The sequence below is a fragment of the Pyrgilauda ruficollis genome, unplaced genomic scaffold (genome assembly GCF_017590135.1).
Source record: "Pyrgilauda ruficollis isolate IOZ18807 unplaced genomic scaffold, ASM1759013v1 scaffold270, whole genome shotgun sequence".
Classification (NCBI taxonomy): Eukaryota; Metazoa; Chordata; class Aves; order Passeriformes; family Passeridae; genus Pyrgilauda; species Pyrgilauda ruficollis.
Window position 1 is genome coordinate 138,597 of NW_024524045.1, and position 67,092 is coordinate 205,688.

A 67,092-nucleotide genomic window follows, 5' to 3' on the forward strand; every position below is an offset into this window, starting at 1 on the left:
ATATTCCCTTCCCCATCCCCGAAATCTGTGGTGTCACCCCCAGCCCCGCTCCTGTGGGGTCCTGCCTGCGATGCTGGACCTGGAATGAGCCTTTTCCGTCCTCCTATTCCCAAAATTCCTCATGTTCCTGGGTCATGTTTCCAAAATTCCTCCTGTTCCTTGCTCGTATTCCCAAAATCCACCTGGAATCCTGGAAAAAAATCCACCTGGAATCCTGGGAAAAGCGAGGACATTTCCCTCACAGTCCCCTAAATCTGTGGTGTCACCCCCCAGCCCCGCTCCTGGGAATCTCTGGGGTGCTGGGGTGGTGACAACACCCTGGTGGTGGCAGTGCCCTGGCGGTGACAACACCCTGGTGGTGACAACACCCTGGTGGTGGCAGTGCCCTGGTGGTGACAACACCCTGGTGGTGGCAGTGTCCCGGTGGTGGCAGAGCTCCGCGGTGTCCCCTCCCTGTCCCCGCCGCTCCCGCTGCTTCCCTGCGGGCACCGGGAAGAGGGAAAATCTCCATGGCAACCGGGGACAGCCGGGATGGGGACCGGGAACCGGAGCCGCAGCTCGGGGTCCCCTGAGCAGGGCACTGCCACCCCTCGGGGGTGACCTTGGCCTAGAATTCCCAAATTTCCTGGGAAATGGGGAATTTTTTAACCCCCCCGGAGGAGGATGGGATGGGAGTGGTCCCAGATTTCCAGGTCGCATTCCCGGGCTGGCATTAAGGGGGAAGAATTGTCCCTCAGCAGCCAAAATCCGGGTTTTTCATCCCAAAATGTGGTGTGGGCAAGGAATTTTTTGAGCAGAATGGAGGAGGAAGAGGATGGACAGGAAAGGGGGGAAAAGGGAACAGGAAAGGGGTGGAAATGGGGTCGGGAGGGTCAAATGTCCCTTTCCACCCCTGATTTGTCACCTGTCCATGTTCCATGTGACACTTTGGTCCCTAAATCCCCCCAGAATTCCATGGTCTCCTCAGCACTGCTCCATGGGGTTTTGGCCATTCCAGGGATCTGGGAATTAATGGGGGCAGAGCTGGCCTCAAATGGGGACAAATCCCGGCCATAAATGGGGACAGATCCTGGCCATAAATGGGGACAAATCCCGGCCATAAATGGGGACAGAGCCTGGACATTGACAGGGACAGAGCTGGCCATAAATGGGGACAAATCCTGGTCATGACTGGGAACAAATCCTGGCCCTAAATGGGGACAAATCCTGGCCATAAATGGGGACAGAGCGGGGAAGGGACCCCAGCTGCTTCCCAAGGCTTTGGAATTCCTCCCGGCGGCCCTAAGAGGATTTTCCCGGGGGAAGGAGCAGCTTTGGGGGGTGACCGGGATTTCCATGATCCCACAGGAAATCCTGCGCTGACCCCAAACTGAGGCTGGCCATGATGGGCTCCGTCCCTCCTTTCCTCTCCTTGCCAGGATTCCCCCAGGAACGGGCAGGAATTGTGGGATCTTCCATGGAGCAGATCCCCCCAACCCCCAAACCCCCTGAAACGGCCTCAGGATATTTTGAGAAAGGCCAGAAGTGCCTGGATGGTGGCATGGGACACCTCTGTGACAGCAGGGACAGTGGCAAGGACACGGCAGGGACACGGGAATGGCTTCAACTCAGGGGTCACCCCCCAGGCCCAGGAGTTTGGGGGGCAGAAATTCCTGGAAGATTCCAGGGGCTCCTCCAGAGGTTCAGGAGGAAGCGTTTTATGGGAATAAAAGGGAATTTATGGGAATTTAATAGGAATTTAATGGGAATAACATTTCCCTGCCACGGGAATTGTTGGCGCACGACGAAGGAGGACGAGGATGGACAGGAAAGGGGTCAGGAGGGTCAAGTGTCCCTTTCCACCCTGGATTTGTCACCTTTTTGTGCTCCGTGTGACACTTTGATCCCTAAATCCCCCAGAATTCCATGATTTCCCGGGCACTGCTCCGTGGGACCTTTGGCCACTCTGGGGCTGTGTGGGGAGGGATGTCCCAGGAGGGGTGAGGGACCAGGGCCGAGTGGGTGACAACTGCTGGGGACAGGTCGGGGGACAGAGAGAGGGGAAAACACCTGGGACTATGGGGTTCGTGCTGGGAGGAGGAGGAGGAGGAGGAGGAAGGGCGGCAGAGAGGAGGAAAAGCATCCCGGGAAGAGCCACAATCCCAGAGCAGGACCAGGAGTGGGGACAAAACACCAGGGACAGGGACAGGGATGGGGGACAGGAACAGGGACAGGGGCAGGGACAGGGATGGGGACAGGGGCAGGGATGGGGACAGCTCCAGAATTGCGGGAGGTGGGAGCTGGATGGGAAGAGAAAAGGGTTTTGGGATTTTCCGTGCCCAGCCGGGATGTGCAGCTCGAGCCGCGCCGGGAGGAGGGAGCTGAGTCACGGCTCACACCTCGCTGCTGGAAAAAAGGGAAAAAAAGGGAAAAAAAAGGAAAAAAAGAGGAGGTTGGAGTGCTCGGGCGGGGATGAAGCGTTCGTCACCGCGGCTGAGGCCCGGGCTGGCACCGGGACACGGCGCTGAGGCCACCCCGGGCCACCCGGCGACAGCGACAGAGCGGGACCCGCGGCAGCCGCGGCTCGGAGCCCTCCCGATCCCGGGATCCCTCCCGGCCCTGGGATCCCTCCCGATCCCGGGATCCCTCCTGGCCCTGGGATCCCTCCCGATCCCGGGATCCCTCCCGGCCCTGGGATCCCTCCCGATCCCGGGATCCCTCCCGGCCCTGGGACCCTTCCCGATTCTGGGATCCCTCCCGATCCCGGGATCCCTCCCGGCCCTCGAATCCCTCCTGATCCTGGCATTCATCCCGACCCCCGGATCCCTCCTGATTTTTCTGGAATTGGGGTTTTTAAGGCACATTTGAGTCCCAGCCGCAGCCGCGAGCGGAGCAGAGCCCGGGCTGGGCTGAGGGTCCTTCCTGGAGCTCCCCAAAATTCCACCCTGGGAAGGATTTGGGAGAGCGCTGGGAACAAACAGAGGGCGCTGATCCCTCTGCCCGTGCTGAGTCACCAAGGTAAATTTCAGAAGGATGAAAGGGGGATGAAAAACCGGGGGAAAAAGGCTGGAAAAGGAGAGATGAAGGCGGGAAGAGCCGGCCCGGCCCCGGGAGAGCGGCGGAGCCCGGCGTTGCCATGGAGACGCAATTTGGAGCTCTGGTGCTCCTTGCGATCCTCGCTCCCCCCTCTCGATTGAATTCCCGGGTTTTATTCCTGGTTTTTATTCCCGGTTTTTATTCCCGGTTTTTATTCCCGGTTTTTGTTCCTGGTTTTTATTCCTGGTTTTCATCCCTAGTTTTCATTCCTGGTTTTCATTCCTGGTTTTTATTCCGTGTTCTCAGCCCAAGGGGCAGAGCCGGGTTTGGGGTCGGGAGGGGGGCACGGGCAGGTTTGGGGTGATTGGGATCCCCCTCTGGATCGGCCGCCCTGGAGGGGCAGTGAGGGGCCTGGGTGAGGATTTTCCAGGATTCTCCAGGATTTTCCCCTCTGGAATCCTTGCCCGAGGGTCCCTCTGGGTCCAGCTCATTCCAGGGAGATCCAGGGGCAAATTCTGGGACTGGGAATGGGGCGGGAGAGACCCCCAGGGTCACCCCCTGTCACTTCCGGGGTGAAGGGCTCCATGGAATCCCGAAATCCTGGAATTATTCCCTTGGAAAAGCCCCCCAAGGCCCCCGAGCCCGGCCCTTTCCTGGTCCCGTGTCCCCAAGTGCCACATCCTGAACATTCCCAGGAATTCTCCCTCCCCCGCCGCCTTTCCAGCGCCCTCCAGGGGAGGAATTATCCCTAAAATCCATCCTGAAGCTCTTCCAAGGAAAAATTCCCAAAGTTTTTTGGGAATTCCTGGAGCAGCCGGGCTGACATTGCCACCGTGTGGGGACAGGGCGGCAGCGCCGGGGACCGGGAAAGTCCCAAATTCCGATTATTTTAGGATAAAATAACCCCGGGATGATCCCTGGGATGGGATTTTATGGGATGGGATTTTATGGGTTTTTATGTCCCTTTGGACAAGAACAGATGGGCTTTCCCACAGCATTCCCATATTTTTCACCCAAAAGAGGAACTTTTCCACAGGATTCCCATCTTCCCCCCCGCCCCTCCCAAAAGGAAAGGAGAGGCCTTTCCATAGGATTTCCAGTTTTTCCCCAAAAAGAGGGATCTTCCCACAGGATTCCCCTGTTTCAGCCCAAAAGAAGAACGGGGAATTCAGACAAATCCAGGAATTTTGGGATGACTCTCCGCTCCCTGAGCATTCCCAGGCAGAGCCACTCCATTTTTATTTTGTCCCCAGTCCGTCGGTTTTTGGGATCAAAACCTTTCCAAGACTTCCCATCCCAAGGGAAGCCATGATCCTTTTAGGGCCCAGTCTCTCCAAATGGGATTTTCCCTTTTTTATCCCCCAAAACCCCATTTTGGACAACAAAACCCCTCCCCCCTCCCTTCCCGCTCTTCCTGCTCTTCCCAAATTCCCGAAAACTCCAACTTTGCATTTCTGAGCGCTCCGGGGTGGGGCCGGGGTCGCTTTGGGGTCAGCGGGGTCACCGCGGGTCACCGAGCAGCTGCTCCCTCTCAATCCCCTGGAAAATCCCGGGAATTCGGGAGAATCCATTCACATCCCGAAGGAACTCCTCAGTGACCGGAAATACTTGGGAAAAGGTAAAAAAAACCACAAGAAATGGGATTTTTCCACCCTTTTAGGGTTTGGTAACCCCAAATTTGCTGCTGTTTCAGAACGTTCCAAGGGGGGCTTTGCATTTATTTTTAAATTTATCCCAAATATTTTTATTTTATCCCAAAACTTTTTATTTTACCCTTTTTTTTTTTTTTGGATAATTTTTTTTGCTTCTCAAGAGGAAAGAGAGTGGATAAAACCATTCCCTGCAACGGGAATAATTCATGTGGGATGGGATTAATTCATTTCTAATCCCATTTTTGGGAGTTTTCCTGGCAAATCCTCGCATCCTCCAGGATTTCTGCTGCTTCTGGAATTCTCCCACCTTGGCTTTTCCATATTTTGGGGCTGATTCCTGTTTTCCACACGGCTCCTGCTTTCCCTGCTCCCTGTGGGAATGGTGGATTTGGGGCCTTTGTGGGGTCAAGGAAAATTCTCACCCCATGCAGCCCCGAAGTCTCTTTTCCCTAAACCTTTTTGGGATTCATTCCCGGTTTGGTGTCCTGGCACCAGGCCCAGCAAGAAAGGAGGGAAAATCCTGTGGGAATTCCCAGCTGGAGCCTGCGGGATCTGCAGGAGGGGGAGTGGAGATGATCCGCCCATCCCACCCTATGGATCCCATCCCATGGATCCCATCCCATCCCATCCCATCCCATCCCATGGATCCCATCCCATCCCATGGATCCCATCCCATCCCATCCCATGGATCCCATGGACCCAATGGATCCCATCCCATCCCATGAATCCCATCCCATCCCATGGATCCCATCTCATCCCAAATCCTGCAGAACTCCCGGATCTTCCTCCTCCTCCTCCTCCTCCTCCTCATGTTCCTGCACCCCTGGAATGATTTTTTGGGAATTGTCCCTCCTGGGAATTCTCCCCCTTTTTTATCCCAATCCCCCATTCCCCTCTCTGGGGTGGGAAGGGAATCCTGCACCCCCGGCACCCCCGGATTTGGGGCGATCTCCATGAATTTCCTCTTTCCCTGGATCCAAATGGCCGAGGGGGGAATTTCCCAGGTGAGGATTGTCCCGGGAATATTTCAGGAGTTTTCCTGTGGCCTGGGAGAGCTGGGGATTCCCCATGGCATTGGGCTGGGGTGGGAATGTGGGAATAAAGAAATGCCTCAATATACATAAAAATAAATAAATAAATAAATAAATAAATAAATGTATATAAATTAATTAATGTACAAAAGCATAAATGTACCTATAAATTACATATAAATACATAAATATAAAATATAAATATTAAAATAAATAAAAATTAATCACACCAAATTAATATACAGATATATAAACTTCTAGATATATAAATATGTAAACAAATATGCAAATGCAGAAGTGCAGAAATACCCAGATGCACACACCAATAAATACACAATTAAATGCATTAATAAGCACAAATACTTGGATATCCCAATATTTGGATATTGGGATATTCCAATATTCAGATATCCAAACATTTGGATATTCAGATATTTAAATATTCAGATATTCAAACATTTGGATATTTGGATATTGGTATATTTGGATATTGGGATATCAGAATATTTGGATAATTCTATATTCCAATATTGGGATATTGGGATATTCCCATATTCAGATATTCCCATATTCATATTTTGGGATATTCCAGTACAGACACTTCCAGGTTTTCTGGCTGAGCTCATTCCCCAAAAAAATCCTCCCCAGGGATCCCTCGGTGGGACCCTGGAATACCCCAATCCTTGGCTGCTCCCATCTCCAGGCCTAAAAAAACCTAAATGAGTAAAAAAACCCTAAAAGAGTAAAAAACCCTAAAAGAGTAAAAAAACCCCAGCCAAGAGTGAGCCGTGCATTGATAACGGGAGGTGAAGGGGACACGGAGGGGACCTGGGGCAGGAGCGCCAGGAATTTGAGACAAAATGAGTTTGTTTGGGATAAAAACCAGTTTATTTGGGATAAAAACGAGTTTATTTGGGATGAAACCGAGTTTATTTGGAATGAAAACGAGTTTATTTGGGATTAAAATGAGTTTATTTGGGATTAAAATGAGTTTATTTGGGATTAAAATGAGTTTATTTGGGATTAAAATGAGTTTATTTGGGATTAAAATGAGTTTATTTGGGATTAAAATGAGTTTATTTGGGATTAAAATGAGTTTATTTGGGATTAAAATGAGTTTATTCGGGAAGCACCTCCCGCCTGTGCCCTGCCCACTGCTGCATAAATAGAATAGATAAATTAAAAATAAATATATTTATAAATAGAGAGCATTTCCATGGCCCGAACCGCGTCCCTACAGACACACCCCACGTGGAATCCCGAGTGGAATTTCGCCCTTTTCCCAAAAAATCCCCTCCTGGCGCTGCCAGATTTCCTGGGAAATGACGTCTCCACTCGTCCCCCAGCCCCCTTCCGCCCGGGGGGCTCCGGCTGCTCCCCCCGATTCCCCCTCGGGAGTTTGGGGAGAATTCCCTGGGATTTGGGGTTTTCCCGGAGCCTTTCGGGATCCCCTGGGAGGGGCAGAATTCCCGAATTTTCCTCCCCGCGCCATAAAAATAAATAAATAAATAAATAAATAAATGTATATAAATTAATTAATGTACAAAAGCATAAATGTACCTATAAATTACATATAAATACATAAATATAAAATATAAATATTAAAATAAATAAAAATTAATCACACCAAATTAATATACAGATATATAAACTTCTAGATATATAAATATGTAAACAAATATGCAAATGCAGAAGTGCAGAAATACCCAGATGCACACACCAATAAATACACAATTAAATGCATTAATAAGCACAAATACTTGGATATCCCAATATTTGGATATTGGGATATTCCAATATTCAGATATCCAAACATTTGGATATTCAGATATTTAAATATTCAGATATTCAAACATTTGGATATTTGGATATTGGTATATTTGGATATTGGGATATCAGGATATTTGGATATTGGTATATTTGGATATTGGGATATCAGAATATTTGGATAATTCTATATTCCAATATTGGGATATTGGGATATTCCCATATTCAGATATTCCCATATTCATATTTTGGGATATTCCAGTACAGACACTTCCAGGTTTTCTGGCTGAGCTCATTCCCCAAAAAAATCCTCCCCAGGGATCCCTCGGTGGGACCCTGGAATACCCCAATCCTTGGCTGCTCCCATCTCCAGGCCTAAAAAAACCTAAATGAGTAAAAAAACCCTAAAAGAGTAAAAAACCCTAAAAGAGTAAAAAAACCCCAGCCAAGAGTGAGCCGTGCATTGATAACGGGAGGTGAAGGGGACACGGAGGGGACCTGGGGCAGGAGCGCCAGGAATTTGAGACAAAATGAGTTTGTTTGGGATAAAAACCAGTTTATTTGGGATAAAAACGAGTTTATTTGGGATGAAACCGAGTTTATTTGGAATGAAAACGAGTTTATTTGGGATTAAAATGAGTTTATTTGGGATTAAAATGAGTTTATTCGGGAAGCACCTCCCGCCTGTGCCCTGCCCACTGCTGCATAAATAGAATAGATAAATTAAAAATAAATATATTTATAAATAGAGAGCATTTCCATGGCCCGAACCGCGTCCCTACAGACACACCCCACGTGGAATCCCGAGTGGAATTTCGCCCTTTTCCCAAAAAATCCCCTCCTGGCGCTGCCAGATTTCCTGGGAAATGACGTCTCCACTCGTCCCCCAGCCCCCTTCCGCCCGGGGGGCTCCGGCTGCTCCCTCCGATTCCCCCTCGGGAGTTTGGGGAGAATTCCCTGGGATTTGGGGTTTTCCCGGAGCCTTTCGGGATCCCCTGGGAGGGGCAGAATTCCCGAATTTTCCTCCCCGCGCCGCTCCTCCCTCCCGGCCGAGCTCAGCCCAAAGGTAAAATGGCTCTGGCTCGGTGTGGAAAAGGGAATTTAACCCCACGGTTCCCAGAAAAGCTCCAGCGCCGCTGAAAATTTCGGGAATTTTTCATTTTGGTGGCCCCCAAACCCCTTTTCCCCAACAAAGAGGGGTTTGGGGTTTTTTGTTGGAAAAATTCCCTTCAGGAAATTCTCTCCTGTGCGAAACCGGGGGGGAAATGTGGGGATCGGGCTGGAAAACTGGGATTTTTTTGGAGCAGAGGAGCACCCATGGGTGCTGGAAAAAGGGGGAGATCCCACAGGGATCCCTTTGGGATCAGCGGGAAAAGCGATCAGGTGATCCCCGCTGGCGAACCGGAGTTATTTTAATTTTTTTTACATTTTTTTCTTGTTTTACACGCTCGCTCAGGAATGCGCTTCCTCCTCCTCCTCCTCTTTTCCTCCTCCTCCTCTTTTCCTCCTCCTCCTCCTCCTCCTCCTCTGGGATCGTTGCTAATTTGGGATCTCCCGTGCTCCAACAAATCATTATCATCAAATTTCAGATGAAAATTTCAAAAAAAAACCCCCAAACAACCCCAAAAAAACCCCACAAAAACCCAGAAGAAGAAGAACAAACCCAACTTTTCAAGCCGGAGACAAAAAAGGGGCTGGGGAGGGAGCGGAGCCGCCGCTTCCCTGCCCCCAGGAAGGTTTCCCTGGGAACAGTTTCCCCAAAATTCGCCTCCTGAGCAGGAGCTCAGACCCCGCTCCAGCGGCCTCAGGTTCAGAGGGACCCGCCACAATGGAGCCCAGCTCTTAAAATTGGAATTTTTTATTATTTTTTTCCCTTTTTCCCCCTTTTGCAAAGAGGAATCTGCAGCCTGGGGCTGTTGTAGGTTTTTTTGTTTGGGTTTCTTTTCGTTTCGGGTTTTTTTTTTTTTTGTGGTTTTTTGTTTGATTTTTTTTTTTTTTTTTTTTTTTTTTTTTTTGGGAAAGCACCTCGGGAGAGTTGCTAAACACCGAAGGAACCTTGGGATTTAAAGTTGGAAATAAAGTTTAGCAGCTCCGAGGCGTGCGAGAGAATTTCCTTTTCCGCCCTCTATTATTTCCCTTTTTTAAAAAATTTCTTTCCTCCTCCCTATTTTTATTTTTTCTTCTTTTTTTCCTTTTTTGGAGAGGTATTTTCTGCATTTTTTCCCTATTTTATTTTCTTTTTTTATTTTCCTTTATTTTTCTTTTTTCTTTCCCTTTTAAAAATTTTTTCCCCTGTTTTTTTCCCCTTTTTAATTTCCTTTTTTTCTTTTTACTTTTTTTTTTTTTTTGCCTTATAACTTTTTTTTTTTTTTTTTTTTTGCCTTTTAACAAAGAATTCGAACTGAAAAAAAAAGGACGAGAAGTGAAAAAAAAAGATGTGTGGGTAAAAAAAAAAAAAAAAAAAAAAAGGGAAAAAAAGAAGAATACAACTCTCTCATAACTCTCTTTTTCTCCACCGCTGTTACTGTGGACGCCAGCTAATAAATACAATTAATTAGGAATTAATTAATAAGCTGCAGGATGAATTGTGGCCGAGGCGATGACTTCGAACAAGCCGCCTAGAAGGAAAAATTTTCACGCTTTATTAAAAATATTCCTCCACACACCCATCCCAGAGGAATCCACATTTGGGAAGGCGCAGCGACCTCTTCAACCAACCCAAAAAACCATCGAAAAATCCATTTAAACCGCGGAAACAAAGCGGAGGCGCCCGCGCTGCCGCCGCCTCGGAACCTCGGTGATTTGGGGTTTTAATTTGGGGTTTTTCGAGGGGGGAAAAGCCGCCCGGGGGGGTCCCCATTGTGTGCGGGGGTTTGGGGAGGGGGCGCGGGGGAAATTCGGGGTTTGGGGACACCCGGTGGAGCCGGGGGCGTTCCCGGGGGTGTCCCCGGAGGGAATGCGGGGCCCCCCCGCGCCCCCCGAGCTTTGTCCGCTCCAGCTCTCGGTTGATTTACACCGACCCCCCCCAAAAAAAGGGATTATTTGGGAGGCGGAGGTGGGTGCGGGGCCGGCCCGGGCGATGAGAGATGTTTGACTTCTTGATTTTTTTCTCTTTTTTTCCTTGCCGGGGAGGGGGCAGACGAGGAGCCGAGCGCCGGAGCAGGAATTGGGTGTTCGGGAGATGTTGCCAAGCCTCGACCGGAGCGTTTGAAAGCGAGATCGGCTTTTTGGGGTTTTATTTTTGTTTTTTTTTCCCCTCTTTTCCTCGTTTTTTTTTTTTTTTTTCCACCTCCCCTCCCCCTCTGGCCCCTCTCCGGAGGGATGTGTGTGATCAGCGAGCGGAACCACAAATGTCCTGATTTTCCTGATTTCCCCTGCCCCTCTTTGAAAGGGACAAAGAGCAACAACAAAACAACAAAAAAACACAACTCGCAAAAATGTTCCTGACCTGCGAGGGGACCCTGGGGATGGTTCCGGCCGCCGCGGACTGCAGCGCGCCAGCCCGGCCGGGCCCTTTCCACGCCGGCTACCAACAGATCGAAGGGATCAACTTGGGCTACTTACAGATCAACGGCACCCAGATGTTCGCGCTGGCCCAGGTGCTCAGCGACCTGTTCAAGGACATCCCCAGGACCACCATCAGCAAGAAGATGGAAACCTTAAAGATCAAGAGCCGCCGCTGCGACCTGGCCGAGCTGCGGACGCTCAAGGCCATCAACTCGGTGCCCACGCGCGCCGTGAAGTGCTCGCTCATCTCCAAGGCGGACCTGGAGGCTCTCTGCACCTCCTGCAAGAGCCTCCGCCGGAGGAAGAGGAGGAGGAAGAGCAGGAGAAGGCAGCAGCTGCTGCTGCCGGGCCCCGGGGAGTTCTTCCCCTGCCCGCGGCCCCCGCCCTGCCGGGCCGGCGGCTGCTGCGGTGCCCCCGGCCGGGCCGCGCCGCCCCCCGGCCCGCAGCAGCTCCAGCCCGGCCGGGGGGGGCTCTTTGGGGGTCTCCTGGCGGGCTCCCCCCGGCACCTGCCGCTGCTGCCCTGCGCGCTGCCGGCCGCGCCCCGCAGGAGCCCGTGCTGGCCCGGGGGGCTCCTCCCGCACCGAGCGGGGCCCGCGGCCGCCAGGAAGGGCCGGAGCCGCGGCTTCCCCGCCTCCAAGCGCCAGGGAACCTCCGCCGGCTACTCCAGCGACTCGGACTCCAGCCTGGACCTCGCCGCGTCCAGCCCCGCCACCTCCAGCGACTCCTAGGAGGAGGAGGAGGAGGAGGAGGAGGAGGAAGGGGACAGCTCGTGCAGCAGCGAGGAGGGCAGCTCCACGGAGTCGGAGAGCAGCTCGCTGTGCAGCGCGGACTCGGTGCAGAGCACGCGGTACCGGCAGGCGGCCCTGCCCCGCTTCCAGCCCCCCCGGGAGCCGCTCGGGGAGGAGCGGCCGGCGGAGCCCCCCCCGAGCAAAGCGCTGCGCCCCGACCCCGAGCTCCTCTTCCTCTCGCAGCAGCTCTGGGCCCGCACCCTGCGAGCATCAACTTTGGAAAGTTTGAGCGCGGCCGCAGCGCCGGGGGCTCAGCCGGGGCTGTACGCGAGGCACGAGGCCTCCCCTGCCTCCTCCTCCTCCTCCTCTTCCTCCTCCTCCTCCTCGCCCCCTCCCTCCCCGAGCAGCAGCACCCCCGGGGGGGCCCCGCCACAAAAGGAGCGCGGCTTTGGGGACGCCGGAGGGAAGGATTCGCACAAAGATGCCTCGAACAAAAGCCCCTCGTTCGAGCGGCCCAGCGGAGCCTCCCCGGGGCCGGCGCCATCCCCCGACCCGGCCCCGGAGCTGCGGGCGAGCCCCGCCGCCTTGGGCGAGCCCCGGCCGGAGCATTTCGACCGCTTGATCCGCCAGTCCAAGCTGTGGTGCTACGCCAAGGGATTCAACGTGGACGGGAAAGGTTTGCGGCACGGCCGGGGCAGCCCGGAGCCCTGGAGGGGAGCGGAGCTGCCGCTGCAGCCCCGCGGGGGAACCGGGAGCCCCGCGGCGCTGCGGGCTCGCCGGGACGGCAGCGCCAAGCGGCGGCGCCTGGCCAGGGTCACCGAGGGGCAGCGCGGCTCCTCCAAAGCCAGGCCGCCAAAAACCCCGCGGAGGAACTGCAGGAAGGGAAACGCTCCCTGCAAAGCCAGCCCGCCTCGGAATTCCTTCAGCCTGATGGGCAACTTCCCCTGCACGCCCTCGCTGGTGGTGGGCGAGGACGGGGACCTGTGCCCGGCCTCGTCGCTGGGCGGCAAGAACTCGTGGGCGCTGTCCAAGACGCACCCGCTGTGGCGGTGGCACCTGGGGGGCAGCGCCATCCCCGTGCCCCCCAGCCTCAAATTCCGCGGCTGCGCCAGCCTGGAGCATCCCTGAGGAGCGCAGGAAAAATTCCAGGATCGCGGGAGGTGCCGGGGACCGGGAGCGGGGTCAGCCCAGCCCCGGGTGGGGAAGGGGCTGCTCGGAGGAGCGGGGTTTGGGGCTGATTTGGGGCTGATTTTGGCCCGATTTGGAGCTGATTTGGGTCTGATGTGGGGCCTGTTTGGAGCTGATATGGGGGGTCCGATTTGGGGCTCATTTGGGGCTGATTTTGGCCTGATTTAGGGCCAATTTGGGGCTCATTTGGGGCCGATGTGGGGCCGCGTGCGCTGCGGGATGTTGTGTTCGGGAGGAGTTTTAGGGTGAGGTTAAAGGGCGCGATGGAACCAAAATAATTCCCCAAAAACTCCGCGCGCCGCTGGAAATGAGGGGGTGATTCCCAGGAAGGGGATTTAGGGATGAAACGGCTGCTGGGAGAACTGGGAATGAACTGGGAGCGAGCTGGGAAAACTGGGAAGGAGCTCCCTGACCTCCCGACCCTGCTCCAAAAAAAAAAAAAAACCAAAAAAAACCACAAAAAAACCCCCAAAAAACCCAACAAAAACTCAAACCCCTCATTTCTCATTTTTCATCCATAAAAATTGGATTAAAACAATAAAATTCCCACTCAGCCAAGAAAAAAATTCCCGTTCTTTTCCGGGCCGAGTGGATCCCGGGGAAAATTCGGAAAATCCGGAAAAATCCCGGTTTTCCAGCGGGGTTTTCCTGGTGTGGGGGCAGGGAGGAAACGCCAACTTTTTAAAAAAATCGGGAATTTCGGGAGGTCGGGAGAAAGCGGGAGGGGTGGAGAGGAAGCGACTTGAAGTTGCTCCATGGAAATCTAAAGAATATTTTTTAAAAGTGGTGGAAAAGGGAAAAAAAGTGAGGAATTTGTGGGATAATCATCCCTGGAAAAGGTTTGGATCCCGGGAAAAAAATGCGGGAAAATCGGGAATGGAAGGATTTAATCCCGGCTTGAATTTCCCTCCCTCCCCCTCTTGAACCTTTCCAAACCTTTGGAAATTCCCCATGGGATTTCCAGCCCATCAAAGCCCCCAAATCTCTGCTTTGGGAACTTAAAAAAAAAAAAACCAAAAAATCAAAGCTATTTTGGTTTGGGTTTTTTTTTGTTTTGGTTTGGTTTTGTTTTGTTTTGTTTTGTTTTGTTTTTTTTTAAGGAGAAAAAAATCCCAGCCCTCCTGGAGATTCCGCTTGGAAAATTCTTAATTTTTTCCTGCAAAATTTAGGCCCAAAAACAAAACAAACAAACAAAAAAAAATTCAAAATTAAAAATCGCTGCCTGGGAAAAGGGAAGGATTGAAAGGAAAATCTTCACACGTGGCCTGCTGGATTTATTCCAATTTTTAATTCCATTTTTTAATTACATCAGCGCCTTAAAAAATAAGGAAAATAAGGGAAAGGGGCGGGGGGGGGGAAAGGCATTTTAAAGGCCTGGAATATTTGGGATCTGCCGGGTGCAGTTTTCTCTGGAAGTGGCGAATTAAAGCGGTGTTCATTTAATTTGGGTTTTTAGCGGTTTTTTGGGGGTTAAATAACTTTTAATTTTTGTTTGTTTCGCTCCCTCCCGCTGAGCAGAGCAGCAGGAAATTCCCTCGGCAAAATATTGGGATTTTCGAGGAGTTATTCCCAAAAAAATCCCCGCCAACAACCCCAAAACGTGGCGAGAAAAGCGGATTTTAGGGGAGGTTTTCCATGGAATTCCCGTGGAATTCCGGCTGGGGTTAAAAATGTATTTTCTATTTTAAAAAATGGAATTTTTAGTAATTTGCAGGTGCGGTTGGAAAAAAAAAAATCACGGGATGCAGGCTGGGAATGAATATTTATATTTATATTTATAATCCTATATAAAATCATAGAAATATATATTAAAATCATATAAATATATTCAAAATCCTATATGAGTATAAATATAAATATATAAATATAAATATTTAAATCCAGCAACCTCCAGACCCCGCAGCTCCCCCCCAAAAAACTCAGGAATATTTTTCCAAGGGATAAAATCACCTCGGGAATTGTGGGGGAGTGGCCCAGAATTTTATCCCGGTGTAAATACAGCTAAAATTCGCTTTTTCTATTAAAAATTCACATTTTGGGCAGAGATTTTGTTAATTTCTCTGCTCATGCGTGGGGTTGGGATGTAAATAATTGTGAATATTTGTAAATATTCGTAAATATTCTGTAAATCTCAATAAATTCTCTGTAAAGGTTCTGTAAATATTTGGGGGATTGGGGAAAAAAAATTCTAAATACCTCAAAATTTTCATTAAAAAGGCGCCTGGAGCAGCAGAACTGCCCAAAAATAATCATTAAAATAAGAATTGTCATCCTGATGTTAATTATGATAATTCTTGCTTTGGTTTTGAGGTGTTTGAGGGAATTTAAGCTACCAAAGAATAAAAAAAAATAAACTTTAAGTAAGAAATAGAGTGAGGGGGGGGGTGAAGCTGCAGTGGAAATAAATGGAATAAAAGAAATATAAATTAAAAAATAAAAGAAAATATAAATTTTGGGCTGGAATCGCTTGGTTTGGGGTGAAAATTGGCAAATCTGGGGTGGTTTGGGGGTAAAATTTGACTTCCAGGAGAGCCGAAGGGAGGGAAATTCTCTTTAAGGGGGTGAAAGGAGCAAAAATTTGGTTTTTTTGGTCATAAAATCCACTCTTGTGTTCTTTTTTGGGTGGGGACAGAGGAAAGCAAAACAAAAATGGGAAAAGTAATGGAAAATCCCAGATTTCCTCCTCTGGAGTGGAAATTCCCATTCCTTTGGATTAAAAATTCCTATTTCTTTGAGTTAAAAATCCCCATTGCTCTGGATTAAAAATTCCTGTATTTTTAAAATTAAAATTTCCCCTTTTTTGAGGGAATTGCCTGCTCCAGCCCGGGATGTAGGGAGGGATCGGGATGCGCTGGGGAATGGGAATCTGGGAGGAGCTGGGGAATGATGATCCCAAAAGAAAGTGGGCAATGATGATCCTGCTGGGATGAGCTGGGAATCTGGGATGATCCTGCTGGGACGAGCTGCAGGATCCCATTGGAATGAGCTCCAGGATGGGAATCCCACTGGGATGAGCTGGAGAATGGGAATCCTGGATGAGCTGCAGCACGGGGATCCCGTTGGGATGAGCTGTAGGATGAGGATCCCACAGAGACTGCGGGAGGGGGATCCCACTGGGATGCGGTGGGGAATGGGAATCCTGGATGAGCTGCAGGAACGATGATCCCGAGGGATGAACTGCAGGATCCCATTGGGATGAGCTGTAGGACCGGGATCCCAACGGGATGAGCTGCAGGAACGATGATCCTGAGGGATGAACTGCAGGATCCCATTGGGATGAGCTGTAGGACCGGGATCCCAACGGGATGAGCTGCAGGAACGATGATCCCGAGGGATGAACTGCAGGATCCTATTGGGATGAGCTGTAGGACCGGGATCCCAATGGGATGAGCTGGAGAATGGGAATGCTGCTGGGATACTGTGGAGGATGGGGATCCCAGTGGGACTCTGCAGGACCAGGATCCTGCTGGGATGCACTGGAGAGTGGGAATGCTGCTGGGATGGGCTGGGGGACTGGGATCCCACTGGAGTGAGCTGTAGGACCAGGATCCCAACAGGATGAGCTGTAGGACCGGGATCCCAACAGGATGAGCTGTAGGATGGGGATCCCAACGGAATGAGCTGTAGGATGGGGATCCCAACGGAATGAGCTGTAGGATGGGGATCCCAACGGAATGAGCTGTAGGATGGGGATCCCAACGGGATGAGCTATAGGAACAGCTCACTCTCCTGGGGTTATTCCCAGTTCCGGGAGGTTCCTCCCTTCCCCTGCTGCCCCGGGGACACCGAGGGATGCTCGCCCAGGGACCGAGGACCGGGAACAGCGGGGGTCGCTCTCCCGGTGCCCCGGGGCCAGCGGGCTGTGGGGACCCGCAGGGCTCCCTCCCACCGCCTGCCCGGCGGTGATTTTGGGGGAAAAAAGGGCATTTTTAGGCTTCTCCCAGCAGAGGTCCCCGGCTGCCTGCCCAGCGGCACTCCCCGGGCGCGGGCCCGGATCCCGGGGGAATCCTCCGGCCCGTGGGGCTGGAACGGAGTTCCCGAGGGGGTTTCTGCTCCTAATTCCTGATAAATTAGAATTTATCCTATAAATTTATTCCTGATAAAAAGAGGAACGTGGCCAGGAAACCGCTCCTGAGTTTTGTTCCTGGTCCAAGGCAAGGGGAGTTTCCTGGGATATCCCAAATATGTCGTGACACAGATTTTGGGATCTGCAGGTGCAATCCCAAACAGAAATATTCCCAATATTTCAGGATCACTTCACTCATTCCCTGCAGGTGTAATCCCACAAATAAATATTCCCAGCATTTCAGGATAATTTCTCTCTACTCCTTTCCTGCAGGTGCAACCCCACGAATAAACATTCCCTGTCCCGGGATTCAGGGATTTGCACTTCATAGCCTTTATTTGGGAAGGAAACAAAAGAAGTAAATTTATTTATTTTAAAATTAGGTGAAGACGCCTGAGGTGACTGAAGTGACGGAACCCCCGTGGGGGGAAACGCGCCCACCCCAACACCACAACTCAGTGGCAGAAAAGGAGAAAACGCCCCAAAAAGCCCCAAATCCGTCCCAGCAGAGCAGACCCTTGACAAATCCCTTTAAGCCGAGCCTTGGTGCTGCAAATCTCGGTTTCAGTTTCAGGTCCCGTCGCTATTTTGGTGTCGCCGCTGTCACCGAGGCAGGGCGGAGCAGAGGAAGGGGGGAGCGGGGAGGGTTTGTCTAAATTAGGAAATCGCCCCAAAAATCTGCCACAACTGCTCCACACCCTGCTCGGCACCGATGTCTTTAATTTATCCACTAATAAAATTCATGTGAAGCTTAATTAGAGCTGGTTTTAGCACCCCTGGGGAATCCTCAAACCCATCCCAAACCCCTTCACACCCCAATTTTGGGCAGTTTCATCAAAATTTCCCATTCCTGGGGCTCTCAAAGTCCCAAAAAATATTTCAGTGTCAGGACAGATGTGACTCAGGGCTGAGCTGATTGGTGTCACTCATTAATTACTAGTTAGTTACTCATTAATTAGTTCTGATCCATGCCGGAGCAGTGCCTGTGACTTTTTCCACATAATTTTGGGGGAAAACCTCAAAGATGTCAGAATTTAGCCACTTTTTGTCTGCCAAGGGCCTAGTGGTGATTGATTAATTAATTAATCAATCAATTAGTCACTCAGCAGTGATTAATTGCCAAACCAAAGGATCCTGGAATGGTTTGGGTGGGAGGGGACCTGAAATCCCCTCCAGTGCCACCCCCGCCGTGGCAGGGCCACCTCCCCTTGTCCCAAGGTGGCCCAGACCCCATCCAGCCTGGCCTGGGACACTGCCAGGGGTGGAGCAGCACAGCTGCTCTGGGAATTCCATCCCAGCCAGGAATTCCTGCCCAAAATCCCGTCCATCCCTGCCCTGTGGCAGTGGGAGCCATTCCCTGGGTCCTGTCCCTCCATCCTTGTCCCCAGGCCGTCTCCAGATCTCCTGGAGCTCCTTGAGGCCCTGGAAAAGCTCTGGGGTGTCCCTGGAGATTCTCCTTGCCAGGTTGGAGAATCCCAAATCTCCAGCCTGTCCTGAGAGAGGAGGGATGGAATCCATGGATGGATGGATGGATGGATGGATGATGGATGGATGGATGGATGGATGGACGATGGATGATGGATGGATGATGGATGGATGGATATATGGATGGAGCGATAGAGGAAGGCAGGGATGGATGGATGATGGGTGAGGTTCCAGATGTGCCCCCGGGATGTTCTCCCTGTGTGCCTCCGCTGCCCGGGGCCGCTCCCCCTCTCTCCTGTCCCCTCTCCCCTCTCTCCCCTCCCTCTCTCTCTCCCCACTGCCCCCCCGTTTCCTGCGCCCCCGCAGCCCCCGGCCGGATGCGGCTCCGAGCCCGAGGGGCCACGGGCGCTTCCTGCCCGCGCTGCGGGGCTCGCCCCGGCCCGGGCCGCGACCACCGGGCACCGGGAACCGGGCACCAGGGACTGGGATTTGTTTTAATTTAAATGGAATTTAAATGGAATTTATTGGCATTTAAATTGCATTAAATGCGAATTTAATCCTTTCAAAGTTCAAGTCCAAGGATCTCCACGGACAAGGGATGGGAGGAAATCCCAAATTTGATCCCAGGACAATCCCAAATCTCCAGGATACAAAGGCCAGAATTCCTAAAACACAAAAGATAAGAGGAAAAGGGGGAAAAGGGGGGAAAACGGGGGGTGGGGAAGGGGGAAATCCTTGGAAAAAAGGGAGTTCAGGCTGAGTGAATTCCTGCCCCTGCAGGGATTTTCAGGGATTGGGATAAAGGGAAAATCGTGGATGGAATGCTTGAGGGACAATCAAAAAGTGTCCAAAAAATTGGAATTTCGGGGTTTGGGTTGAAAGAAAGCCCAGGATGGGCCAGGCTGAGATTCCAGAGATTTTTGGGATGAGGAAAAGGAGGCTTAGGATATTGGGGTTGTTTAAATTGGAAATTATAAAATTATGGAATATTCGGAGCAGGAAGGATGATCAGAGTGGTGGGAAAATCCCCAAAATCCTCAGAAACTGTGGTTGATTTGGGATTGGAGTGTTTGGAGTGGAATGCTGTGCCTGGGAATCCATCCCAAAACTCTCCAGGAGTGCAAGGGGGTGGGGGATAAAAGAGCTCCCCCCCCAAAAAAAAAATTCAAAATATTTCGGATCTTTTCACCCATTCCCTGCAGGTGCAATCCTATAAATAAATAATCTCAATCTTTCAGGATAATTTCTCTCTACTTCTTTCCTGCAGGTGCAATCCCATAAATAAATATTCCAATAAATATTTCAGGATCACTTCACTGGTTTCCTGCAAGCATAATCCCATAAATAAATATTCCCTCTATTTCAGAATCCTTCCTCGTCACTCATTCCCTGCTCACGCAATCCCATAAATAAATATTCCCGATATTCCAGAATAATTGCCCTGTTTTCCCCCTGATCACTCCTCCTGCCGCGCACAAACCCCCAAGGGGGGAAGGAACATTTTTCCTCCTTCCCAAGGTGCCAAGGGGTTAAATCCCTTTTCCAGAGGAGTCTCGGGCCAGGACAGCCGGTGGCGCTGGCGGAGCCGGGATCCGGGAATTTCGGGATAATGGGATTTACGGAGCGCTGCCGGCTCATCCCCGCTGAGCGCTCCATCGGGAACGCACCCACAGCGCGATCCCAGCCGGGCACAGGAGTGGAGGGGGAAAAAAACCCAAAATCCTCATCCCAAAGCCCTGGGGAGTGGTTCAAAAAACCCCAAAAATCCAAAATATCACCCGCGCTCAAACCCGCCCGCCCGGCCGCGCCGAGATCCGTGAACCGCAAATTTTACCGGAGCGTGCGGGCGGCGCCGCCATGATTGCACCGGGGGATCGGGGACGGGGCGGGGTGAGGATGGGGGCGGCGGCGGCGGGGGGGTGCGCTTTGTTTTAGCGCTATTGTTCCAAATAACGGTGTCGCCGCCGATGTGGCGCGGCCGCCGAGGGGGGGACACGGCGGGGACACGGCGGGGACGGAGCTGGGGCAGCAGCGGAGCCCCCCCGGGAGTGGCGATGGGGGCATTTCTCCCGTGCCCCCCCGGTTGAGCGGGGAGAGAAGGGGGGGAAGAGGCGCTGCCGCCCCCAGCCCGGCCCGGGGGGCTCGGGGGGCTCGGGGGGAAGCAGCGGAGGGGGCGGCGGGGCCCGGAGCTGCCTCCTGCGAGGGTAGGGAGGGAGGAAGGCAGCCCTCCTCCTCCTCCGCCTCCTCCGCCCGCTGCTCCCGGCGACACGGGCGATTTGCATTTTAAATGACTCCGAGCCCGCCCCCAGCGCTCGGTAGCGGGCCCGGAAAGTTTGTCCTCGGCTCGGTGAACAAAACAAATCCCGATTAAAATCGGTATTCGAGGCAGCGGAGGCGCGGCGATCCCTGCTCGGTTTGTTCGGAGCGCGCCGAGGGTTCCGGGCTGCTCGGGCCGCGCTGTTTTCCCGGCTGCTGTTATCCCGTTCCTGTCCCGGTTATTTTCTATCCCATCCTTGTCCCGGTTGTTGTTTTATCCCATCCTTGTCCCGGTTATTTTCTATCCCATCCTTGTCCCGGTTATTTTCTATCCCATCCTTGTCCCGGTTGTTGTTTTATCCCATCCTTGTCCCGGTTGTTTTTTATCCCGTCCCTGTCCCGGGTTATTTTCTATCCCATCCTTGTCCCGGTTATTTTCTATCCCATCCTTGTCCCGGTTGTTGTTTTATCCCATCCTTGTCCCGGTTGTTTTTTATCCCGTCCCTGTCCCGGTTGTTGTTTTATCCCATCCCTGTCCCGGTACATCTCCAGCTCTTCCTGCGCTCCTGGCCCTGGGTGTCCGTGGTCTGGCTCTGTCCCTCTGTCCATCCCTGTCCCTGTCTGTGTGTCTGGCTCTGTCCCTCTGTCCATCCCTGTCCCTGTCCCTCTGTCCATCCCTGTCCCTGTCTGTGTGTCTGGCTCTGTCCCTCTGTCCATCCCTGTCCCTGTCCGTGTGTCCATCCCTGTCCCTGTCTGTGTGTCTGGCTCTGTCCCTCTGTCCAGAACAGCTCCAGAGGGTCAGGAACGGTTTGAGAGAGGCAAGAGCTGTTCCAGAGCATCAGGAGGAGTTCTGGATTTTCCAAACCAGATCCAGAGGGGCGGGAACAGTTTCACATTTTCAAGAACAGTTCCAGAGGTGCAGAAACAATTTTTAGGGGTGAGGAACAGTTCCAGGGTGTTGGGTTGAGTTCCAACTATTCAAGAACAGTTTTTGAGGGTCAGGAACTGTCTCAAATCATCAAGAACAGTTTTTGAGGGTCAGGAACTGTCTCAAATCATCAAGAACAGTTTTTGAGGGTCAGGAACTGTTTCAGATTTTCAAGGAGAGTTTTAGAAGCACAGGAGCAGTTCCAGAGGTCAGGAACAGTTTTCAAGGGTCAGGAGCAGTTTCAGATTTTCAAGAACCATTCTAGAGCATCAGGAAGAGTTTGGGATTTTCAAAATCAGATCCAGAGGGTCAAGAAGAGTTTTGGATTTTCAAGAAGAGTTTCAGAGTATCAGGAAGAATTTCAGAGGGTCAGGAACAGTTTTTTAGGGGTGAGGAACAGTTCCAGAGTGTCGGGTTGAGCTCCAAATATTCAATAACAGTCTTTAAGGGTCAGGAACTGTCTCGAATCATCAAGAACAGTTTTGGATTTTCAAGGAGAGTTTCGGAGGTGCAGGAGCAGCTCCAGAGGGGCAGGAAAAGTCTCTGAGCCTGTGGGAAGCTCAAGGAGTTTATTTGGGGTTTTTGGGGGCCCTGCAGGATGTGGTGATTCCCCTTTTGGAGCCCGGCCCAGCCCCTGCGGCTTTGGGGAGGTTTTTATTCCCCAAATAGCTCAAACCCCAAAAAGGAGCCCTGGGGGCTAATCCTGGTTGGGGAAAAAAACAGGAAATAACTGGGGAAAACAGGGAGAAAAATAGGGAGAAATAGGGAAAAGCCCAGGGAAAAGGGGGGGGGGGGGGAAAGCAGGAAGTAAACAGGGAGAAAAACAAGGAAGAAAACAGGAAATAAACAGGGAGAAAAAAGGGGAGAAAACAGGGAAAAATCGGGAAAGCAGGGAAAAATGGTAAAAACCAGGGAAGAAACAGAGGAAAAGCAGTGGAAAATGGGGAAATCAGGGAGAAATGGGGCAAAACAGGGAAGGAAACTGGGAAGTAAACAGGGGGAGTGAAATTCCCGGGAAGCCCCGGGTCCATCTTTAGCCCGGGCTGAGCGCCAAGAACGAGCTCAGCTGGAGCCAGCGGGGGCTGCCAGGGGAAAACAGGGAAAAACAGGGAAAAATGCAGAATATGAGCTGAAAATAGAAATTATTAACGTCCTTAAGTCCTTTATAGAGCCCTTGTTTCCCATCAGGTGGTCCTGTGAATATGCTGAATTTTTTAATGGAAAATTGTGTCCCAAAGAGGAGAAAAACCCCAAAACATGGGGGAAAAAAGTAAAAAATGAGCAGAAAATACAATTTATAAATTATTTACTCCCTTATTCGAGGCCTTATTCCCCAGTCAGGGTTCCATAAACATCTTGGATTTTTTAATGGAAAAATTTTTCTCCAAAGAGGGAAAAAACCCCAAAACAAGGGGAAAAAAAGTAAAAAATGAGTGGAAAATACAATTTATAAATGCTCTTAACCATTTTTTTGGACCCTCCATTTCCCAGCCATGGTTTCGTCAATATTTTACATTTTTATTTTATTTTATTTTATTTTATTTTATTTTATTTTATTTTATTTTACTTTATTTTATTTTATTTTATTTCATCTTGCATTTTTTGCATGATTTCTCAGTGCTGATCCTGTTTGTCTCCCTGACTTTCCTCCTGTTTATTTCCAGACTGCTCCAGCCATTTTTAAACCCCCGAGAAATCAGAAATAAATGGATTTAAAAATGGTTTAATTTGGTTTTTTTCTGCCTTTTTTCCCAGCTTGCTATGGAATTGTCCAGGTTCCCACCGGCCCCTGGTTCTGCCGGAAATGCGAATCCCAGGAAAGAGCCGCCCGGGTGGTGAGTAGGGAAAAACCCTGCATAGGGTTCTCCAAGATTTTTTTGGTTTTTCCTGAGATTTTTGGGGTTAAAGATCTCAATTTTCCCCAAAAAAAGTAATTTTTCCAAAAAAAAAAGACATTTTTCCTCAAAGGTGGAAGAAGCTTTCCCTCAAAGGTGTTTTTCTTGATCAGATCTGTGGGAATTGTTGGGAAAAGCGAAAACTGGGATTGGCTGAGGTGATGTTGAGCTGTCAAAACCACGGGATTTTTGTGGGATTTTTGGGTTGGGAAGGAGGCTTTAAAGCATTGATGGGTATTTAAGGGGATCTGAAATCCCCTGAGGTTCCTCACCTGGAGAATCCAAAGTTCTCCGGAGCTGGAAAATGGTGGAGAAGGATGGGGGGGATGGGATCAGGGCTCATGGGGTTTTCATGGAATGTTCATTGGGTTTTCCTTGGGTTTTCATGGGGTTTCCATGGACATTTCCGGGGTTTTCGTGGAATTTTAACAGAAATTTCTTTGGGGTCTTCACAGAGCTTTCATGGAATTCTCTTTGGGATTTTCCTTGCATTCTTATGGCATTTTCATGGAATTTTCGTGGGGTTTTTCCTGCAATTTTAACGGAATTTTCTCTGGTTTTCATGGAAAATGAGGCTGATTTTGTCCCCCAGTCCCTGATTTATCAATTCCAGCTCCTGGAATTTCCCACCTCCGAGTTGGATCCAACTTGGGATCACAGAGGTTTTCCCTGGATGAGCTTTAATCTCCTTCCAACCCCTATCATCCCACAATTCCTTGGGGTATTCCTCAGTTATTCGCGATTTTTAGGATCCTCTGCCCTGTCCTGGTCCCCTCATCCCAAAAGTTCCATCAGAAGCTGCTTTTTCCCCCAAAAAATAATTTTTTATTTAGGTGGGGTTTATTTTGCCAACTCAGCCATTCCTATAAAGGACAAGCTGAAAACCTCGTGAGTCTGGCGGCCTTTTTAAAAAATGCAAAAACCCCTAAAAAAAACCAAAATCACAGGGGAGATTTTCCTACACCAGATTTTGGGGCACCCCAAAAACAACCCCACACCCTCTCAGCCTGGATTTGGGGTGACACCAAACCCAACCACGACCCTACAACCAAAACTTCCCCCCAAAACTGGAGGAAAAAACCTCGCGAGAGGCGGAAGGAAGGAGCAGAGAGATAAAAACTCAATTTTTTTTTTTACTCTGAGTCACCACTTTCGGTTTTACTCCTCAACCACAGCCCCTAAAACCAGCCCTAGAAAATCCCCAAAAGCAAAGCTTCACCCCTGGGCTTTAAATCCATTTTTAGATATTTTTTGAGGCATTTTCCCCCCAGAACCTCCTCAGTCCTCATCCCACGGCCCTGTTCTGGCAGCAGCTCCTTTTTGGGGCAAAATTGGGAATTTTCTGGTCCTAAACCCATAATTAAATGGATGAAATTTGAATTTTATTGATTAGATTTTATTAAATTTGAATTTTATTAATGAAATTTGCATTTTTGGGGATTAAATTGCAATTTTATTAATTAAATTAGAGTTTTATCAATGAAATTCAAATATTATTGAATAAATTTGAATTTTATCAATGAAATTTAAATTTTCTTGATTACATTTCAATTTTATCAATTAAACCTAATTAAATCTGATTAAACTTGAATTGAATCAATAAAATCAAATTCATTTTATGTATTAAATTTGAATTTCATCTATTAAATCTGATGACATCCGAATGTTACCACTGAAATCAGGTGAATTTTGGTGTTTTTTCTTCCTTCCAGAGGTGCGAGCTGTGTCCCCACAAGGACGGAGCCCTGAAGCGCACAGACAACGGGGGTGAGCGGAATTCCCGCCTGGAAAATCCCAAATTCCACCCTCCCATTTTTTCCGAAAAAATTCCCTTTTTGGACCCTCCACCAAATGGGATTTTTTTTTTCCCTGCCTGAGCTTGGGTTGGTGTCAAAACGAGCCCAAAATTGTGGGATTTTGGGGTTGATTCCACAGGAATTTCCCGACCTGTGGGATCGCGGTGGGATCCAGGCCCCACCCCAGAGGATTTTCCTGTAGATTTTTTGGCATGGAATTTTTTGGGATGGAGTTTTTTTTTATGGGGATGGAGATTTTTTTGGGAAGAAGGGTGTTTTGGAGATACAGGTTTTTTGGGACGGAGACTTTTTTGGGACAGAGGTCTTCTTGGCACTGAGGTTTTTTTGGAGTGAAGAGTTTTTTGGGGATGGAGGTTTTTTTTTTGGGATGGAGGGTTTTTTGACATTGAGGTTTTTTGGCATGGAGGTTTTTTTTGGGATTAAGGGTTTTTTGGGATGGAGATTTTTTTAGGCACAGAGGCTTTTAAGGATAGAGATTTTTTGGGGATGAAGACTTTTTTGGGATGAAGATTTTTTCGGGGGGAATAGAGGCTATTTTGGCACGGAACTTTTTTAAGGATGAATGGGTTTTTTGGCAACAGAGATCTTTTTGATGTGTAGTTTTTTTGGGATGGGGTTTTTTGGGACAGAAGATTTTTTTGACACTGAATTTTTTTTTTTTTTGGTTGGGGTTTTTTTTTTTTTTTTTTTTTTTTTTGGTTTTTTTTTTTTTTTTTTTTTTTTTGTATTCCCGGACTGAATTCCCATTTTCCCTTCCTTTTCCAGGCTGGGCCCACGTGGTGTGTGCCCTGTACATCCCCGAGGTGCAGTTTGCCAACGTGCTCACCATGGAGCCCATCGTGCTCCAGTACGTCCCCCACGACCGCTTCAACAAGGTAAAATCTGGGATTTCAGGATTTTCGGGATCATCCCGTCCCCCTACGGCTCCTTCCCGTATTACCCCAACCCCACAGCTGCTCGGATTCCCTTAAAAACCAAGGATTTTTTTCCTGGATTTGCCAGGAAATTTTTGGTCTTCCCCACCTGTCTTCCCCAAGTCAATGGAATTTGAGGAACTTCTTGGTGGAATTACTGGATCTGTGGAATTCCATGTCGGATCCTCTATATTTGGATGGGTTTTGGGGGAGAAAATGGGAATTTCAGGAATTTCTTCGTGGAACAACTGGAGCCAACTGAATCCATGGAATTCCATGATGGTTCCAATGGGATGGTTGGGATTTCGGGGAAAAAAGGAGAAGTTTTGTATATCCCACTGAGAAATACCCCGGAATTTTCATAGAAATCCCTCAAAATTTCCTCGATACCCCAAAAGTTCCTTCACAGGTGCGGGAGAGGCTCGGAGAGCGGAACGTGGGGTGCAGGGCTGGAACTCGCCGAGCTCCCAAGACCCCTCCCAACCCATTCCATGGGATTTGGGGATTCCTGGAGGCTTTTCCTCTTGGGAAAAATGGCTTTTCCCACTTTTTTTCCCCATCCCAGACCTGCTACATCTGCGAGGAGCAAGGCCGGGAGAGCAAGGCGGCCTCCGGGGCCTGCATGGCCTGCAACCGCCACGGCTGCCGCCAGGCCTTCCACGTCACCTGGTGAGATTCCCGGGAATTCACCTCGGGAATGCGCCCCCAGCTGCTCCTTCCCTGCCCTGGCTTTGGGTCTCATTCCCCAAGGGTCGTGGGGTTTGGGGTTGATCCCTCCACAAGGTCATTTAGTGCTGGAGTTGCCTCTTCTTCCTACCAGCCCAGGGGGGTTATCTGGGCTTTTCCAGGTTTTTCTGGGATTTTCCAGGGTGTTCCCAAAGTTTGGGAATTCCCTTGGGGCCTGTGGAATGTTCATTCCCCTGCCCTGGATTTCGGGTCTCGTTCCCTGTGGGTTGTGGGGTTTAGGGTCGATCCCTCTGCAAGGTTATTTAGGGCTGGAGCTGCCTCTTCATCCTCCTCACCCAGGAGGTTTATCCAGGTTTTTCCAGGGAGTTCCCGAAGTTTGGGAATTCCATTGGAACCTGTGGAATCTGACAGATTTTTCTGGGTTTTTTTTTTTTGTTTTGTTTTCCTGCTGATTTTTCAATTTTTTTTCCCCTGCTTTCCCACTGATTTTCTTGGGTTTTCCCTGGTTTGCCACCAATATTCCTGGATTTTCCCGGATTTTCCCTGTTTTCCCGGGATCAGTGCGCAGATGGCCGGGCTCCTGTGTGAGGAGGAGGTGCTGGAGGTCGACAACGTCAAATACTGCGGCTACTGCAAATACCACTTCAACAAAATGGTGAGATCCAGGAATCCCAGGGATTTGGGGAATTCCTAATTATTTAGGGAATTTTTATTTCTTTGGGGAATTTAATTTGTTTTGGGAATTTTATTTCTTGAGGGCAATTTTTAATTTCTTTAGAGAATTATTTCTTTATTTTGGGAAATTTTCATTTATTTCAGGATTTTTTATTCAATTTGGTGGATTTTATTTATTTAGGGAATTTGATTTATTTAGGGAACTTTCATTTATTTTGGGACTTTTCATTTATTTAGGGAATTTTCATTTATTCATTTTTCCTCCCCTTTTCCCTCTTTCTTTCCCCTTTCCCCTCTTTTCTTCCCCTTTTCCCTCTTCCCTTTCCCCTTTTCCCCATTTTTTTCCTGTTTTCCCCCTTTTTTCCCCCATTTCCCTCCTGTTTTCCCCCAGAAGACCTCGCGCCATTCCGGGAGCAGCTCCTTCCTCCCGGGCAGGAGGAGCCGCTCGGCGTCCCCGGCCCAGGAAAAGCACCTGTCCCACCACGAGCGGCCAAAAAAGGTGAGAAAATCCCCCAAATCCAAAAAATGCCCTAAATTCATGGGGTTTGTTTATGGCATCTGGTGCTGGAATACAGCGGGAACAGGAATTTATTTGGATTTCCTTATGGGATCTGGTGCTGGAAAACAATGGGATTTGTTTATGGCACCTGCTCCTGGAAAACTGCCGGAATGGGGATTTATTAAAATTTCTTTATGGGATCTGGGGCTGCCCTTCCTAGCGCTGGGAATTCCGGCATTCCAGAGGTTCCTGGTTTTTTTTTTCCAGAGCCGCAAGGACAAGGAGAGGCCGAAGCAGAAGCACAAAAAGCGTCCGGAGTCCCCCAGCAGCCTCCCCCCAGCACCCGTGGCCGTGGCTGCCGAGAAGGTACCGGGGCCGTGGGATGGGAAAATCCACCAGGAAAATGGGAAAGGGCAGGAAAATTCATTGGGAAAATGGGAAAGGGTGGGAAAATCCACCCAGGAAACAGGGAAAAGGGGGCAAGAAAATCCATGCAAAAAAAACCAGGGAAAAGGGGCAGGAAAATCCACCAGAAAACTGGGAAAAGGCATTCTCACCAGGCTATTCCCACCCCCAGTCCCCACTCCCCTTCCCTTCCCGAGGAAAATTCAGGACGATTTCCACACTCCCACTGAGCCCATAAATCCAGGAGGGTTTAATTCCCACATCTGGGGCTGGCAGGAGAAAATCCCAATTCCCGCTGCTCTCCCCCCGGAATTCCCCCGTTCCCATCCCTTCAAATTCCGGGCACATCTGGTGCCTGCAGCTGTCGGGGGATTAAATCCAGGGGTGGATTTGGATCCCAGGATTTATCCCAAGGAGGGCTTGGCCGGGGTCAGGGATGTCAGCAAGGTCCCACATTTTGGGCCATCCCATAATTACAGGAATATTTTTAATTTTGGTTGTAATGTTACCCAAAACTGGTGAATTTGGAGCCCTCAGCTCCAAATTTGAAGGGATTTGGGATTTGAGGGATCTGGGTTTGGGTTCATGCCTCTCTGCCCCCTGCTGAATTCCCACAGTTCTCCCTCTCATCCCCAAATCCTGGATTTCCTGGCATCTGCCCGGGTTCATCACCCTCCTGTCTCCCCTGGAGAGAATTCCTCATCTGGAATTTGGGAACATCTGGTGCTGCTCCAACCCCTGGGAATATTCCCTGCTGGAGCTTTTGGGATGGCTGCAGGGATCCCAGGGAATCTCCTGTCCCATCCCAAGGATGACAAAATTCCCTCGGGGAACCTCTGATTCCATCCCAAGGATGACGAAATTCCCTGGAAATTCCCCGATGGAAATCTCTTGTCCCATCCAATTGCTAAGGAAATTTCCCCAGGGAATCTCCTGTCCCATCCTGAGGATGAGAAAATTCCTGCTCCGGAGGGGGAAAATAGGGAAAATCAGGAAAAGGAGCCCGGGCTGCAGCCAGCTCTGGTCCCTGGGGTCACACCCGTGTCTGTCCCCTGCCAGGGCTCCGGTGGCCACCACGAGGCCACCAAGGAGAGCTCGGAGGTGGCCAGGGCAGAGGCCAAGGGCAGGAAATCCTCGAGCCACGGCAGCAGCCACAAGGGGAAGAAGACGGGAAGCGGGAAAAGCTCCGGAGGCTTCGGATCGGCCCCGCCCGGAGGAACCTTCCAGGCGGCCGGTGAGGGGCAGGAGGAGGAGGAGGGGGAGAGGGAGGAAGGAGAGAGGAGAGGGATGGAGGAGGAAGAGAAGAGGAATGAAGGAGGAGGAGGAGAGGGATGGAGGAGAAAAGAGAGGAATGAAGAAGGAGGAAGAGGAGAAGGAGGAGGGAGAGGAAGGAGGAGAAAGGGGAAAGAGGAGAAGAAGGAAGGAGGAGGAAGAGAAGAGGGAGGAAGAGGGGAGGGATGAAGGAGAAAAGGAGAGTGATGAAGGAGGAGGAAGAGAAGGAAGAGGAGAGCAATGACGGACAGGGAAGAGGAGAGGGATGGAGGAGGCAGAGGGGAAGGATGAAGGAGAAAAGCAGAGCGATGAGGAGGAGGAGAGCTCCAGGAGCCCTCCCCTGCCCCTCGGGCTGACCCCGCGTGTCCCCAGGCTCCTCCTGCGGCCTGCCCGGCTCCCAGGACTTTGCGCCCTTCCCCAAGCTGGAGCAGGAGGACGAGAAGTTCCGCAAGGCCGCCAGCTCCAGCTCCAGCTCGCACTGCTCGCCGCTCTCCGAGGGCCCCAAGGCCGACGTCTTCGAGCAGAAGGTCATCTTCTCCGGCTTCGGCTCCATCATGCGCTTCTCCACCTCGGCCGTGGGCCAGCCGCGAGCCCGCGACGCCTCCCCCGTGGACTACAAAGCCACTGGCAGCCTTGGTGGCCCTTCAGGTGGCAGCGCGGGTGGCACCGCTGGCGCCAGCGGGAGCGGCCACAAGCGGATGCCGTCGCTGGGCGCCGAGGAGGGAGAGGTGCTCAAGGAGAAGAAACACAAGGGCAGCAAGAAGAACAAGCACGGCCCTGGCAGGCCCAAGGCGGGAAAAGGCAAAGAGATTTTGGGGGCCCAGCTGGCTGGGTCCACCTCCACCTCCTCCTCTCCCTTCTCCGGGGGATCCCTCGTCAGCTCCAGTGTTGGGAATTCTTCCCGGAGCTTCAGCCACCCTGGGAGTCTGCCCAGCCTCAGCATGGAGTCGCCGCTGCTGGGCTCAGGTGGGTCCTCCTTGACAGGTTCAGGTGGTCTCAGGTCCCTTTTCCAGAATTTTCCAGAATTTCCCAGCCTTTTCCAGCACATTTAACCATGTTCAGAACCTGCCTGCAGAGGGTTCTGTCCCTTGAATCCATAAAAATCCACATCCCGCTCCTTCATCCTGGAAATCTCCCCTGGATCAGCTTCCTGAAATTTGGGGTGCAGATCTGAGCTGGGAACATCCCAAACCCTTTTTGCTCCAACTTGCCCAGCCAGGGCTGAATTCCCAGGTGGATAAAGGGGAATATTCCATGACCCCAAATTAGGGACTGTCTGGAGTGGTTCAGTTTCCTTCCTGGATTGGGAAGGGATGCTGGGCTGGGGACAGCTGGTACATGGGACAGGAAGGGGTTAAGGCAGCCGGGAGAGGGGCTCTGCCACTCAATCCCGAGTGTTCCCTTTCCAGACTGTTCCTAATCCCAACTGTTCCCTGTCCCGAGTGTTCCCTGTCCTGAGTGTTCCCAATCCCTTCCCACTGCTTCCAGAGGGGAAAGGTGAGGAGGGAACGGCGGCTGCCTGACCCTTTGGAGCAGGAATTGAGGAGAGAGTTGTGGCTCCCTGACCCTTTGGAGAAGGGACAGGAAGGAATCCTGGCTCCCTGACCCTTGGGAGAAGGGAAGAAGGGAGGGAATGGTGGTTCCATAACGCGTTGGGGAAGTGTGACAGGAGGGAAGGGAGGGAGGGGGGAAAAGAGGAGGGAGCGGTGGCTCCAATAACCCTTGGGAGAGGCGGGATCAGAAGGAATCTCTCCCTTGGGAGAAGCAGGATCAGAAGGAATCTCCTCTCCCTGGGGATTAGCGGGGTAAGTTGGAACCTCCCTGCCGCAGGGATCTACACGAGCAACAAGGACCCGATCCCGCTGGGCGCGGCGCTGCGGGCGGTCTGCAGCACGCCGCTGCCCTCGGGGCTGCTCCCGCACCAGGGCGGCGCCGCCCTGCCGCAGCTCAGCCGCTCGCCCTTCGCCAGCTCCATCCCCGCCTCCTCCTCCTCCGCCGGCTCCACCACGCAGGTGAGGCCCGGCACCGACCGGGATTCGGGACGGGGGACACGCGGGAAGGAGGACAGTCGGGAATGGGGACAGTCGGGACTGGGGACAGGCGGGAATGGGAACAGTCGGGAATGGGAACAGGCGGGAATGGGAACAGTCCGGACTGGGGGCAGTCGGGATTGGGGGCAGTTGGGAATGGGGACAGTTGGGAATGGGGACAGTCGGGATTGGGAACAGTTGGGAATGGGAACAGTCGGGACTGGGGACAGGCAGGAATGGGAACAGTTTGGACAGGGAATGATCAGGAATGGGAACAATTGGGACAGGGAACACTTGGGACAGGGAACACTCGGGATTGGAAACAGTCGGGAATGGGAACACTTCCACCGGGAAGAGCGATTGGATCCACACCATTCCCAGGGCTCCCGGCTCCAAGCCAGTGCTGGGAATGTGCCAAGCCTCTCGCCAGACTTCCAGGAGATATTTTTAACACGGGAGCTGGGAAGAGCTGCAGTAACGAGGCTATTTCCCTGTTTCCCGTGCAGGTGTTTTCCCTGGCAGGTTCCACCTTCAGCCTCCCTTCCTCGCACATTTTTGGGAGCCCGCTGACGTCCGGGCTGTCCCTGAACCCCCTCCTGAGCCAGCCGGAGAGCAGCCGGGCAGGTACGTGAGCTCCCAGGTATGTCCGAGTTGGCATTCCCGAGGGCTCTCCCGCCAGGACAGGAGGCCACTGCTGCATTCCCAGCTTTTCCAGCTGCTCTGCCTCGGGGTGACAGCCAGGGCTGCCACAGGGGGACAGGGACAGCGTGTTTGCCAGCAGCACCTCGGGAGTGTCCCTGAAGAATGGGTGGCCCTGGAGAGTTGGGTGTTCCAGGAGAATGAATGTCTCTGGATCATGAGTGTCCCTGGGTGATGATGGCTGGCCCTGGATAATGGGTGCTCCTGCAGAATGGGTGTCCCTGGATAATGGGTGTTCCTGGAGAACGGGGTGTTCCAGGAGAACTGGGTGTTCCTGGGGAATGGGTGTTCCTGGGGAATGGGTGCCCGTGGTTTGGGTTGGGAGGGACCCTGAAGATCATCCATGAGCAGGGACACCTATTATCCCAGGGTGCTCCAAGCTGGCCTTGGACACTTCCAGGGATGGGTCGGCCACAGCTTCTCTGGGAATTCCATCCCAGCCCCTCCCCACCCTCACAGGGAGGAATTCCTTCCCAAAACCCCATCTATCCCTGCCCTATCCCAGTTTAAACTCATTCTCTGTGTCCTGTCCCTCCATCCCTTGTCCCAAGCCCCTCTCCAGCTCTCCTGGAGCCAATTCCAGCACTGGAAGCTGCTCCAGGATCTTGTACTGGGAGATTCTGGCCACATCCAGGAATTATGGATATAACATGGATAACATGGATATAACATGGATATAACAGGATTCCTGCCTGGAAGAGTGTCCCAGTAGGACATTCCTGAGGGGATGAGGGAGCCAGGATCCCCCGGCCCTGTCTGGAGGAGCTGCCGAGCCCCAGCTGGGTTTGCTTGTTCCCAGCAGCAGGAAATCCCCGCTCCAGGCATCCCGCTGGGAATCCTGGCATTCCCTGCAGGAGATTCCCGGGATTCCTGCACGTGGGAATGTGTGGGGAAGGAGAGGAGAGGCAGGGAGGCAGCTGGGGCTGGAGCCACCGCATCTGACAAGGCCCAGGGTGAGGGGAGCGAGCGTTCCAGGGATGGGAAGATAAATGTGGGATTTATCCTGGATTACCCTTGGAATGGCAGATATCCTGCACATGTGCACAGCAGCCCCATCCCAGATTTCCTGGGACACAGGGATGGCTCTGGAGGAAGGTTCTAGATGCCAAAGCTGAGCTGGGCACTGCTGAGGGCACACCTCAGATCCTGGGGGCAGTTTTGGAATCTTCCCAAGAACTACATGGAGGGGCTGGAGCGTGGCCAGGGAAGGGTTTGGAGTGCCAGGAGCGGCTGAGGGAGCTGGGAATGTTTATCCTGGAGAAAAGGGGGATCAGGATCCTTCTGGATCTCCACAAGTCTGTGATAGGAGGGGACAGCCAGGGGTGGTCGGGTTCTGCTCCCAGGGAACAGGGACAGGAGGAGAGGGAACGGCCTCAGGCTGGGCCAGGGGAGGTTTGGGTTGGATATTTGGGGAAATTTCCTCATGGAAAGGGTGGCACTGGAACAAGTCCCCATCCCTGGAAGTGTTCCAAACTGTGTGGATGTGGCACTTGGGGACACGGCTGAGCAGGATCAGGGTTAATGATTGCCCTCCTGACCTTGAGGGGCTTTTCCAACCCGAACCATTCCGTGATTTCCTTGAAGCTCCTTAGGGAGCACCTGGAAATCTCCAGGACCCCGGGGGAAGGGTCCTCAATACCGGCTGACCTTAAAGCTCTGCTCCAGGCTGGTTCTGTCACTACCTGCGCAGTGACAGCCGATCCCCCGGCATTACCGGATCCAGCCGGGGGCAGGGCTGGCACGGGATTTGTCCCTCCCTCCCTGCGGCCCCATCCCCCGGCGGCTCCGGGAAAACCGGCTCCAGGCTTTGCAAAGCTCCGCCTGGCGCGGCGCGGCGGGGGCAGAGCGGGCCGGGGTGACCTTGCCGGGGTGACCGCCCCGACCGTGCCGCGGTGCCAGGCGGTGCCAGCCGCTCCTCCCCGGGGAGGCGCCGCCGGGGCCGCCCTGCGCTGCGCGGGGCCGGCGCTGCTCGGTGCGGTGCTGCCCGGGGCGCTCGGTGCTGCCCGGTCCCGTTCGGTGCTGCTCGGTGAGGCTCGGTACTGGTGCTGCTCGGTGCGGTTCGGTACTTCCCGGTATCGCTCGGTTCTGGTGGCACTCGGAACTACTTGGTGCCCCTCGGTGCTGCCCGGTACCGCTCGGTGCTGGTGCTGCTCGGTACCACCCGGTGCCCCCAGCAGGCACTCAGCGGGCGCTCACCGGGCTCCGGCCGTGCCGGGCGCCCCTGACCCCGGGCACTCTGTCCCTGTCCCCGCGCAGAGCCCGACCTGGAGGATTGCGGCTTCGGCTGCCGAGGGACGTCCCCGCAGGAGAGCCTGTCCTCCATGTGAGTGTCCCTGGGGACAGCGGGGACACCGTGGGGACAGCCTGGGGGGAGACGGAAACAGCTCCTGCCCCGCTCCTTGGGGTGTGGGATGGGATGGGATGGGATGGGATGGGATGGGATGGGATGGGATGGGATGACCCAGGATTGCTTTCCCAGCCCCAGCCAGGACTGAGCTCACCTGGGGCTCACCTGAAGCGCAGCACAGGAGGCTCAGCCTGGGGGGGCTGTGGCCACTCGGGGCCAGGCAGAGGAACAATGGGAGCAGGGAATGGAGCAGGAATGGAGCAGGAATGGAGCGGGGAATGGAGCGGGAATGGAGTGGGAATGGAGCAAGGAATGGAGCAGGAATGGAGCAGGAATGTAACAGGAATGGAGCGGGAATGGAGCAGGGATGGAGCCTCAAGCAGAGCAGGGCCCCCTGACACCCCCGGCCCCCCCAGGTCCCCCATCAGCAGCCTGCCAACCCTCTTCGACCAGACCGTGTCATGCAGCAGCAGCGGGCAGCTGGACAATGTCCCGCAGGCCACCCCCAACATCGAGCAGCTCCTGGAGAAGCAGGGCAACGGCGAGGCCGGGGTGAACAGTGAGTGCGGCCGGGGGGCGGCGTGGCGGCTCCCGGGGCTCTCGGGGTGGGAGCCGCTGGGACTTTGGGATTCTGCCCGCGGGCAGCAGAGCCGGGCGGGGACAAAGCCCCAGTGTGTGCCAGGGGGAGGAGCTGGGGCAGCGCTGTGGGGCCGGTCCGTCCCTCTCTGGGGTTTGATTGTGAATCCTGTGATCCCTTGTGATTTCCTCTTTCCTCCCTTTTCCCCCCCATTTTGTCCCGTCCCCCCTCGGTCCCCCCGCAGTTGTGGAGATGCTGAAGGCGCTGCACTCGCTGCAGAAGGAGAACCAGCGGCTGCAGGAGCAGATCATGACGCTGACGGCCAAGAAGGAGCGGCTGCAGCTGCTCAATGTCCAGCTGTCCGTCCCCTTCCCCGTGGTCACCAGCAGCAACGGCCCGGGCAGCCAGGCCCAGTACATCCTGCCCGCCAACGGTGAGGCACCCGGGCTGAGGGCACCGGGGCTGAGGGCACCCAGGGACGTGTCCCTGTGCCCCAGGGGTGGCCGAGGGGTGACAGCAGGCAGGATCTGTCCCACAGCCACCTCAGGGTCCAGCCCTGACTCTGCTCCCTCGCCCCTCTCCCCTCCCAGTCTGCACCGGTGACTCCCTGAGCATCAGCAAGAGTCCCCCGTGCAAGAACAGCTTCGGCATCGAGAACTCGCTCTCCACATCCTCCGAGGTACAGCGGCCCCTGCGGCCACCAGCGGCCGGGCAGGGCCTCGGGCAGGGGCAGCGCAGCAGCCTCGGGGCTCGGTAGCCAGCTGGTAAAGCCTGCTAGCCCAGGCGCAGAGAACAGGTTCTCCCTGCAGTGCCTGAGGGTTGGGTAGAGTAGCTGAGGGCGCTTCCAGGTGATCCTGGACATCCAGCAGGGCTGGGGTCGAGCTCTGAGACCCCTCTGAGTTCTGGGACCCCTCGAGCCACCCGAGCCCCCTCTTCCCACCCCCAGCTGCCCTGGGCAGCCACCCCAGCCCGATGCTCTGTGTCCGTTTCTCCCCCAGGACCCTCACTCGGGCTGTCCCAGCAGGAGCAGCTCCTCCCTGTCCTTCCACAGCACGCCCCCGCCCCTGCCCATGCTGCAGCCCAGCCCCGCCTCGCTGCCCCTGCCCGGGGCGCAGCAGGTGAACGGCCTGGCCAGGGTGGCAGGCGGGGGGCTGGCCGCAGCCTCGGGGGCCAGCCACGGCCTCTCGGCGGTGCCCATGGTGGACGGCCTGCTGGGCAACCTGGCCGGAGCCCAGCAGATGCCCCTCAACGGGATCCTGGGGAGCCTGAACGGAGCGCAGCCCGCCCAGCCTCCCGGTGCGCCCCCGGCCCTGCAGCTCTCCACCAGCCTGAGCAGGTGAGGATGGGCAGCCCTGCCCTCTCCAGCCCAGCTTAGCTCCGGGGGGAGGGAGGTAGCGGTTCTGGCCATGCTGACCGCTCTGGAGAGCTGTCCCCAAGCGTGGGGGAGCCTGGCTTAGTGCCCGGTGTTCCCAGGTGATGCCAGGCATTGTGTCCACAGGGAGGGGACCAGCAGGAATTTTAGCAGCCGCTAAACTGGACCCCTTGTCCCTCACAAGCTGTGGAATTATCCCTGTGTTCCTGGTGGCTTTACCTGCAGCGTGTTCCCCCAGAGAGCTGGAGAGCTCAGCCAAGGCATTTCCCAGCTCCTGCCAAATGTGCTTCTCACAAATGTGTTCCTCCCTCACTCCTGCACCTGGAATGCTGCTGGGCATGGAGGGAAATCTCTTTAGCTCCCGTGTCTCCCTGTGTTCCCGCAGCCTGAGTCCCCTGACAGAGCAGCAGCGGCACGTCCTGCAGCAGCACGAGCAGCAGCTGCAGCAGCTGCAGCAGCTCCTGACTTCCCAGCCACTTAACCCGGTAAGGGAGGGAGAGGAGAGTGGTGGTGCTGGGAAAAGCTCAGAGCAGAGAGGAAAATCTGAAATTAAAACCTGAGGGTCCCTCCTGTCCCCGAATGCTCCGAGCCTTTTGAGGCTGAACCCACCATGGGCTGGGCGAGGGAATTCAGAGCTGGTTTGGGAATTTGAGATGGGGGAGCATCCCAAATCCCGAGCAGCAAAGCTCCAGGCAGGGGCGTGTGGCACCTCCTGGGGAGGGGAGTTGGGACTTGGGCTCTTTTTGTACCAAAGGAAAGAAGCTTAATCTGAGTTTAATCTGAATTTGCCACATCCTGAGGGGGTGAGAAGGTGGGAGCTCCGGGAAATTGGGAGGGGGAAATCAGGAGAGCCGTGCCCTCCTGGAGTCATCCAGGGATGGAAATCCTGTGGATCCTGGGATGCAAATCCTGCTGGATCCTGGGCTGACCCCGGGCCCAGGGGAGAGGCAGAACGTGCCAAGGATCCTGCTGGGGGTTAGAGAGAAATAAAACCCAAATTGTTTCAATCCCAGCCCGCTCAGCCGTGCCTGGGCACACCCACACGGGGAGCTGGAGGTGCCTGGTGCCACCGAGGGTGGCTCAGGGTTTTGGGGTCACCAAAAGGCCCAGGCGGCTGCTCTGGGGTTCTTGGCTCCCTGCCTGCACCCCCTGTCCTGGGAATGGAGGTAGAGAGGTGGCAAACAGATCCTGAGGTGGCAAACAGATCCTGAGGGAGCAAACAAATCCCTGAGGTGGCAAACATATCCTGAGGTGGCAAACTCCAGCCCCTGGCCTTGCAGAGATCTCGGCGCTCTTCCCACCCTGCCTAGGGTGACACGGGAGTGCCACCAGCGCTGTCCCCAGGGCTGGGCCTTGCCCGTTCCACCCAGGAGCCCAGCCGGCTGCTCTGGATGCATTTCTGGGTCAGGCTATTTTTATATCCTGGGAAAAGCCAATTTCCGAGGGCAGCTGATGCCACCGTGTCACCCGCAGGGACAGGACAATGGCAGCCCCGGCTGCTGCGAGGGTCGATGGTTGCCATAGCGATTCCTGCAGTTTTCCCAGATTTCAGGGAGTTTTTCCCTGATTTCAGGGCGTCCCTCGGGATGCAGGTGAGCCCTGAGCCTGCTCCCCCTGCGTCCCGCTCACCTGGAATTCAGGACGGGATTCAGAGCCAGTTTGGGATTTCGGGATGGTGAATTCCACAGATTTGAAATTGCTGCATTGATGAGTTGGAATTGTGGGGGATTTGTGTCAGAGCTCTGTCCCCATTCTGTTCCTGCTCTGTCCCCACTTGTCCCCTCCTGCTGAGGGCATTGTCCCCGCTCTGTCCCCTCTTTGTCCCCGCTCTGAGCCGTGTCCCGGCCGTTCCCGCAGGAGCAGCAGGCGCTGGTGTTCCAGATGATGCAGCAGATCCAGCAGAAGCGGGAGCTGCAGCGGCTGCAGATGTCGGGCTCGTCCCAGCTGTCCCTGCTGGCCGCCACCTCGGCCCCGCTGCACCCCAGCCCCAGCGCGCTGCTGACCTCGGCCGCGCCCAGCGGGGGCTCCCTGCTGGCCTCGCTGTCCCCGCAGCAGCTGAACCCCGGCGGGGCCCTGCTGGCCCCCCAGGCCACCCCCCCGCTGGGCTCGGGGCCGGCCATGGCCCCCAACCCCTTCCTGAGCCTGCAGCCCGACGGCAGCACCCCAAAGGGAACGGTGGGTACGGGGCTGGCACGGGCCTGGCTGGGGATAGGCTGGGGCAGGCTGGGATGGGATGGGGACAGGGTGGGGACAGCATGGGGATAGTCTGGGGACAGCCTGAGGACAGCTGGGGACAGCTGGGGAGGGACACATTCCTTCCTCCTCCAGTCCTTGTCCCCCAATCCCAGTCCCCCCAATCAATCCCCATCCCCCCAGTCCCTGTTCCCCAATCCCTGTCCCCACAGTCCGTGTCCCCCCTGATCCAGCCATGTCCCCGTTTGTCCCCGCAGCCCCTGGGTGACAAGGGCGCTCCCCTGGCGCAGGACAAGGGCTAGGAGCCCCGCGGCCCTGAGCCCGCAGCCAACCCTCTCCCGGGGACCGCGGCTTCCCCGCGGCACCGGCGGAGCCCGGCGCTCCCAAGGAGCGGCCCAGGAGGAGCCTCGGGAGCCACAGCGGCCGTCACCAAGCCCCGGTGCCACCAGGAGCCAAGGTGGCATCACCTGTCCCCTGCTCCACATGCCAGAGCGAACTCCAGTGGATCCTGCCGGGAGCGTGGGGAGCCGCCGGGGCATCAGAGACCCCCCAGAGCCTTGGGGAAGGACGTGGTGGCACCTGGGCAGTGCCCAAGGGTGTGGCCCTGGATGTGGCACTTGCCAGGGAAGGACGTGGTGGCACTTGGGCAGTGCCCAAGGGTGTGGCACTGCCAGGGGAGGATGTGGTGGCGCTTGGGCACTGCCCAAGGATGTGGCCCTGGATGTAGCACTGCTGGAGAAGGGATATGGTGTCACCTGGAGCTGGCCAAGGTGGTGGCCCTGGATGTGGCACTGCCAGGGGAGGATGTGGTGGCCGTGCCCAGGTGGGGACATCCAGAAGAATTCCCAAGCTGCGGTTTCCCTGCTTTTCCCGCTGGGCTTTGCTCCAGCTGGAGGCCGATCCAGCCTGGAAGGGGAGATGGATGAGGATGGACAGAGGTGGGCAGGAGGTGGCACCACCTGGGAGGACGTTGTCACCTGTGCCAGCTGCCGGAGGGGCGGGGCTGTCCTTCCCTCCCAGAATTCCCAAAGGCCGACGTCTGAGCTGGAAAAGGTGCCACAGCCGGGATTGTCCAACATCAGAAGGAGCTCCTGGACCTGGGAGAGGATTCCTGGACCTGAGTTTGGAGATGAAAATCTTTGTGGGGAGGAGAATCCCAAATGTGGTCCCTGTGTTTTCCCGCCCACCACAGATCATTCCCAAAAAACCACGTTCTTCCACTGGGCCTGGGAAGAGGGATCTCCAAGGAATGGGACAGTGACCACAGTCCTGAGCCTGGCATGGCAGAACTTCCATCGCTTTCCACCTTTTGACCTTGATTCCATCTTCAGCCTGGAATATCCACCAGGAATCGGCTTCCTCTGAGCTGGGATGGATGTAAGGAAGGAAGGAAGGAAGGAAGGAAGGAAGGAAGGAAGGAAGGAAGGAAGGAAGGAAGGAAGGAAGGAAGGAAGGAAGGAAGGAAGGAAGGAAGGAAGGAAGGAAGGAAGGAAGGAAGGAAGGAAGGAAGGAAGGAAGGAAGGAAGGAAGGAAGGAAGGAAGGAAGGAAGGAAGGAAGGAAGGAAGGAAGGAGAGTCAGGGCAGCTCTGGGAAGGGGACCAGCAGCACCAAACGCACCAACGCCCCTCCTTCCCTCATCCCTGGGTACATCCAGAGCTCCTGGGAATGCTCCAGCTGACGGAACCTCCTTTGGGAGAGCCGCAGATCCCGGATTCTGGGACCTTTGAGCCGTGTTCAGCACATCCCCACTGCCCTTCCTGCTTTGCACTATTCCCATTATCAGCAGTGGGGCTGCGCTGATCGTGCTGGCAAAGCTCGGCCCAGGCGAAATCCTCCACTGAATTTCCTTTTTTTAACGTTTATTTTATTTTATTTTATTTGGTTTTTTCCTAAGATTCACACCATGAAGGTTGTCTAAAAAAAACAGAGAAAAAAAATAATACCAAACCCTTTCTGCTCCCAGCTTGGAGCTCTGAACTGGGCAGAGCCGCTGGCTGCTCAGAAATAGAAATATATATTAAATATATAATGGGATTTATCTATCCAGAGGTTATAACGAGCTTAGGAAGCTGTTGGGGAGCCCCATTCTTTGGGATCCCCGTCCCCAAACCCACTCCAGGCACAATTCCCTTCTTGCACTTTGAAATTCCTTTGGATTTTTCTGTTTTTCCCCCCACTCCGAGCTGGGTCTTCCGCCTCCCTTGGCACCCCTGGAGGTGCCACACAAAATCCTCCTGGCACGGGGACACCCCTGGCACGGTGACCCCAGGTCCCCCCCACCTCCCCCCTGAGAAGCCTTGGGCATGGCAGCGATGGTGAAAGCAAATTTAGTCCCAAATTGGGGCTAAAATGCGGAATTTCAGGGCTGTCCCCCGGCCTGTTTTGGTGTGTGGTGGCTGTGCCTGCCATCCTGCAGATCCTTGGGATTTGGGAACAGCCAAAGCCCAGCTTTGGGCCAGAGGGAGGATGGGCAGGGGGCTCTGCCAGGTGGGTGTGGCCAGGAGTTGGGGTTTATTTTATTTTATTTTATTTTATTTTATTTTATTTTATTTTATTTTATTTTATTGTTGGGGTTTATTTTATTTTATTTTATTTTATTTTATTTTATTTTATTTTATTTTATTTTATTTTATTTTATTATTTTATTTTATTTTATGCTTTTTATCACAAATCCCAAATCCCTGCATTGCCCTGGGATTCCAAATCCCTGTGGTGCTGCCCGCAGCCTCCAGCTCCATTTGCAACCCCAAAGACCCCAAAGTTGTGCCCAAATGTCCCAGTTCTTCCAAAATCCAAAATTCCTGGGGATCCGGAAGGTGCAAGGAGCGGGGAGAGGGAGCTGGGAAGGGAATTAATCTCCCAGGAAATCCAAAATCCATGTTGGGATCGCCCCTGATTTGGGGTCGGTGCCCAAATCCCTGGACAAGCCCAGGACAACAAAGGGGTCAGTGAGAGGCACTTAGGGGTGAATCCAGAGGCTGGAAATGCTGGAATTGGCTCCTGCGGGTATGCTGGAGGGCCCAGGCTTTGGAAGAGGAAGGAAATCCAGGAATTTGGGGTTTTTTAGGCAGGATCACAACCAGGGGAGCTGCATCCCTCTGGATCTCTGGGAATTCCGAGAGGTGGATCCAGGAATTCCCAGAGCTGGATCCCTCCAGCTCCCCAGGAATTCCGGGATTTGGGGTCACAGACAGAAAGCACTTACACCTCTCCCTGTGCCCAACCTTCCAAAGGCTCCCAACCCCGGGAATTGTCACCTCCAGCCACCCCAAATGTCCCTTGGGCAGAGTGAGGAGAGGGAGCTGGGAAATTCCAGGTGAATCCCTTTGGAAAAAAAAATAAAAATGGGAGAGCAGGGGGAAGGGCAAGGAGGAAAAGGAAAAGCTAAAGATGATCCGTGTTTCAGTTGCACTGGGGTACGTTTCTTTACCCGTTTTGATGCTCTCATTTAGGATCGTTGCATGTGTCCTTTTGTGGTTTTATCTTTATTTTATTTGGTTTTAGTTTTTTTGGTTTTTTTTTTTTAATATTAAATGAAAGAGAAAAATGTGTATATTTTTGGCAATTTAAGGTAATGTAGCTAAGATATATTTTTTTCACGCTGCTTGACTGGTCTTTATTATAATAAATAATATTAATATTAATTGTGAGGAGGTTTTTAATAAAGATAAGGGGGGCAAATTTAAATGGGAATGGGAATTCCCTGCCTGGTGCTGGAAATGTGTGGAGGAATCCGAAGCCAGGGATGGTCCCAGAATGCAGGAGGTGGGAATGATTGGGAAAAGGAGGGTTTTTCCAAAAAAACCCCAATGATGGCCCCCATTAAATCCCAAATCCTCGTGCTGTGCTGGTGAGCAGCTCCTGAATCCTCCTTTTTCCAAAGGATTTATTCCCTGGAAGCCTCAAATCCACAGGCTCGTGCTGCCCCTGCTTTGGCCCCTTTCCTGCCCAAAATCGGGTTTGGAGACGTGGGAAAAGCCACTCCCAGCCAGGATTCTGAGAATTCCCACTGGAAAATGGGATGGGATGGGACGGGACGGGACGGGAGGGGACGGGACGGGATGGTCACGGTGGCCCCGGGGCAGCATCCGGCCACCCAAACCCCTCCTTGACGCCGTCCCCGTTTGCCGCAGCCCTTCTGTGACGGTGCCCACAAGAAGGAGGCGCCGGGGCTGTCCTCGCTGCGCTTCACCCCGTCCCGAAGCGGCCCCGCGCTGCTCTGCGGCTGCAAACGCACCCAGAGCCCCCCGTACTGCGACGGCTCCCACCGGGGGCACGAGGTGCAGGCGGCGCCGCTGCCCCCCGCGCCTGAGCGGGGCTCGGCAGCACCGGGATGCCCATCCTGACCCCGGCACGGCCGCACGGCGGGAGGACAGGCTCCAAACCCCAATGAAATCCTAATTCCGGAGCGCCGGGAGCCGCCCCCGCTGCAGGGATTCGCCTCCCGACCCCAAATCAGCCTCTGGATAATGGGGTTGGTGGGAGGGACCCCAAATCAGCCTCTGGACAATGGGATTGATGGGAGGGGCTTGGAGGTGTGAGAGCCCTGGGGTGGGGCACCTGTGGGGTTTGGGATGGAGGGGCCTGTGGGAGCTGTGGAGTTTGGCAGGAGGGATCCGTGGGATTTGGGCTCTGTGGGATCTGTGGGATTTGGGATGGAGATACCAATGGGATTTGGCAAGAGGCTCTGTGGCATTCGGGCTCTGTGGGATCTCTCAGGAGACTCTGTGGGATTTGGGCTCTGTGGGATCTCTCAGGAGGCTCTGTGGGATTTGGGCTCTGTGGGATCTCTCAGGAGGCTTTGTGGGATCTCTCAGGAGACTCTGTGGGATTCGGGCTCTGTGGGATCTCTCAGGAGGCTCTGTGGGATCTCTCAGGAGGCTCTGTGGGATTCGGGCTCTGTGGGATCTCTCAGGAGGCTCTGTGGGATTCGGGCTCTGTGGGATCTCTCAGGAGGCTCTGTGGGATCTCTCAGGAGGCTCTGTGGGATCTCTCAGGAGGCTCTGTGGGATTCGGGCTCTGTGGGATCTCTCGGGAGGCTCTGTGGGATTCGGGCTCTGTGGGATCTCTCGGGAGGCTCTGGGCAGCCACCCTTGCGGTGTTTGTTCATTTCCAAAGCTGGACCCGAGGTTTGCAAAGGTTGAACCGAGGACGAGCCCTGGAGATTGAGACTGGGATCATTCCCAGAGGCTGGGATCGTTTCCAGGACAATAAACAGGGTCTGAACACATGGAGCGGTCTGGGATGTACTGAGAGGAAAACCCGACACCAAAACACCCCCGAGCCCAAACCTGAACCCCAACCCAAACCCAAATCACGCCCTGCCCAGCCCAGACAGTGTCCCCAGGCCAGGCAATGGTTGGACGCAGGAATTGCTGAATTCCAAACAGGAATTGTTGAATTCCGTGGAGAAATTTTAATTCCATGCAGGAATTGCTAGATTCCATGCAGGAATTGCTAAATTCCATGCAGGAATCATTTAATTCCCTGCAGGAATTGTTGAATTCCACAGAGGAATTGCTGAATTCCACACAGGAATTTGCTCCCTTCCCACGCTCACCCCTCTCGGGAGCCTCCTGGCCAAAGGCGCCGAAATCTGATTTTTATTTTTATGTTCTTTTATTCCAAACGCACCATGGGGGCAGGAGGAGAGGCTGGGAAGGGCAAGACACCAAAAATAAAAAAATTCGGGATCATGGGAAGCAGGGAGCAGCTCCATCCCAACCTTTGGGTGCCCCCAAACTTCCCTGGAGCCATCAGGACCTCGGGAAGAGAAAATATTTTGGGGGATTTGTGCTGCTACCACCAAGTTGGAGGAAAATACCCCCAAAACCCCCCAAATTTACTGTGCAGAAGGGCAAAGCCCGCAGGGAACACAAATCCCCCAAAAAACACCCAGGATGAGATCCAGGGACAGCTGGAGCTGCTGGAGCCGGCAGCTCCGGGCTGGGGTGTGAATCCCCAGAAAAAAAAAACCCAAAATGGGAAATAAAACCCTAGAGCAGAGCCCAGGGAGGCTGAGGAGGGTTTTTGGGTTTTGGGGGTTTTGGGATTTTTTGGGTTTTGGGGGGTTTTGGGGTTTTGGGTTCTGTGCTTGGCTCTCACCTGTGCAGCCACGGCCCTGGTGGGGAGGGAGGAGGAGGAAGAGGAGGAGGAGAGGGAAAAACCTCTGGGAAAATCAGGAATGTGGGAATGGGGGAATGCAGGAATTTGGGAATTTATGAATTTGGGAATGCAGGAATTTGGGAACATGGGAATGTTGGAATTTGGGGATCTGGCAGCTCCCAGCGCCAGGGGCAGGATGAGGTGTGGGGGGCCTGAAGCTTCCATGAATCAAACCCAGACCTCAACCCCCCCAAAAAAACCCCAAAACCAAACAAAAACCCACCCAAAACCAACCCAAAGCACATTTAAAAATATCCGCCGCCATTTCTGCGTCTTCTCCGTGTTTTTAAATTAGAAAATAATTCCGTAGAACTCTGCTCTGTCCCTATGTACACACCCACATTTATAGAGGTCTGCAAGGGGTTTCAGGAATTCCAGGAGGGCTTTTAGGAATCCCAGGAGGGTTTTGAGCAGTCCCTGGAGGGTCTGCAGGATCCCAAGAGGTTCTGTAGGAATTCCTGAAAGATTTTCACAAATTCCTAAAGAATTTTTAGGAATCCCTGGGGGGTTTTGAGCAGTCCCTGGAGGGTCTGCAGCATTTCCAGGAGGATTTTTAGCAGTTCCAGGAGGACTTTTAGCAGTCCCTGCAGGGTTTTTCGGAGTCCCTGGAGGGGTTGTAGGACTCCCAGGAAGATTTTTGGAGTCCCAGGAGGATTTTCTGAGCCCCAGGATGACTTTTCAGAGCCCCAGGATGACTTTCCAGAGTCCCAGGAAGATTTTTTGGAATCCCGGGAAGATTTTCCGGAGTCCCAGGAGGATTTTTTGGAGTACCAGGAGGATTTCCCGGAGTCCCAGGAGGATTTTTCAGAGTCCCAGGAGGGTTTCCAGCAGCCCCCGGAGGTTTTTAGCTCAGGGCCGAGCCCGTGCTGCCGTTCAGGGCGGTTTTGCGGCCGCGGGCAGGTGGCAGCGGGTGGCAGCCGGGTGGCAGCGGGTGACAGTTCGAGGCCGAGCCGTTGAGGGCGGGCCCGGGGGGGCCGTGGCCGGGGCCGGGCAGGGCGGGGGGCGATGCCAGCCCGGGGCTCTGTGCTTTGTCGCTGCCCGACTCGCACTCGGAGGCGCCGCTGGTGTTGGTGCCCTCGGAGGGCAGCAGCGGGCACAGCTTGAGCCGCTTGCAGGAGGGCTGCACGCGGTACTTGAGGGCCAGGGGACCGGTCTGGGGACACGGGGACACCGGCACTGCCACCACCCATCCCCCGGGGACACCGGCGCTGCCGCCCCCCTCCCACCGGGGAACCCGAAAATCCCACCCGGAGCAAACGCCCCTGTCAGGAAAATCCCCCTGCTCTGGGATTTGTTATGGGAAAAGCTCCCCCAGGACAGATTTTCCCTCTTTTCCCCAAGGACAGATTTTTCCAGGACAGATATTCCCTGTTTTATCCCCCCAAAACCAGATTTTCCCAGTTTCTCCCAGCACAGATATTCCCACTTTCCCCAGGACAAATTTCCCAGTATTCCCAGCCCAGATACACCCAGTTTCTCCCGGGACAGATTTTTCCCACTTTTCCCAGTACAGATATTCCCAGTTTTGTCCCTCAAGGGACAGGCTTTCCCAGTATTCCCAGCACAGCTTTTCCCTGTTTCCCTGTTTCCTCACCCTCCTCCAGGGGTAGATGTAGGCGATGTCCATCAGGGTGTAATATTCCTTCAGGGGCTCGTCCTCATACAGCACCTCCACCTGGAGATGGGAAAGGAGGGATCCAAACCCCGGGAAAGGAGGGATCCAAACCCTGGGAAAGGAGGGATCCAAACCCCGGGAAAGGAGGGATCCAGACCCTGGGAAAGGAGGGATCCAAACCCCGGGAAAGGAGGATCCAGACCCTGGGAAAGGAGGGATCCAGACCCTGGGAAAGGAGGGATCCAAACCCCGGGAAAGGAGGGATCCAGACCCTGGGAAAGGAGGGATCCAGACCCCGGGAAAGGAGGGATCCAAACTCCAGGAAAGGATGGATCCAGACTCAGGAGAAGGATCGATCTGGCCATGGGAAAAGGAAGGCCCCAGCCCCAGGGAAGGGACAGCCCAGCAGGAATATTTGGGACAAGCAAGGATCAGCAGTGGATGCAACACGGGACTGCCAAAACGGCCCCTGTGAGCCAAGCTGAGCACGGCAGAACCTGGGCAGTGCCCCCCGAGCATTCCCAAACATTCTGGAACATTCCCAACCATTCCCAACCAGCCATTCCGGAGCCCTCCCGAGCACTGCTCACCCGGTACTTGCTGGGCACGTCCATCTTGTTGCGCAGGAACTTGGCCAGGTGCAGCACGGTCATGGCCGCGGGGCAGCGCAGGAACCGCAGCCCGGGGCTCGGCGGGCACGGTGGCGCCTGGGGAGGGATGGCTTTGGGGGCACCCGGCTTTGGGGTGTCCCAGCTTTGGGGTGGCCTGGATTTGGGGTGTCCCAGGGACTGGGGAGTCCCAGGTTTGGGGTATCCAGGATTTGGGGTATCCCGGGTTTGGGGAGTCCCAGGTTTAGGGTGTTCCCCTGTGCCACTCAGGACCCCCCCAAGGCAGCTGAGCACTGAGGGCTCTGTGCCACCACAGTGCCACCACAGTGCCACCGCAGTGCCACCCCTTGCTCACCTTGTCCTTGTCCAGGTCCCCATTCTCCACGGCGCCTTTCTGGTCCTCCCTGGGGAGGGACACGGGACAGGGATTGGGGAAAGGAGAGGCAAAAACCCCAGGAGAGGGAAAAACCTGGGTCCCCCTGGATCCCTCTGGATCCCTCTGGAATGCTGCTCCAGGCACCAGGGACATCCCATCCTCGGGCTGTAGCGGAGCCCCGGGCGGTAGCGGAGCCCGCCGTACCTGCAGTCCCGGTGGAACTCGATGGACAGACTGACGATCTCGTCCTCGGGCCCCGTGCCCTGGTCCCGCTCGGCCACCTCGCCACGCTCCTCCTGCGAGCCCAGGGGAACTGCGGGAGAGTGACAGGGCTGGGGAGGGACCAGGCTGGGACACTGGGACACTGGGACATTGACATCGACACTGTGACACTGACACTGTGACACTGACACTGACACTGTGACATTGGCACTGACAGTGTGACATTGACACTGACAGTGTGACATTGACACTGATACTGTGACATTGACACTGACAGTGTGACATTGGCACTGACACTGTGACATTGACACTGACCCTGTGACACTGACACTGTGACACTGACACTGATACTGTGACACTGACACTGACCCTGTGACATTGACACTGACCCTGTGACACTGACACTGACAGTGTGACATTGACACTGACACTGTGACATTGACACTGATACTCTGACACTGACACTGTGACACTGACACCGACCCTGTGACATTGACAGTGTGACACTGACACTGACACTGTGACCCTGTGACATGTGACACTCACCCTCGGCCACCGGGTACGCAGCGTAGAAGTCGCGCCTCCTCTTCATCTCATCTGTGGGGACGGGAACAGGGATGGGGACAGGGACAGGGACATGAGTGGGGACAGCGCCACAGCTGGGGGGTGACAGCAAGAGGGCACAGGGGACACCCCAGAATGCCCAGGGAATTCCCAGCATGAACAATCCCATAAATCCCACAGTGGCACCCAATCCTGAGGGATTTTGGGTCCCCACACCCCAAATCCAGAACTTTTCTCCATTCCTGAGGTGCTTGGAGCAAATCCACAGCTCCTGCTCCAGGATTGTCCCAAAATCTGGGATGGGCGCCGTGTCCGTGTGTCCTGCTGTCCCCGTGGGAATGGGAAATCCCTGGGAAGATCCCGGGAGTTCAGGGGGATGGGAGTGAGTTACAAATTCCCAAATTCCCAAATTCTCCCCATCCTTGGCTGCACCTTTGAAAAGCCCCGGCACCAGCTTGTACACGATGTCCTGGAGAGTTTTGTCTGACCTGGAGTGAGTGAAACAGGAAAAGTGGGAGAAATCAGCGGGATTTGGGAACAGTTTGTGTCCTGCACTTTGGGGCCTCTGCTTTCCCCAGCTCCCCTCTGGAAAATTCCCATCCCAAACCCCAAATTCCTAATTCCCCATCCCAAATCCCCCAAACCCCAAATCCCTAATTCCCCATCCAAAGCCTCAAATCTCCAATCCTCCATCCCAAATCCCCAAAACCCCAGTTACCCATCCCAAATCCACACTTCCTCATCCCAAAGCCTCAAATCTCCAAGTTTTTCCAGGTTTTTCCCAGTTTCCCCAGTTTTTCCCCATGGTTTTCCCAGTTTCTCCCAGTTTTTCCCACATTTTTCCCCACATTGGGACCAAGTGGAGGTGCCACCACCCTGCAGGGCTCGGGGACAGCGGTGGCTCCGTCCCCGCAGGCAGAGCTGGAGATTCCTTAGGAGCCGTGGGAGTGTAAATATTTCATAACGAGCCAGAAAAAATGGGGGGAAAAGGGGGAAAAGGGCAGAAAAATTGTTACTACAGAAAGAGGGAAAAGGTGTAAAAAACCCGGGATGGAAACCCGCCGGGCATGGATCGGAGCCTGGTGTGGTTTCCACGGCAACCGATTCCACAGCTGGGATGGATTTCCCTAGAGCTGGAGTTGTGCGTGGGCACCGTGTCACCTGGCCACCAGGGCCACCCCTGGGGCACAGGATGGATGATGGATGGATGGATGGATGATGGATGGATGGATGATGGATGAGGGATGGATGATGGATGGATGGATGGATGGATGGATGGATGGATGGATGGATGATGGATGGATGATGGATGGATGGATGATGGATGATGGATGGATGGATGATGGATGGATGGATGGATGGATGGATGAGGGATGGATGGATGGATGGATGATGGATGGATGATGGATGGATGACGGATGGATGATGGGTGGATGGATGATGGATGGACGGATGGATCCATAGATGGATGATGGATGGATCCATGGATGATGGATGGATGGGAACACCCCTGGGACCAGGACGGGGCTGCTCCTGGGCTGGCAGCAGAGCCCCAGGGTCTCCCTGCTGCAGGTGCTCAGGGCTGTCCTCTGGAGCAGGGACTGGGCATGAGGGGCCCCCTGAACCCCCTGAGCTTCCCAGTACCCTGAGCTCCCTGAGTCCCCTAAGCCCCCTGAAGCCCCCCAAGCTCCCTGCGCCCCCTGAGACTCCTAAGCCCCAAAAGGCCCCGAACCCCCTGAGTCTCCTGAGCCCCCTGAGCCCCCCGAGCCCCCCAGGGCTCACCGGATGCTGAGCAGGGGCCGGGTTTTGTGCACCTGCACGTCGCACATGGGGCAGTACTTGTTCGTCTCCAGGTAACGAACAATGCAGGTTTTACAGACTGTGGGGATAGAGGGACCCTCTGTGAGCTGGGGGACAAGGAGACAGAGCCCCTGGGACCCCCCACCAGCCTGGGGACATGCTTGGGAACAAAACCCTTGCCCATTGCAGTCCCCGGCAGCTCCACGGGGCAGCACGGCCGGGCACAGGTGGGCACTGTGGGAGGGGTCACTGTGGGGTTTTGGGGCACCCAGGGGATCCTTGGGGACACCGGGACACTCACAGGAGTGCAGGCACTCCACGATGGTGGTGGCGTCGATGAAGTAGCCGCCGCAGAGGGCGCACATCAGGTGTGGGTTCAGCTCCGTGATCTTTATCCGGGTGGTCCTGTGCATCTTGGAGCAGCCCCCGGGCGGATCCTCCCTGCGGGAAACCCCCGCCCTCCCCTTGGATGGGACCCGCAGGGACCGCTGGAGGGGACACGGTGGGGACTGTCACTTGTCACTCCCAGCCTTGCAGCCAGCCCCGGCTCCAGGAGCTGCCCAGCCCCCTCTGCCTCACCCCTGGGTGGCCCTGGGTGTCCCCAGCTAGGTCCCCAACACGCTGGGACACCTCTGAGAAGGGGCAAATCCCACCTGTGGCTGTGCACACACCCCCAAAAAAAAGTGCATTTTGGGTTGGTTCCACGGAAAAGGCATTTCCAGCCAAAATTCTATGGATTTTCCTACAGAAAATCCCCAAGCCCGGTGTCGGGCACCTCCTCCGGGCAGGGACACCCAGCGGGGTCCGGTGGGCACGGCGGGCGCGGGTGGCACCGGGAGCCGCCGCCTCCCGCTCCGGAGCTTCCCCGGTTCCAGCGGGATCGCCGCAGTTTCGTTGTTTCCATGGCAACCCCGACACTTGGAGAGCAGCCGGGATATTGTCGCTGCCACCCGAGGCCAGGCGACAGGCGACGAGGAGCCCCAGGGTGGTGGAGATGAGCAGGACACGGCGGCAGGGCTGGGGTACCGGCGGTGGGGACACGCGTGTGACACACGGGGACACAGAGAGGGACACAGTGACAGACGTATGAAACGCAGGGACACGTGTGACACGCAGGGACACAGGCAGGGACACAGGGACACACGTGTGACATGCAGGCACACGAGGGGACACACGTATTACACGCAGGGACACATTATGGGCTACAGTACACATGCATAGGGACACCCGGGCCAGGGATGGGGACACTGCTGGGATGTTTCAGGGACAGGATGTCATTGAGACTGGGACTGGGGTGCCACAGGGACAGGGACACCATTGGGATGGGGATGGAGGTGCCACAAGGATGGGAACACTGCTGGGACTGGGATGGGAACACTGCTGGGACTGGGATGGGGACACTGCTGGGACTGGGATGGGGACACCACAGGGATGGGGACACTGCTGGGACTGGGATCGGGACACTGCTGTGCTGGAGGGGCAGCAGCCAAGGGGGGCTCAGGAGCCCCAGAATCCCCTCCCAGCCTACCCCCGGCTGCTGCCCCCAGCCCCAGGGGATGGAGGGGGGTCCTGCCAGCCCCTCCCCGTCTCGGGGGTCCCGCGGTGCCCTGTGCCCGTCCTCCCCGCCCGGGACCGGGCAGCCCCGCCGGGCACCGGGGAGCCACGGCTACATTTTGGGGAGGATTTCGCCGCTTTCGGCGCCAATGGCGGCCCCGGGGCTCGGCGGGAGGGGGGAGCCCGAGCCGCCGGCGCGAACCGGTTCTAATAAACCGGGTGATAAGGGCCGCGGCTTCCCTTGCCGGGGACGGGGGGGAACAAAGCCCCGGCGCCCCGGAGCCTCCCGGAACCCCGGCCCCGCCGCAGCCCTCGGGGCCGTCCCGTCCCGCCGGTGGCTCCCGCACTCCCGGCCGCGACTTTCGGGCTCTTTTGTCTCCGTGGGCGGTGTCCCGGCGCAGTGCCCCCCCCTCCGAAACCCCCCGGGCCGGGCACGGGCGGGGAAGGGCGTTTCAAAGTCACCGCCAACTCGGGCCCCCGCCCGCGGGATCCCCGGCGGCGGCGGGCGCGGGGCTCGGGAAATGACCCGGGACGGCTCTCCCGGCACGGCCCGGGCCTCGCACGGCGCCCACGGGGCCCGGAGCGCCGGGAACGCGAGGGGACAGCCCCGGAGCGCGGCCCCGCCACCCCCGGCAGCGCCCGCCGGGACCCCCCCCCGCCGCTCCCGGGGTGCGGGACGCGGCACCGGAGCTGCGGGCATGGGGGAGGGAGCCCCGCAGGACACGAGGGACCACAAAGCGTGTGGGGACAAGGACACGCTCACACGGCACCGGGAGCGGCGGCGGGACGGGACCGCGGGGCGTGACACCCAGGGGACACGGACACCGGGGGGTACACGGCGGGGATCAGACACGGGGGGACAAGGATACCGGGGGGGACAGGGACAGCGGGGGTACCGGGCACGGGATGGCCACTGACACCCGGGGGACACGGACACCTGAGGGGACGCGGACACCGGGGGGGACACGGACACACGGGGGGACACGGACACACGGGGGACACGGCCGCGGGGTGGCCTCGGCCCCGCGCGGTGCCCGGGGCTGCCTCGTTTCTCCCCCGGCAGCTCCCGCCGCCTCCGGCGATGGGGCCGGGGGTGGGGCGGCCCCGGTGGCCCCGGGGCGTCCCCTTTGTACTCGGGGCTCGGCTCGGCTCGGCTCGACTCGGGCTGCGCTGCGGCCGCGGCCCTTTTTTATTTTTTTTTTTTTCCCTCCACTCTCTCTCTCTCTTTTTTTTTTTCTCCCTCTTTTTTTTTCCCCTCCTTCCTCCTCCTTTTTGTTTTTTGTTGTTTTTTTTTTTTTTTATTATTATTTTTGCCTCATTTTTAATTTTTTTTTCCCACCTCCAGACGCCGCCAGGCCCCGCCCGCCTCACGTGACCTCATTCCTTTGGGGGGCTGCGGAGGAGGGGAGCGAGGGGCCGAGATTGGGGGGACCCCCCCGGAACCCCCCAGCCCCGGTGATCACGGAGACCCCCGGGGGGGAAACGAGAACTCCCCCAAAACCGCCGGAATGGCCCCAAAATGCGGTCCCCGGTGGAAGCTCCGGGCGCGGTGTTCCCCCCATCGGGGACCCCATTTTGGCCCCAGATTGTGACCCGGGACGAGCGGGACCCTCTGCGGGACCCTCTGGGGAAGGAAAGGGAAGAGGGGGGGAAAGAAAAAAAAAAAAAAAAAAGAAATGGAGGGAATTTCAAGAGGGAAAATGATGGAAAATTGGAGGGCGGGGAAGGAAAAAAAAGGGGGAAAATAGGAAAAAAATAGGGGGAAATGCAAGAAAGAAAAGGAAAGGCGAAAATGAGAGGGGGGAAAAGGGAAGGAAAAAAAAAAGAACGGGAAGAAAAATAGAGGGTAATTGAGAAAAGGAAAAAATGGAAAAGAAGGAGGGAAAAAGAAGGAAAACGGGAAAATTAGAAAAACGGGGGAAATGAACAAGAAGGGGGGGGGGAAAGGAAGGTGAAAAAAACAAGGAAAACAAAAATTAGGGGAAAAAAAGGGAGAACGGGAAAATCGAGGGGAAAGGAATGAAAAAAGGAAGGTAAGAAAAAATGGAGGGAAATTAGAGAAAGATGGAAAACAACGGGGAGAAGGAAGGGAAGAAAACTGATGGGAAATGAGAGAAAAAAAAACGAAAAGGAAGAAAAAAGAACAGGAGAAAAGGAAAGGAAAAAAGAAGGAAGAACAGAAAGGAGGAAGAGAAAAAAAGCAGGAAAAAAGAAGATTGGAGAAAAAAAAGAAAAAAAAGGAAAAGTCGGGAAGGAAATAAAGGAGGGGGAAAGGGGCAGGAGGAGGAGTGGGAGGCGCTGAGGGAGCGCGGCCCCCGCACGCCCGGGATTACCGGCGGTCCCCGCACGCCCGGGATTACCGGCGGCTCCCGCACCCGCGGGGTTACCGGCGGTCCCCGCCCCGCCCGCTGCCGGCGCTCGCAGCCCGGTCCCGTCCCGCTGTCCGTGCCCGGGCGTTCCCGGTGAGCCGCTGTCCGTGCCGCTGTCTCGGTTCCCGGGATCGCGGGGTCGGTGCCTGCTGGAGCCGTTGCCGGTGCCGGTGTCCGGTTGCCCCGGTTCCGGTGTCACGTTTCCCTGTGCTTGTGGCCCGTGTCCGGTGTCCCGTTCCCGGTGTCCGTTGCCGGTGCCTGTCCCCGTTCCCCGTTCCCGCTGTCCTGTTCCCGGTATCCTGTCCCCGTATCCCTTTCCCGGTGTCCCGTTCCCGGTATTCCCGGCATTCCCGGTATTCCCGGTGTCCCGTTCCTGGTGTCCCATTCCCTTTCCCGGTATTCTCTCTGTCCCCTTCCCAGTATTCCCGGTATTCTCTCTGTCCCATTCCCAGTATTCCCGGTATTCCCGGCATTCCCGGCATTCCCGGCATTCCCGGTGTCCCATTCTCGGTATTCCCGTTATTCTCGGTATCCCATTCCCGGTATTCCCGGTATTCCTCTCCCGCTCCTGTTCCCGCGCCGAGTGCCGCGCGTGCGGAGCGCTCCCAGCGCAGTCTCTGTGGCGCAATCGGTTAGCGCGTTCGGCTGTTAACCGAAAGGTTGGTGGTTCGAGCCCACCCAGGGACGGAGCCGCTTCTTTTGCCGCCGCCGCTTCTGTTCCCTCTTTTCCCGGTGCCAGCCCCGGGGAGCGGCCCGGGGTGGACGGAACCGGACACGGAGAACGTGCCGGGGGCAGGGATCCACTCCCGGTGCTGCCTCCAAGGCGGAGAAGCAGCTCCACCTGTGCTCCCACGAGGAGGTTTTGGGACATTAAAATCGCAGCTGAAACCGTGTTTCCATCCAAATCCTGAATTTTGCCTCAAAATTAAGCTGAGGGGGCTCCCAAGGCTGCCAGACCGAGATTCCCCTCTCTGAAAACTCCTGTAAATTCCATTTCTGCGCCCTGAGATGATGTAATTCCCAAAACTCCGGAATTCCCAGAACTCCGGAATTCCTGTTTCACCCCGGCACGAGGCCACGCTGGGATCGATCCCCGGGATACCCCCGGCTCTGCCGGGACTGTTCCCACCGGACTTCGGCTCCTGCCAGGAAACTTTTGTGCCAGAAAACCCCTTAGAAATGCACTTCAAAAATAGGATTTAAAAATGGGATTTAAAAAGAGGATTTGACACCAGCGTGAGCCCGGCCCGGCTCTGCCTGCGCATCGGGACGTGCCGTGACCCCGGAGGGACCTCGCAGAGTGACCCCAACCCCCCGTGCTTCCCGAGGAGATTTTTGGGAGAATTCCCTTTGGATGGGCGAGCTCGGGGCCGTGTCCGCGCCCCCGGAGATGCGGCTGTTCTCCCGACGGATCCAGCTGTGCCCCCATTCATCCAGCCCTGCCCTGATCCAGCTGTTCCCCATTTCTCCAGCTGTGCCCCCCCCAGATCCAGCTGTGCACCGCTGATCCAGCCGGGTCCCACCCGGACGTTCCCCCACTGAGCCAGCTGTTCCCTTGGTGCTCCAGCTGTTCCCCATTTATCCAGCTGTGCACCCATTGATCCATTTGCTCCCCATTGCTCCAGCTGTTCCCTCACTGATCCAGCTGTGCCCCCATTTACTCAGCTCTGCCCCGATCCAGCTGTTTCCCATTTTCCCAGCTGTTCCCCCATTTTTCCAGCCGTTTCCCCATTTTCCAGCCATTCCCATTTTCCAGCCATTCCCATTTTCCAGCTGTTTCCGGACTCTTCCCTTTCCCGCCCCGCCCACCCTCCCCTGCCTCAGCCAATCACCTGCGCGCGCCCCAGCGTCTCCCGCCAATCCCCAGCAGCGCTCGGGCTCCAGGCCGCGGCGGCGACCAATGGCGCGCGCGGAAGGCGAAACCACCGGCGGCGGCCACCAATGGGAAGCGTTGGGGTGAGAGCGGCGGTGGCAGTGACCAATGGGAAGAGGTGAGGGCGGGACCAGCGGTGGCAGCAGCCAATGGGAAGCGTTGGGGGCGGGAGCGGCGGCGGCGCGGCGGGGCCGGAGTGGGGCCTGAGCAGAGACCGGGCCGGGAGCGAGCGGGGCCGGAGCGGTGACACAGCGGGGACAGGACGGTGACACAGCGGGGACAGAGCGGTGACCGAGCAGCCGCAGCCATGGTGAGACCCGGGACGGCCCCTCCGGGGCCCGGCACAGCGCGGGGGAGGCGCGGGGCGAGGCCGCTCCGCGAGGGAGGCCCGCGGGGAGCGGCGGGGCTGAACCGCGGCTCGGTGTGGCGGTGCCGGGGCGCCCCGCGGGTCTCTGCGGTGTCCCTGAGCCGCCGCTCCGCGCAGTCGATCATGTCCTACAACGGCGGGGCCGTCATGGCCATGAGGGGCCGGGGCTGCGTGGCCATCGCCGCGGACCGGCGCTTCGGCGTGCAGGCGCAGACCGTGACCACCGACTTCCAGAAGATCTTCCCCATGGGCCAGAGGCTCTACATCGGCCTGGCCGGGCTGGCCACGGACGTGCAGACCGTGTAAGTGAGGGCCGGGGTTGCTCTTGGGATCAATGGGAAGTAACGGTGCTGGTGCTGCTGGTGGGAGAGGGTTGGAAATGGAGCGGCCTGGTGGGATTTGGGATCACGTCACACATCACACTGCTGGGCTGGGGATTTCACTGCTGGGCTGGGGATTTCACTGCCAGAGTTGAGATTTCACTGCTAAAATTCCACTTGCACTGCTGAAATTCAACTTTTACTGCTAAAATTCAACTTTTACTGCTAAAATTCAACTTTCACCCCTGAAACTCAACTTTTCCTCCTACCATTTTGCCTCAGCTGCAGCAGCAGCTGCGTGTGCAGCCCTCAGTGCTGGTGCCTGTCAGCAGCAGCAGCAGCCAGGCCTGGCTGAGGGGAAGGAGCAGGACCGTGCTGAGCTTTAAGCCCAGCTCTGATCTCTTGCAGGGCCCAGAGGCTGAAGTTTAGGCTGAACCTCTACGAGCTGAAGGAAGGGAGGCAGATCAAGCCCCAGACCTTCATGAGCATGGTGTCCAACCTGCTCTACGAGAGGAGGTAAAACAAACTGCAATTTCTGTGTGTGCCAGGGAGGGCTGAGGGTGCTGGAGTGGCCAGAGGAGCCTGGATCATTTCCTGTTGTCACCATCCCCTCCCTGAGCGGATTTTTGTTCTCTTGGGGTGACATTTCCTCCCCAAATTGTCTCAAACAGAATCAGTTGTCAAACCAGAACAAACTCCTGCTGCTTCAGGGTGGTCTGCTGTGCCAAAACCATTGCAGGGCTCTCCCTGAAAGGACTGTGGGATGGCTTCTGTGCCTGGAAAACATTTCTGAAGGATGTGGGACTGCACTGGGGGTTGGAATGGGACAGCTGTGGGGACAGCTCCAGTCTGTGCTCTGGGGACTGGGACAGGAGCCAGGGAATGGCTGGGTTGGAAATTCAGGGAAGGGAGGGTGAGCTCTGGGAATGGTGATCCCAAAGCTGCCAGAGCTGCAGGAGCGTTCAGACACTGCTGCCAGGCACAGGCTGGCATTTTGGGGATTGTCCTTTTGCCAGGGTGATCCCTGTGGCCCCTCCGGGGCTGTCCCTGTCCCCAGGGCTGCCCTGAGCCCAGCTGTGTCCCCAGGTTTGGTCCCTACTACACGGAGCCGGTGATCGCGGGGCTGGACCCGCTCAGCCATGAGCCCTTCATCTGCTCCCTGGACCTCATCGGCTGCCCCATGGTCACCGACGACTTCGTGGTCAGTGGCACCTGCTCCGAGCAGATGTACGGGATGTGCGAGTCCCTCTGGGAGCCCGACATGGTCAGTGGGGCTGGGGTCACCTGGGATCTCCTGGGATAGCCTGGGGACATGTGGGGTGTCCTGGGATTGCCTGGGATCTCCTGGGATGTGTGGATTCAGGAGTTCTCCTTCCCATGCTTGCCGGAGACGCTGAGCTGGGGAGAGGCTTCATTCCAGCTGTGCCTTCCGCAGCCTGAGAGGGGAAGCTTGCAGGGTTTTGGGGGTTGGGATGAAATTTCTGGGGGGATCTGCAGCCCAGGTGAAGCCCTGTGCTCCCTCTGTGCTCCAGGAACCTGAGCACCTCTTCGAGACCATCTCGCAGGCCATGCTCAATGCCGTGGACAGAGACGCCATCTCTGGGATGGGCGTGGTGGTACACGTCATGTGAGTGCTGGGGATCCTGGGGAGCCCAGGGGCTGCACTGCCTTCCCTTCCAGGGATCCCCACATCCAGGGCCTGGCACTGCCTTCCCTTCCCTCAGGGATCCCCAAATCCAGGGGCTGCACTGCCTTCCCTTCCCTCAGGGATCCCCAAATCCAGGGGCTGGGCACTGCTGGAACCAAGAAATAACTCCTGGAGTTTGAGTCCCTCTGCTCAGGGATTCCCTGGCTGCATTCCTGTGGGATTGAGAAGCTCTGCCCCTCATGGATGCAGCATTAACTCCCATCTCTGTCACCAGCTGCCTTTTGATAAACCCCATTTTGCTCCTGCAGCACCCCAAACCTGGCAGCTCCCCACAATGAAGGGTTTATTTATTGTCACAACCACCCGAGCTCCTGCCCATGGACCTGGGACTTCCCAAGGCAGGACAGGCTCTAGGAAGGGTTTAAACCTGGCTTTAGCAGTAAATAATCTCTCCTTTTTCCCCCCCAGAGAGAAAGACAAGATCACCACCAGGACCCTGAAGGCTCGGATGGATTAGCCCAGCCCAGCTGCTCTGTGCCCCTCGGGACTTTTTAAAATAAAACTGCCCTGAACTTCCCTTTTGGTGCCTCTGAGCAGGGTGAGGGTGTCACCCTGGCTGCCAGGACACAGGGGTGACCCCAGGGGTGTCACCTTTCATCCAGTCCATCCCTCCAGCACCTCCCAAATTGGGACGGAAATACAAATTATCCCAACCAACCACAGGGAAAACCTAACCCTGAGGAGACATGGAGGGAAGTGCTGAGCACGGGGGCTGGAGAATTCCCACCCTGAGGGCTGAGTTCCACCCCTAAAGCTTCAGGAGGAGGTTTGAGGTGGCAGTAGCTGAGCTACTTTTCCTGCCAGGTCTGGTTGTTCTGGCAGCCAGCACTGGGTAAAGTTGGTAAAATCTCATTTAAAGAGGCTTATGCTGGTGTGGTTTGTGGAACCATGGAATGGTTTGGGTGGGAAGGGACCTGAAAGCCCATCCAGTGACAGGGACACCTTGACTGTCCCAGGGTGCTCCAGCGTGACCTGGGGCATTTCCAGGGATGGATCAGCCACAGCTGCTCTAGGAATTCCATCCCAGCCCCTCCCAGGGGGCATTCCTTCCCAAAATCCTATTTAAACCCTGCCCCTTTCCCAGTTTTCCCCCATCCTGTCCCTGCCAGGACTCCCCATGCTGGAGGAGCAGCTGAGGGTGACCCCTCAAGGAGCACAGCCGGGAGGACCCAGATGTACACAAAGTTTTAATTTTATTTCTTTTTTTTCTTTTTTTTTTTTTTTCTCTGGTTGGAGACTCATCTTGTAACATGCATGCATTTCAAAACAGTAACAGTGTCTCAAACTGCTCCTAGCAAACAGACAAGCACAGAGGACTTCAAATTCCTATTTAAAAAACAGCAGTGAAAAAACCTAAAATGTTCCTTTTTTTTAATTTTTAAATTTTTTTTAAAGTTTTTTAGGTTTTTTTTTTGTGTTTAGTTTTTAGTTTAAACTTAATTTATTCACATTTTTTTCTTTTCAATTCAGTTGCACTGATTAGCCCTGCCCACCCTTGTGACCTGTGTGTGGAATCTGCTCCCTCCACTCCCATCCAGCTGCTTGGGCAGCCCCAGAGCAGCAGAAATTTTGAGTTGTTTCCACTAAAAACGATGTGTCCAGAGCTCTGCCGTCCCAGTTTTCCATGGGATCCATCCCACAGAGCCAGGACAACAGGCAGGGGCTGAGGGGGACACTGGGAGTGGCTCTGCAGGAAGGGGACATTTGGGAATTTGGGGCTGTGGCCACGCTGGGGATACCCCCCTGCTTTTGGGGAAAATTCTTCAGCTGGGGGTGAAATTCCAGGTGCAGCTGGAAGGGGGGCCTGGGAAAGGACTGCATAGTAGTCATGGATTGGGAATACCCACCACCACAACCTCCTCACCACCCCGAGCCTGCCTGGGCTGGGAAAGCAGGGATTTCCTCCCAAAAAACCACAACAACAACAAAAACAACTAAAAAAAAAAAAAAAAAGGAAATAAGACTCAAAATGGTTCAGATTTCCTTGCTGATTGTGCTGATCCAGATTCCAAGCTGGGATTGTGGGAGTGTGGCCTCCCCCTGCTGCCCCATGGGGTGAATTCCATCACCAGTGGGGTCAATCTTATCCCCACAGGATGAATTCTGTCCCCAGGGGGTGAATTCCAGCCCACAGAAGGAACTCCACCCCCATAGCGTACATTTTATCCCCATGGGGTGAATTCTGTCCCCAATGGGGTGAATTCCATCCCCAGTGGGTGAATTCCCAATGAATTCCATGATTGTGGCTCAGGATGGAGCCCAGGCCAGGCAGGGGTGAGGAGGGACCCCAAATCCCAGCCCTGGGGAGCCCCTGGACGCCCCAGCTCCCCCCAGCAGCTCTGCAGTGCATTTACTGCACTCCTGCAGCAGAGCTGGCTCTGCCTCCCCTCTCCCACTCTCATTTCGGGGCTGTCTCAGCAGGGAAGGTGGGAATTCCCAGCTCAGAGCAGATCTTGGGGTTTTTAAATCCCTCAGGAACTTGGATGCTGCAGCTCCTCCTGCCTCAGGCACTGCAGAGGGGAGATGCTGCTCACTGATTTTTTGGAGCTCCACTGGGACCAAATTTTGCCTTTTTTTGGTCAAAAGAAAATTCTGAATTCTGCTGCAAATCCTGGCAGTTCAATGTGTTCTGCAAGGTTCATGCTAAGGACAGGAGTATCTACATTCAGCAAAAACTAGAACTAAATCCACACCAGAAACAGACAACAAACTAGCACAAGCAGTTGTAAAACCAGAATTGAAAGGGCTGGGTTTTCCTTTTTTTTTTTTTTTTTAAAAAGTGACCTAAACCAAGATTTGAAAGAAAAAAAAAACACCAAAAAAAACAAAAACCAAACCAACAAAACAAAGCAAAACAAAAAGAAAAGAAAACAAACATAAAGAAAAAGTCCCTTTTAAAACAAATCAAAATATTTGCAGCTTCACTTCTTGTTCTGGTAATAAAAAATACTGTCTAGAAACAAAAATTAGCATTTTTAAGGTAATGCTACTTCTCCAAATGTAAACAATATACAAAAATGCTTCTGTTAAACAAAGTTACATACCTGGGTAATACATCATTAGGTGAGAAAATTGCATTTAATCACTTTTATACACAATATGGCAACTGGACAGAACGGACCCCCAGATCACCTGGAACAGCCAAATTTAATCCCAGCAGGAGTTTGTAATAAGAAAATATTCCCTGCTCTCGATTTTTGTCAGAACTCTGTAAGGATTTCTGCAGGAATTCCCTGGGTTTTGACTGGATTCCTTACTCATTATTCTGGAATTCAATAAAGATTTTTTTTCTGCCATCTTCACTCCCCTTTCTCTGGGTTTGCTCTGTGGTGTTCATCCACCTCCTGCTCTCTTCCTCCCCCCTTTTTCTCCTTTTTATTTATTTTTTTTTTTTAAATAGATGATTTCAAGATAAAACAACTTCCAAGCTACTTTCCCCAAAAGGAGAAGGGCAAACTTACCAGGTCAAAGTTGCAGATTCAATGCAGATTTTTTTTTTAACTGTCAGGAATAAAAAGTGATTGGTGTTTAATTCCTAATTAGCAGTGAACTTAAGTGCTTATTAACAGAGAAGCAACCAATATAATGCCCACAAAATTAAGCTGATGATGCCCTCTAAGTCCTCCCTTTTTTTTCTTTTTTAAAGTATTTTTTAGCTGCATTTGGGTCGTGGCTTTTCCAGCTCCACACCTTAAAATCCCTCCAGCCTCCCACGCCAAAGGGGCAGCAGAAATTCGTGCCACGCCAAAGGGAAGGACCAAAAATCTTCAAATCCCGTCAGGACCCCTAATTTTTCATTTCTCCAAAATTCTATTTACAGTGCACCCTCATGGGCTTCAGTGTCAGCCCCTGCCAAGGTGAGACCTGTGGGGGGATTCACATCAGGAAGGGGAAAATGGGGAGGGGGTGAAGAGGAAATGAAACCAAAAAAAACCCAAACCCCACATTCAGAATCCAGCCCAGAGGCAGGGTTAATTCAGGGGAATTACCAGGGTGTGATGAGCACCAGTTATGTCTCAAAAAGGACCAAAATTCCACACAGCAAGAACTGTTACAGCACAGGACAGACATTCCCAACAGCTTATTCCCCAAACAAAGGCATGTGTGAAAAACAGTTCCAAGGCAGATTAAGCAACATGTTTGAACTGCAAAGAGGTTTGTTCAAAACTCTAAATCCTGCTTAAAAAGAGAAAGGAAATTAAAATTAAAAAAAACAAGTAACAAATCCCAAAATAAAGAACCAAAAGTTCTGTTGTGCAGCAGAGCTAACGAAACCCACAGCGAGGCTGCCGAGCTTGGCTGTGAAAGGGTTAAAGGAGACAAAACAGGACTATTTCAGTCACTCCAATCAGTCCCAAAATCCTTCAGGGGGGGCTGGAAAAGAAATCTGGTGTGAGAGTTCAACCATTTCCACTCCTGGAGGGTCGCTCAGGGGGTTTGGAGCAGGATGAGCCCAGCTCCCAGCACTCACCCCTGGTAGCCAGGCCAATTCCTTCTGTGCAAGTCACATTTTTAAAAAATAAAACACAAAAAATCCAACCCAGCAACCTCTGTCAGGACACAGATTCAAGTACCTGTTGCAGGTGGGGTGGGGAAGGAAGACTGAATAATTAATTAGCTAATTAACACTGGCAGGATTGTGATGGTGATCTCAGAGCCATTCCTGGCTGAGGAAGTGGCCCAAAATTTTAGCTTGGATCTACAGGCACAAAAATGCCTTTTTTTAAATGTCTTTTTTTTCTCTTCTTTAAGAAAATTTTCAGAGCTGGCCAATTAAAATCACCCCAGGTCCGAGCACATAATGAGCTGAGGTTGGTTAATGCCTCTCTCAGTTCTTTGCTTGTTTTTAGCTTTTAGGAGTTACACCTTTTTATTTTTTCAGACATCATCTTTGGTAGATGTTAATTTCCCTCATCTTTCTTGTAAATCAAGTGCAGTTACAAAAAAGTGGTTTGTTTTTTTTTTTTTTCCTTTTTTCTTCATTACTTAAATTAACCAAAAAAATATAAAGTGTCCCAGTCTGAATTTACCTAAAGTTCAGCGACTCCTCCTTTTTATCAGAGTTATATTTTCCATCCTTGAAATGGTGAACTATTTTCCTTCCAATTCCTACCGAGAGGGAAATAAAAGGGTTTTTTTTTTTTCTTTTTCTGGCAAAGCCAGTCCAATAAAACAACAACAACAACAACACAAAAAACAAGGAGTGGTTTGCAAGTCAGGCACTGCTGAACGTGACCCTTTGGGGACAGTGCCACACGTGTCCCAGCCCCTCAGCAGAGAGGAGAAAACGTCACTGGGCAGAAAGAGCAGTGCTGGAACAATGCACTTGGCTTGTTTGGAAAAGCCCTCAAATCTGAGATCTGGGCACTTCTGAAACACCAAACCCAGAGGTGCAGCGGGCGCAGCGAGAATGAGGATGGGTTTTGTCACACGGTGCCACACGTGCCACAGGTGTGCCCCGGTGCTGCTGCAGTGTCTGTGCTGTCCCAGGCTGCAGGAGCCCCCCGGCTGCAGGAGCCCCCAGGCCTGCAGCAGGATGTGACCCTATGTCAGGATGCTGGAGATGAACTCGTTGAAGCGCTTCGAGTACTGCTCGGGGTTCACCGTGGAGATCTCAGCCCCGGCCTGTGGAGAGACAGCGGGTCAGGGGACACAGGGGGGTCAAGGGGCTCATCCAGGAGGGGTCAGCGTGGGCAGGATGCTCAGGGAAGGGTCCGCGTGGGCAGGGTGGTCAAGGAAAGGGTAGGGAGGAGGCAGGAAGGGGTCAGTGTGGGCAGGGAGGGGGCAGTGAGGGGTCAGCGAGGGCAGGGGGGCAGGGAGGGGTCAAGGTGGGGTCAGGGTGGGCAGGGAGGGGGCAGGGGCACAGCCCCTCTGCTGGGGAGGATCCATGGCTAAGGAAAACCCAGCAGGTCTGGAGAGATCCCCGAGGAAAATGGCTTTAGCTCCAGCTGCATGTCCAGTCAGGGCACTGGGTTTGCTCGTTCGTGGCTCGCAGGTTTAGGATCAGGGAGGGTGAGGGTGGATTTCAGGAAAAGGTTTAGCACCCAGAGGGGGTCTGAGCACTGGAACAGCTCCCCAGGGAATGGTCAGGCCCCAGGGCTGCCAGGGTGGGATTTGGGGTCTGTGATGGGTCCCCTCCACCCCAGCACATCCCAGGATTCCACACAAACTCCCCGGGGTGCTGGCTGGGCTTTCCCAAGCCCTGCTGGGAGCTCAGGGGGGCTGCCAGGACACAGAGGTGACCCCAGGGGTGTCACCCTTCATCCAGTCCATCCCTCCAGCACCTCCCAAATTGGGACGGAAATACAAATTATCCCAACCAACCACAGGGAAAACCTAACCCTGAGGAGACATGGAGGGAAGTGCTGAGCACGGGCACTGGAGAATTCTCATCCTGGCAGGAAAATCAGTGTCAGGGGACACCTTCCCCCCCAGGGGATGCTGCAGAGTAGAAGCCCCAGACCCAAAAGCCCCCCGGGCCAGGCTCACCCCGTGTTTCACTGTCTTGGCAGCGTGTGCAGCTTTCTTCTTGGTGTCGTATGGTGTGAGGATGTCGATGATGGCCATGAAATAAACCTCCTTCCTGGGGGCACCTGGGGGCACAGCAGGGGTTCAGTCCCCTGGGCACAGCCAACTGAACCTCCACCTCCAAAAAACCCCCTGGGCACCCCCAGCTTCATCCCCCACCTCCAGAAACACTGGGCAGAGCTGGTTTGGGGCAATTCACAGAGAAAGCAAAGGCAGCTGGAGGCTGCACAAGGGCAAAGATGACTGGAGCAGCTCACCAGAGGCTCTCTGAACGTGCCACCTCTCTCCCAGCATCGCTTGTCCCCTTCCAGCCACCACCAGGGACTGCCCAACAAAGCAGGGACAAGCCCTCCTGCTAGGCTGAGCTTTTCCCAAGCCCTGCTGGGAAGCTCAGGGTGGCTGCCAGGACACAGGAATGGCCTCAGGCGTGTCGCCCTGGCTGCCAGGACTGACCCACCCTACTGAGCCTGGGACACCTTCCCTTTCCCTGCCCTCCATCCTTCCTCCCCAGTTCCCTCACACCCTCCCTGTCCTCCCCAGCTCCCCGCACTCACTCTCGTGGCTCTTCATGGCGTACACATCCACGGAGGGGTCGAACTCCCCGGGCCCAAAGAACCGGGGGTAGTTCAGGAGGTTGCCGGGGCTGTCGGGGGGGGTCCCGTAGGAGGAGATGGGGTTCCCACCCACCAGCCCGTCGTTCTCGCACTCCTCATCCTCTGCCCGCTCCTCCACCTCCATCTCCTCCTGCTCGGCCCGGTCCACGTCGTGGATGCCCACCAGCAGGCTGTAATCCATGATCTTCAGCTGGGCTAAAAACTGGGAAAGAGGCAGCGGTGAGAGCTGGCACCTCACAGGGTGGGGAAGGCTCAGCCCCACCTGCAGTGCCTCCCTAAGGGCTGGCATTGAGACACTCCAATCCTAAAGATTCCCAGAATCGTCAACGTGTGGAATGTGTTATGGAGATTTGTTCACCAAAGGGTGGTTTCTTAATTAGCCAATGCTGATGGTGTTTGGACTGGAGGACCAATTAGATCTACCTGTATTGTAACTGTCTATAAAAGCAATGGGTTTCTTAATAATAATATAATATAATAAAGAAATTGATCAGCCTTCTGTGAATCATGGAGTCAATGCTAATTATAACCCAGCTGGTGTAGGAATGTGCCCTCTGTTGATGGAGTGGCCAAATTATTGTCTGCTTAAAAAGGAAAAAAGCCCAGAAGTTCATCTCCTCAATTTAGTAAAAAGACACCTCATAAGACCTTTGAGACTTCACCTCAAACCTAGGGCTACCAATTAGACAAAAGCCAAAAAGTCCCACCTAAGTAATTCACCAGAAAAAGAAGAGAACAAGGGAAATAATCACTTTTGTAGTGTTTAGCAAGAGCAAGAACCTCTTGCCCCTAACTCAGTTTTTCTCTGAAAGAACTTTGTTATTTTGCCTTTTATTAAAACTTCTTCTGTTTCCAACACTACCTCAAAAGCCATCCTGCTAATTTTATGCCATTCCAACTAGAAGAGCTATCTCAAGTGTGACAGGTTCTCTAAGAGCTCAAAGAAAAACCCATCAGGCCAGGGGCCTGCTACTGTGGCAGTGAGGAGAGACAGAGCAGAGCTGTCCCCCAGGAAATTACCTCCACATCCCGCTTCAGCTTCTCAAGGAAGTTCTTTTTACTCTCTTCTCCAACATGCAGCTTCTGACCCTCATTCAAGAAGTCGTTGTCCTTGAAAGTTGGGAGATCCTTGGCCTGCAGCAAAAAGCCTGAGGTGAAATTCCCCAGCCTGCGGCCAGGGGAGGGCTGGCACATGGGTGTAGGTGCAACAGCCCCTGCCCAGTCTGGGCTTCTAGGGTGCCTGAAGTCCACTGAGGATGGAAAGGGCATCAGGCAGAGCACAGGAAGTGTCAGGGAATCCGTGGGCTCAGCTGGACCTATAGGAAAACTCAAGGGAGACGTGTAGCAAGTCAGCTTTAAAAACTGCACAGCTGGGCCAGGAATGCTCCAAGCAACTCCCAGAATTGAAACAAAATTAATGAAATAAATTAATTTTCTTGGCTTTTGACTGCAGGGGGAAAGGGG

At 54.4% G+C, this 67,092-nt stretch overlaps 6 protein-coding genes and 1 non-coding gene across 8 annotated transcripts in view; 4 read left to right on the plus strand and 3 right to left on the minus strand.

Moving 5' to 3' along the window:
• Positions 1-10,880: 10,880 nt before the first annotated feature.
• On the plus strand, positions 10,881-13,941 carry LOC121355850 (elongin BC and polycomb repressive complex 2 associated protein). The gene is given in 1 exon segment (XM_041471611.1): positions 10,881-13,941. A coding segment is annotated over 1 exon segment (1,926 nt). The 5' UTR covers positions 10,881-10,902; the 3' UTR covers positions 12,829-13,941.
• Positions 13,942-20,236: 6,295 nt separating this feature from the next.
• On the plus strand, positions 20,237-39,340 carry MLLT6 (MLLT6, PHD finger containing). The gene is made up of 21 exons (XM_041471613.1): positions 20,237-20,269; positions 20,699-20,792; positions 23,319-23,398; positions 25,171-25,225; positions 26,041-26,150; positions 26,755-26,858; positions 27,438-27,531; positions 27,943-28,050; positions 28,318-28,416; positions 29,515-29,689; positions 30,100-30,693; positions 31,558-31,739; positions 32,264-32,381; positions 34,713-34,779; positions 35,220-35,362; positions 35,625-35,813; positions 35,971-36,059; positions 36,379-36,716; positions 37,138-37,237; positions 38,610-38,927; positions 39,203-39,340. The coding sequence occupies exons 1-21, from the start codon at positions 20,237-20,239 to the stop codon at positions 39,245-39,247; spliced, it is 3,135 nt and encodes a 1,044-aa protein (XP_041327547.1). The 3' UTR covers positions 39,248-39,340.
• Positions 39,341-39,371: 31 nt separating this feature from the next.
• Positions 39,372-42,560, minus strand: LOC121355844. Its single transcript, XM_041471603.1, has 2 exons — positions 40,459-42,560; positions 39,372-40,322 (listed from the first exon to the last, which is right to left on the minus strand). Exons 1-2 carry the CDS (start codon positions 40,720-40,722, stop codon positions 39,372-39,374), a joined length of 1,215 nt encoding a protein of 404 aa, XP_041327537.1. The 5' UTR covers positions 40,723-42,560.
• A 2,974-nt stretch (positions 42,561-45,534) lies between these two features.
• Positions 45,535-50,963, minus strand: PCGF2 (polycomb group ring finger 2). The gene is made up of 9 exons (XM_041471604.1): positions 50,597-50,963; positions 50,278-50,374; positions 48,928-48,983; positions 48,478-48,528; positions 47,914-48,022; positions 47,689-47,737; positions 47,316-47,432; positions 46,705-46,785; positions 45,535-46,263 (listed from the first exon to the last, which is right to left on the minus strand). Exons 1-9 carry the CDS (start codon positions 50,706-50,708, stop codon positions 45,955-45,957), a joined length of 981 nt encoding a protein of 326 aa, XP_041327538.1. The 5' UTR covers positions 50,709-50,963; the 3' UTR covers positions 45,535-45,954.
• Positions 50,964-54,831: 3,868 nt separating this feature from the next.
• On the plus strand, positions 54,832-54,905 carry TRNAN-GUU. Its single transcript has one exon. It is a non-coding gene; the product is annotated as a tRNA-Asn (tRNA).
• Positions 54,906-56,255: 1,350 nt separating this feature from the next.
• On the plus strand, positions 56,256-59,002 carry PSMB3 (proteasome 20S subunit beta 3). Its single transcript, XM_041471607.1, has 6 exons — positions 56,256-56,401; positions 56,576-56,760; positions 57,187-57,294; positions 57,865-58,042; positions 58,311-58,405; positions 58,895-59,002. The coding sequence occupies exons 1-6, from the start codon at positions 56,399-56,401 to the stop codon at positions 58,941-58,943; spliced, it is 618 nt and encodes a 205-aa protein (XP_041327541.1). The 5' UTR covers positions 56,256-56,398; the 3' UTR covers positions 58,944-59,002.
• Positions 59,003-59,662: 660 nt separating this feature from the next.
• Positions 59,663-67,092, minus strand: part of PIP4K2B (phosphatidylinositol-5-phosphate 4-kinase type 2 beta) — a 22,511-nt gene continuing 15,081 nt past the window's right edge. For both annotated transcript variants that reach the window (XM_041471605.1, XM_041471606.1), the window contains 4 exons: positions 66,649-66,762; positions 65,569-65,830; positions 64,976-65,079; positions 59,663-64,111 (listed from right to left, as the gene is read on the minus strand). In XM_041471605.1, the coding sequence (XP_041327539.1) occupies positions 64,031-64,111; positions 64,976-65,079; positions 65,569-65,830; positions 66,649-66,762 (561 nt within the window). In that variant the 3' untranslated portion in view covers positions 59,663-64,030. The remainder of the gene's footprint in view (positions 64,112-64,975; positions 65,080-65,568; positions 65,831-66,648; positions 66,763-67,092) is intronic.

Bases quoted from the DNA above. Each gene is read 5' to 3' on its own strand.
- PSMB3 (XM_041471607.1), top strand. The intron at 56,761-57,186 runs GTAAGTGAGGGC...GATCTCTTGCAG, and splicing joins GCCACGGACGTGCAGACCGT to GGCCCAGAGGCTGAAGTTTA. The intron at 58,406-58,894 runs GTGAGTGCTGGG...TTTCCCCCCCAG, and splicing joins GGCGTGGTGGTACACGTCAT to AGAGAAAGACAAGATCACCA.
- PCGF2 (XM_041471604.1), bottom strand. From the start codon at position 50,708: ATGCACAGGACCACCCGGATAAAGATCACGGAGCTGAACCCACACCTG. The intron at 48,023-48,477 runs GTGAGTGTCACA...ACTCTCCCGCAG, and splicing joins TGCGTACCCGGTGGCCGAGG to TTCCCCTGGGCTCGCAGGAG. The intron at 47,433-47,688 runs GTGAGCAAGGGG...ATCCCTCCCCAG, and splicing joins GGGACCTGGACAAGGACAAG to GCGCCACCGTGCCCGCCGAG.
- LOC121355844 (XM_041471603.1), bottom strand. From the start codon at position 40,722: ATGGGAATAGTGCAAAGCAGGAAGGGCAGTGGGGATGTGCTGAACACG. The intron at 40,323-40,458 runs TTCCTTCCTTCC...TTCCTTCCTTAC, and splicing joins TTCCTTCCTTCCTTCCTTCC to ATCCATCCCAGCTCAGAGGA.
- MLLT6 (XM_041471613.1), top strand. From the start codon at position 20,237: ATGATTGCACCGGGGGATCGGGGACGGGGCGGG. The intron at 25,226-26,040 runs GTGAGCGGAATT...TTCCTTTTCCAG, and splicing joins GAAGCGCACAGACAACGGGG to GCTGGGCCCACGTGGTGTGT. The intron at 26,859-27,437 runs GTGAGATTCCCG...TCCCGGGATCAG, and splicing joins CAGGCCTTCCACGTCACCTG to TGCGCAGATGGCCGGGCTCC.